The 72,089-nt window shown below is 20.6% G+C and overlaps 2 pseudogenes; both read left to right on the top strand.

Annotated features, from left to right (window-relative positions):
- Positions 1 to 30,017: 30,017 nt before the first annotated feature.
- Positions 30,018 to 30,899, top strand: LOC115896236 (annotated as a pseudogene).
- Positions 30,900 to 31,826: 927 nt separating this feature from the next.
- Positions 31,827 to 32,670, top strand: LOC115896235 (annotated as a pseudogene).
- Positions 32,671 to 72,089: the final 39,419 nt, after the last annotated feature.

Below are 72,089 nucleotides of genomic sequence, written 5' to 3'. Positions count from 1 at the left end.
GGTAATAATAGATATAATAGATATAGGTATAAAATACAGACTTAATAGATATAATAGATATAGGTATAAAATATAGATATAATAGATATAGGTATAAAATATAGACATAATAGATATAATAGATATAGGTATTAAATATAGACATAATAGATATAGGTATAAAATATAGACATAACAGATATAGGTATAAAATATAGACATAAAAGATATACGAATACAATATAGACATAATAGATATAATATATATAGGTATAAAATATAGACTTAAGAGATATTGGTATACAATACAGACATAATAGATATAATATATATAGGTATAAAATATAGACATAATAGACATAATGGATATAGATATAAAACATAGACATAATAGATGTAATAGATATAGGTAAAAAATATATGCATGATAGATATAATAGAGGTATAAAATATAGACATAATAGGTATAATTGATAGAATTATAAAATATAGACATAATAGATATAATAGATAGAGGGATAAAATATAGACATAATAGATATAATAATTATAGGTATAAAATACAGACACAATAGATATAATAGATATAGGTATAAAATATAGACTTAATAGATATAATAGATATAGGTATAAAACATAGACGTAATACATATAGGTATAAAATTTTGACATAATAGATATAGAGGATGTAGGTATGAAATATAGACATAATAGATATAATAGATATAGGTATAAATTATAGACATAATAGGTATAATTGATATAGGTATAAAATATAGACATAATAGATATAGGTATAACATATGGTCATAATAGATATAATCGATATAGGTATAAAATATAGACCTAATAGATATAATAGATATAGTTATAAAACTTAGACATAAAAGACATAGTAGATACAGGTATAAAATATAGATATAATAGATATAGGTATAAAACATAGATATAATAGATATAATAGATGCACGTATAAAAAATAGATATAATAGATTCAGTTATAAAGTTTAGACAATAGATATAATAGATATAGGTATAAAATATAGATATAATAGATATAATTATAAAATATAAATATAATAGATATAACAGTTATAGGTATAAAATATAGATATAATAGATATAGATATAGGTATAAAATATAGATATAAAGATATAATAGATAAAGGTATAAAATATAGACATAATAGATATAGATATAGGTAAAAAATATAGATATAATGGATATAGGTTTCAAATATAGATATAATAGATATAGGTATAAAATATGGATATAGTGGATATAATAGATATAAGCATAAAATATAGACATAATAGATATAATAGATATAGGAATAAAATATAGACATAATAGATATAATAGATAAAGATAGGAAATGTAGACATAATAGATATAATAGATATTGGTATAAAATATAGACATAATAGATATAGGTATAAAATTTAGACATAATAGATATAATAGATATAGGTTTAAAATATAGACATCAGAGGTATAATAGATATAGGTATAATATATAGACATAATAGATATAATCGATATAGGTATAAGATATAGTCATAAGAGATATAGGTATAAAATATAAACATAATAGAAATAATAGATACAGGTAAAAAATATAGACATAAGAGATATAATCGATATAGGTATAAAATATAGACATAATAGATATAGGTATAAAATATAGATATAATAGATAAAAACGATATACGTATAAAATATAGATATAATTGATATAGGCATAAAATATAGATATATTAGATATAATAGATATAAGTATAAAATATAGATAGACATAAATATAAAATATAAATATAATAGATATAATAGATACAGGTATGAAATATAGATATAAGAAATATAGGTATAAAATATAGTTATAATAGATATAGGTATAAAATATAGATATAATAGATATAATAGAGGTATAAAATATAGATATAATAGATATAATAGATATAGTTATAAAATATAGACATAATAGATATAATAGATATAGGTATAAAATGAAGACCTAATAGATATAGGTATAAAATATAGACATAATAGATATAATAGATATATTTATAAGATATAGACATAATAGATATAATAGATGTAGGTATAAAATATAGACATAATAGATACAATAGATAGAGGTATAAATTATAGACATAGTAGATATAATAGATATAGATATAAAATATAGACATAATAGATATAGGTATAAAATATAAACATATTAGATATAACAAAAATAGGTAGAAAATATAGACATAATAGATATAATGGATATAGGTATACAATATAGAGATATTAGATATAATAGATATAGGAATAATATTTAGACATAATAGATATATTAGATATAGGTATAAAATATAGACATAATCTATATAGGTATTAAATATAGATATAATAGATATAATAGAAATCGGTATAAAATATAGACATAATAGATATAATAGATAAACGTATCAAATATAGACATAATTATAATAGATATAGGTATAAAATATAGACATAATAGACATATGTTCAAATATAGACATAATGGTTATAATAGATATAAGTATTAAATATAGACATAATAGATATATTAGGTATAGGTTTAAAATAAAGACATAAAAGATATAATAGATATAGTTATAAGATATAGACATAATAGATATGATAGATATAGGTATACAATATAGACATAAAAGATATAATATGTATAGGTATAAAATATCGACATAATAGATATAATAGATATAGGTATAAAATACAGACATAATAGAAATAATAGATGTAAATATAAAATATAGACATAATAGATATACGTATGAAATACAGAAAAAATGCTAAAAGAGATATAGGTATAAAATATAGACATAATAGATATAATAGATATAGGTATAAAATATAGACATAATAGATATAATAGATATAGATATAACATATAGATATCATAGATATCATACATATAGGTATAAAATATATATATAATAGCTATAGGTATAAAATACAGATATAATAGATATAATAGATATAGGTATAAAGCATAGACATAACAGATATAATAGATATAGGTATAAAATATAAATAAAATAGATATAGGTATAAAATATAGACCTAACAGATATACTATATATAGGTATAAAATATAGACATAATAGATATTGGTATAAAATAGTGACATGATAGATATAATAGAAATAGGTATAAAATATAGACATAATAGATATAATTGATATAGGTATTTTATATAGACATGATAATTTTAATAGATATATGTATTAAATATAGATATCATAGATATAGGTTTAAAATATAGACAAAATAGATATAGGTATAAAATATAGATATGGATATAATAGATATAGGTATAAAATATTAACATAAGAGATATAGTAGAGATGGGTATAAAATATAGACTTAATAGTTATAATAGATATAGGTGTAAAATATAGTCATAGAAGATATAATACATATAGGTAAAAAATATAGACACAATGGATATAATAGATATTGGTATAAAATATAGACATAATAGATATAATAGATATAGGTAGAAAATATAGACATAATAGATATAGGTATTAAATATAGACATAATAGATATAGTAGAAATAGTTATAAAATATAGACATAATTGATATAAGTATAAAATACAGACATAATAGATTTAATAGATATAGATATGAAATAAAGACATAATTGATATAATAGATATAGGTATAAAATATAGACATAAGAGATATAATCGATATAGGTATAAAATATAGACATAATAGATATCATTATAAAATATAGACATAGATATAACAGATATAGGTATAAAATATACACATAATAGATATAATAGATAGAGGTATATAATATAGACATAATAGATATAATAGATATAGATATAAAATATAGACATAATAGATGTAGGTATCAAATATTAGATATAATATTTATATGTATAAAATACGGACATAATAGATATAATAGATATAGTTATAAAATATAGACAAAATAGATATAATAGATATAAGTACAAAAAATAGACATACTGGATATAATCGATATAGGTATAAAATATAGACATAATAGATATCGTTATAAAATATAGACATAGATATAATAGATATAGGTGTAAAATATAAACATAATAGATGTAATAGATATAGGTGGAAAATATTGACATATTAGATATAATATATATAGGTATAAAATATAGACAGAGTAGATATAATAGATATAGTTATAAAATATAGACAAAATGGATATAAGAGATATAGGTATAAAATATACACATAAGAGATATAATAGATATAGGTATAAAATAAAGACATAATAGATATAATAGATATAGTTATAAAATATAGACATAATAGATATAATAGATATATGTACAAGATATAGACATAATCGATATAATAGATATAGGTATAAAATATAGACATAATAGATACAATAGATATAGGTATGAAATATAGACATAATATATATAATAGATACAGATATAAAATATAGATAAAATAGATATAATAGTTATAAGTGTAAAATATAGACATAATAGATATAGATATAAAATATATACATAATAGATTTCATAGATATAGGTATAAAATATAGAAATAATATATATAACAGATATAGGTATAAAATATAGACATAATAGATCAAATAGATATAGGTATAAAATATAGACATAATAGATATAGGTATAAAATATAGACAAAATAGATATAGGTATAAAATATAGACATATATATAATAGATATAGATATAAAATATAATCATAATACATATAATTGAGATGGGTATAAAATATAGACTTAATAGATACAGTAGATTTATCTGTAAAATATAGACATAGTAGATATCGTAGATATAGGTATAAAATATAGACATAATGGATATAACAGATATAGGTATAAAATATATACATAATGGATATAATAGATATAGGTATAAAATATAGACATAATCGATATAGGTATTAAATATAGACATAATAGATATAATAGAAATAGGTATAGAATATAGACATAATAGATATAATTGATATAGGTATCAAATATATACATAATGGTTATAATACATATAGGTATGAAATATAGACATAATAAATACAATAGGTATAGTTTTAAAACAAAGACAAAATAGATATAATAGATATAGGTATAAGATATAGACATAATAGATATATTAGATAAAGATATAAAATATAGACATAATAGCTTTATTAGATATAGGTATAAAACATTGATATAATAGATATAGGTATAAAATATAGACATAATGGATATAATAGATATAGGTATTAAATATAGACCTAATAGATATAATCGATATAGGTATAAAATATAGACAATAGATATCGATATAAAATATAGACATAATAGATATAGGTATAAAATATAGACATAGATATAATGGATATAGGTATAAAATGTAAAAATAATAGCTATAATAGAGATGTGTACAAAATATAGACGTCATACATATAATAGATATAGGTGTAAAATATGGACATTGTAGATATAATAGATATAGGTATAAAATATATACATAATAGATATAATAGATATAGGTATAAAATATAGACATAAGAGACATAATAGATGTAGGTATAAAATATAGACATAATAGATATAGGTATAACATATAGACATAGTAGATATAATAGAAATAGGTATAAAATATACACATAAAAGATATAATAGATACAGGCATAAAATATAGACATAATAATTATAATAGATATATGTATGAAATATAGACAAAATAGATATAGGTATAAAATACAGACATAATAGATATAATAGATATAGGTATGAAATATAGATATAATAAATATAATAGGTATAGGCATAAAATATAGACATAATAGATATAATTGATATATGTATAAGATATAGACAAAGTAGATATAATAGATATAGGGGTAAAATATAGACATAATAGATATAATAGATACATGTATACGATATACACATAATCGATATGATAGATATAGGTATAAAATATAGACCTAATAGATATAATAGATATAGGTATAAAATATTGACATAATAGATATAATAGATATAGGAATAAAATATAGACATGATTGAAATAGGTATAAAATATAGACAAAATAGATATAAATGATATAGATATAAAATATGGACATAATAGATATAATAGATATACGTATAAAATATAGACATAATAGATATAATAGATATATGTATAAGATATAGAAATAATCGATATAATAGATATCTGTATAAAATATAGACATAACAGATATAATGGATATAGGTATAAAATATAGACAAAATATTTATAATACATATAGGTATAAAACACAGACATAATAGATATAATAAATATAGGTATAAAATATAGACATAATATAATAGATATATGTATAAGTTATAGATATAATAGACATAAAAGATATAGATATAAAATAGAGACATAATAGTAATAATAGGTATAGGTATGAAATATAATCGTAATAGATATAATAGATATATGTATAAGATATAGACATAATAGATACAATAGATATAGGTATAAAATATAGACATAATAGATATAAAAGATATAGGTATTAAATATAGACATAATAGATATAGGTATAAAATATAGACATATTAGATATAATAATTACAGGTATAATATATAGACCTAAGAGATATAATAGATACAGGTATAAAATATAGACATAATAGATATAGATATAAAATATAGATATAATAGATTTAATAGATATACGTATAAAATATAGACATAATAGATATACTAGATATAGGTACAAAATATTGACATAATAGATAAAATAGATATAGGTATAAAATATAGACATAATAGATATAGGAATAAAATATAGACAAAATAGATATAGGTATAAAATACAGACATAGATATAATAGATATAGGAATAAAATGTAAAAATAATAGATATAATAGAGATGGGTATAAAATATAGGCGTAATAGATATAATAGATATACGTGTAAAATACAGACATAATAGCTATCATAAATATAAGAATAAAATATAGACATACTAAATATAATATATATAGTTATAAAATATAAACATAATACATATAGGTATAAAATATAGACACAATATATATAATAGATAGAGGTAAAATATAGACCTAATAGACATAGTTATAAAATATAGACAAAATAGATATAATCGGTATAGGGATAAAATATAGATACAATAGATATAATAGATATAGGTATAAAATATACATATAATAGGGATTATAGACATAGATATAAAATATATAAATAATAGATATAATCTATAAAATATATATTGGCATAAAATACAGATATAATAGAATAATATAGGTATAAAGTATAGATGTAATACATATAATAGATACAGGTATAAAATAGAGGTATAATAGATATAGGTATAAAATATAGACATATTAGATATAATAGATAATGGTATAAAATATAGACAAATTAGATATAATAGTAATATGTTTAAAATATAGACATAATAGATATAGATATAAAATATAGACATAATAGATATAGGTATGAAATATAGACATAATAGATATAATAGAAATAGCTATAAAATATAGACATAATACATATAATAGATATAGGTATCAAATATAGACATAATAATTACAATAGATATAGGTATAAAATATAGACATAATAGATATAGGTACAAAATATAGACATAATGCTTATAATAGATATAGGTATGAAATACAAACATTATAGATATAATAGGTATACTTTTAAAATGAAGACATAATAGATATAATAGATATAGTATAAAAAAAGACATAATAGATATAATAGATATAGGTATAAAATAGAGACATAATATATACAATAGACACAGGTATAAAATATTGACATAATAGAAATAGGTATAAAATATAGACAAAATAGATATAAAAGATATAGGTATAAAATATAGATTTAATATATATAGGTATAAAATACAGACACAATTGATATAATAGATATAGGTATAATATAGAGACATAATAGATATAATAGATATAGGTATAAAATATAAACATAATAGATATAATAGATATAGGTGTAAAATATTGATATAATAGATATAGGTATAAAATATAGAAAAAATAGATATAATAGTTATAGGTATAAAATATAGACTTAATAGATATAGATATAAAATATAGACACAATAGATTTAATAGATATAGGTACAAAACATAGACGAAATAGATATAACAAAGATAGGTATAAAATACAGACATAATAGATAAAATAGATATAGGTATAAAATATAGACATAATAGATACAGGTATAAAATATAGACATAGTTATAATAGATATAGGTGTAAAATATAAACATAATAGATATAATAGAGATGAGTATAAAATATAGACATAATAGATATAATAGATATAGGTGTAAAATAAAGACATAGTAGATATAATAGATATAGGTATAAAATATAGACATAATGGATATAACAGATATAGGTATAAAATATAGACATAATAGATATAGTTATAAAATATAGACAAAATAGATATCGGTATAAATTATAGACATAGATATAATAGATACAGGTATAAAATATAAACATAATAGATATAATAGAGATGGGTATAAAATATTGACGTAATAGATATACTAGATATAAGTGGAAAATACAGACATAGTAGATATAGTAGATATAGGTATAAAATATAGACATAATGCATATAAAACATATAGGTATAAAATGTAGACATAATAGATATAATACATTTGGGTATAAAATATAGACATAATTGATATAGGAATGAAATACAGACATAATAGATATTATAGAAATAAGTATAAAATATAGACATAATAGATATCGGTATAAACTATAGACATAATAGATATAATAGATATAGGTATAAAATATAGACATAATAGATGTAGGTATAAAATATAGACAGAGTAGATATAATAGATATGGGTATAAAATATAGACATAATAGATATCGGTATAAACTATAGACATAATAGATATAATAGATATAGGTATAAAATATAGACATAACTGGTATAAAAATGTAGGTATGAAATATAGACCTAATAGATATAGGGATAAAATATACACATAATAGATATAATAGATATATGTATAAGATATAGACTTAATAGATATCATAGATATAGGTATAAAATATAGATATAATAGATATAAGAGATATAGGTATAAAATACAGACATAATAGATAAAATAGATATAGGAATAAAATACAGACATAATTGAAATAGGTATAAAATATAGACAAAATAGATAGAAATATAGGTATAAAATGTAGACATAATAGGTATAATAGATATAAGTATAAGATATAGACATAATAGATATAACAGATACAGATATAAAATATAGACATAATAGATATAATAGGTATAGGTATGAAATATAGACATAATAGATATAATAGACATATGTATAGGAGGTAGACAAAATAGATAAAATGGATATAGGTATAAAATAGAGACTTAATAGATATAATAGATAGAGGTATAAAATATAGACATAATAGATATAATAGATATAGATATAAAATATAGACATGATAGATATAGGTATAAAATATAGACATATAAGATATAATAGTTATAGGTATAAATTATGGACATAATAGATAAAATAGATACAGATATAAAATACAGACATAATAGATATAATAGATATAGGTATAAAATATAGAAATAGTAGATATAATAGATATAGGTATAAAATATAGACATAATAGATAACGGAAAAAATATAGCTATAATAGATATAATAGATATAGGTATAAGGTATAGACATAATAGATATAATAGATATAGGTATTAAATATAGACATAATAGTTATAATAGAAATAGGTATAAAATATAGACATAATAGATATAATAGATATAGGTATCAAATATAGACAAAATAATTATGATAGATATAGGTATAAAATATAGACATAATGGATATAGGTACAAAATATAGACATAATGGTTATAATACATATAGGTATGAAATATACACATAGTAGATATAATAGCTATAGGTTTAAAATAAAGACATAATAGATATAATAGATATAGGTATAAAGTATAGACATAATAGATATAACAGATATAGCTATAAAATAGAGACATAATATATATAATCCATATAGTTATAAAACATAGAAATAATAGATATATTTATAAAATATAGACATAATAGATATAATAGATATAGGTATCAAATATAGATATAATAGATATATGTATGAAATATAGGCATAACAGATAAAATAGATATAGTTATAAAATACAGACATAATAGATAAAATTGACATACCTATGCAATATAGACATAACAGATATAGGTATAAAATATAGACAAAATAGATATAGGTATAAAATAAAGACCTAGATATAACAGATATAGGTATAAAATATAAACATAACAGATATAATAGAGATGGGTATAAAATATCGACGTAATAGATATAATAGATATAGGTGTAAAATATAGACATAGTAGATATAACAGATATATGTATAAAATATAGACATAAAAGATATAATATGTATAAAGTATACACCTAATAAACATAATAGAAATAGGTATAAAATACAGACATAATAGATATAACAGATATAAGTATAAAATATAGACGTAATAGATATACGTATAAAATACAGACAAAATAGATATAACAGATATAGGTATAAAATATTAACATAATATATATAGTAGATATAGGTATAAAATATAGACATAATAGATATAATAGATATAGGTATAAAATATAGACATAATAGGTACAATAGATATACGTTTAAAATATAGATATAATAGATATAATAGATATAGGAATAAAATATAGATATAATAGCTATAGGTAAAAAACACAGATATAATAGATGTAATAGATATAGGTATAAAATATAGACATAAAAGATATAATAGATATAGGAATAAAATACAAATAAAACAGATATAGGTATAAAATATAGACATAACAGACATAATAGATACACGTATAAAATAAAGACATAATAGGTATAGATATCGGTATAAAATATAGACTTAATACATACAAACGATATTGGTATAAAATACAGACATTATAGACAATAGATATAGGTATAAAATATAGACATAATAGATATAATAGATATAGGTATAAGATATAGACATAATAGATATAATAGATATAGATATAAAACATATACATAATAGATATAATACATACAGGTATAAAATATAGATATAGTAGATATAGGTATAAAATATAGATATAATAGGTATCATAGACAGACATAATAGACATAATAGATATACGTAAAAAATACAGATATAATAGATATAGGTATAAAATATAGACGTAATAGATATAATAGATATAGGTATCAAATATAGACATAATAGATATCGGTGTAAAATAGAGCCAGAATAGATATAACAGATATACTTCTAAAATATAGATATAATCGTTATAATAGATATAGGAATAAAATATGGACATCAGAGATATAGGTATAAAATATAAACATAATAGATATAATCGATATAGGTATAAAATACAGCCATAATAGATATAGGTATAAAGTATAGACATAATAGATATAATGGATATCGGTATAAAATATAGACATAATACATAAAAAAGATATAGGTATAAAATATACACATAATAGATGCAATAGATATAGCTATAAAATATAGACATAATAGATATAATAGATATAGGTATGAAATATAGACATAATAGATATGAAATATATAGGTATAAAATATAGACATAATAGATATGAGAGATATAGATATAAAATATAGACAAAATAGATATAATAGATATAGGTATAAAATATAGACATAATAGATGTAACAGATACAGGTACAAAATATAGACAATAGATACAAACAAATGGAAGAATACACAATAGACACAACAAACAAATGGAAGAACATACCATGCTCATGGATAGGAAGAATCAATATTGTGAAAATGGCCATACTGCCCAAGGTTATTTATAGATTCAATGCCATCCCCATCAAGCTACCAATGACTTTCTTCACAGAATTGGAAAAAACTGCTTTAAAGTTCATAGGGAACCAAAAAAGAGCCCGCATTGCCAAGACAATCCTAAGTCAAAAGGAGAAAGCTGGAGGCGTCACGCTACCTGACTTCAAACTATACTACAAGGCTACAGTAACCAAAACAGCATGGTACTGGTACCAAAACAGAGCTATAGACCAATGGAATAGAACAGAGTCCTCAGAAATAATACTGCACATCTACAGCCATCTGATCTTTGACAAACCTGAGAGAAACAAGAAATGGGGAAAGGATTCCCTATTTAATAAATGGTGCTGGGAAAATTGGCTAGCCATAAGTAGAAAGCTGAAACTGGATCCTTTCCTTACCCCTTATACGAAGATTAATTCAAGATGGATTAGAGACTTAAATGTTAGACCTAATACCATAAAAACCCTAGAAGAAAATCTAGGTAGTACCATTCAGGACATAGGCATGGGCAAGGACTTCATGTCTAAAACACCAAAAGCAACGGCAGCAAAAGCCAAAATTGACAAATGGGATCTAATTAAACTAAAGAGCTTTTGCACAGCAAAAGAAACTACCATCAGAGTGAATAGGCAACCTACAGAATGGGAGAAAATTTTTGCAACCTACTCATCTGACAAAGGGCTAATATCCAGAATCTACAAAGAACTCAAACAAATATACGAGAAAAAAACAAAAAACCCATCAAAAAGTGGGGAAAGGATATGAACAGACATTTCTCAAAAGAAGATATTCATACAGCCAACAGACACATGAAAAAATGCTCATCGTCACTCGCCATCAGAGAAATGCAAATCAAAACCACAATGAGATAAAATCTCACACCAGTTAGAATGGCAATCATTAAGAAGTCAGGAAACAACAGGTGTTGGAGAGGATGTGGAGAAATAGGAACACCTTTACACTGTTGGTGGGATTGTAAACTAGTTCAACCATTATGGAAAACAGTATGGCAATTCCTCAAGGATCCAGAACTAGATGTACCATATGACCCAGCCATCCCACTACTGGGTATATACCCAAAGGATTATAAATTATTCTACTACAAAGACACATGCACACGTATGTTTATTGCGGCACTATTCACAATAGCAAAGACTTGGAATCAACCCAAATGTCCATCTGTGACAGACTGGATTAAGAAAATGTGGCACATATACACCATCGAATACTATGCAGCCATAAAAAAGGATGAGTTTGCGTCCTTTGTAGGGACATGGATGCAGCTGGAAACCATCATTCTTAGCAAACTATCACAGGAACAGAAAACCAAACACCGCATGTTCTCACTCATAGGTGGGAACTGAACAATGAGATCACTTGGACTCGGGAAGGGGAACATCACGCACTGGGGCCTATCATGAGGAGGGGGGAGGGGGGAGGAGGGAGGGATTGCATTGGGGAGTTATACATGATATAAATGATGAATTGATGGGTGCTGACGAGTTGATGGGTGCAGCACACCAACATGGCATAAGTATACATATGTAACAAACCTGCACGTTATGCACATGTACCCTAGAACTTAAAGTATAATTAAAAATAAATAAATAAATAAATAAATAAATATGATTATAAATTATAAATATAATAGATATAATAGATATAGGTAAAAATATAGATATAATGGATACAGGTATAAAATATGTTTATAATAGATATAGGTATAAAATATAGATATAATAGATATAGGTATAAAGTACAGACACAAGAGATATAATAGATATACGTATAAAATATAGACATAATAGGTATAATAGATATAGGTATACAATATAGACATAATAGATATAATAGATATAGGTATAAAATATAGACATAATAGATATGGGTATAAAATATAAACATAAGAGATATAATAGATATAGGTATAAAATATAGACATAATAAATATAATCGATACAGGTATAAAACATGGACAAAACAGATATAGGTATAAAGTATAGAGGTAATCGATATAATAGATATAGGTATTAAATATAGACATAATAGGCCGTGCGCGGTGGCTCAAGCCTGTAATCCCAGCACTTTGGGAGGCCGAGATAGGCGGATCATGAGGTCAGGAGATCGAGAGCATCCTGGCTAATACGGTGAAACCCCGTCTCTACTAAAAAATACAAAAAACTAGCCGGGCGACGAGGCGGGCGCCTGTAGTCCCAGCTACTCGGGAGGTTGAGACAGGAGAATGGCGTGATCCTGGGAGGCGGAGCTTGCAGAGAGCTGAGAGCCGGCCACTGCACTCTAGCCTGGGCAGCAGAGCAAGACTCCGTCTCAAAAAAAAAAAAAAAAAAAAAAAGAAAAAAAAAATAAATAAATAAATAAATATAGACATAATAGATATAGGTATAAAATATAGACATAAAAGATATAGGTATAAAATATAGACATAATAGATATAGGTATAAAATATAGACATAATAGATATAATAAATATAGGTATAAAATATAGACTTAATATATATAGGTATAAAATATAGACATAAGAGATATATATAGGTAAAATATAGACATAATAGACATAATAGATATAGGTATAAAATATCGACATAATAGATATAATAGGTATAGGTATAAAATATAGGCATAATAGATATAATAGATAGAGGTATTAAATATAGACATAATAGATATACTTCATAGAGTTATAAAATATAGACATAATAGATATTATAGATAGAGGGATAAAATATAGACATAATAGATATAATAGATATAGGTATAAAATACAGAGATAATAGATATAATAGATAGAGGTATAAAATGTAGACATAATAGATATAATAGATAGGAATAAAATATAGAGGTAATAGATATAGGTATAAAATATAGACATAATAGATATAATTGATGTAAGTATGAAATATAGACATAATAGATATAAAAGATACAGGTATAAATTATAGACATAATAGGTATAATAGGTATAAAATATAGACATAATATAGATATAGGTATAAAATATAGACATAATAGATATAATAGATAGAGGTATTTAACATAGACATAATAGATAAAGTTATAAAACAGAGATATAATAATTATAGGTACAAAATATAGACATAATAGATACAGGTATAAAATATACACATAATAGATATAGTAGATACAGGTATAAAATATAGGCATAATAGATATGATAGAGTTATAAAATATAGACATAATAGATATAATTGATAGAGTTATAAAATATAGACATAATAGATATAATAGAAATAGGTATAACATATAGACAAAACAGATATAATAGATATAGGTATGAAATGCAGACATAATAGATATAGTAGATATAGGTATAAAATAAAGACATAATAGATATAGGTATATATATGGACATGATAGATATAATAAATAAAGGTATTAAATATAGACATGAAAGATATAATAGATATAGGTATGAAATATACACATAATAGATATAATAGATATAGGTATAAAACGTAGACATAATAGATATGATATATATGGGTATAAAACATAGATATAATACATATGATATATACAGGTATGAAATATAGACATAATAGATATAATAGATACAGGTATAACATATAGACATAATAGATATAGGTAAAAAATGTAGACATAATGGATATAATAGATATAGGTATAAAATATAGACATAATGGATACAGGTATAAAATATAGACAGAATAGATACAACAGTTATAGTTATACAATATAGAGATAATAGTTATAATAGATATAGGTATAAAATATAGACATAATAGGTATAGTTATAAAATAAAGACATAATAGATATATGTATAAAATACAGACATCATAGATATAGGTATAATATATAGACATAATAGATATAATAGATATAGGTGTAAAATACTGACATAAAAGATATAATAGATATAGGTGTAAAATATAGACATAAAAGATATAATAGATATAGGCATAAAATGTAGACATAATAGAGATAGGTATAAAATTTAGATATAATAGATACAGGTATAAAATATAGACATAAGATATATGTTAGATATAGGTGTAAAATATAGACATAATAGATATAATAGATATAGGTAAAAAATATGGACAGTATAGATATAATAGACATAGGTATAAAATATAGACAAAATAGATATAATAGATAGAGGTGTAAAATATAGATATAATAGATACAGGTATAAAATATAGACATAATAGATAAAATAGAAATACGTATAAATTATAAATAAAATAGATATAGATATAAAATATAGATATAATAGATATAATAGATACAGGTGTAAAATATAGATATAATAGATATAATTATAAAATATAAATGTTATAGATATAATAGATATAGGTATAAAATATAGACATAATAGATATAATAGTGACAGGTACAAAATATAGATATAATAGATACAGGTATAAAATAGAGATATAATGGAAATAATATATATATGTATAAAAAATAGGTATAATAGATACAGGTATAAAATAAACACAATAGATATATTATATAAAGGTATAAAATATAGATATAATAGATATAATTATAAAATATAAATAAAATAGATATAATAGATATAGGTAAAAAATATAGATATAATGGATATAGGTATAAAATATAGTTGTAATAGATATAAGTATAAAATATAGATATAATAGATATAATAGATATAATAGATAGAGCCATAAAATATAGACATAATAGATATGATAGATATATGTAGAAAACACAGATATAATAAATATAATGTATATACGTATCAAACATAGATATAATAGATATATGTATAAAATATAGATATAGCGGATATACTAGATATAGGCATAAAACATAGACATAATAGATATAATAGATATAGGTGTAAAATATACACATAATATTTGGTTATAAAATATAGACATAATAGTTATAATAGATAGAGGTGTAAAATATAGACATAATAGACATAGGTATAATATTTAGACATAATAGATATAATAGACATAGGTATAAAATATAAACATATATATAAAATAGATGTGATATAAAATATACACATAATAGATATAATCGATATAGGTGACAAATATAGACATAATAGATATAGGTATTAAATAGAGACAAAATAGATATACTAGATATAGTTATAAACTTTAGACGTAATAGATATTATAGATATAGGTAAAAAATATAAACATAAAAGATATAATAGATATAGGTATAAAACGTAGACATAATAGATATAATAGATACAGGTATAATATATAGATATAATAGATATAGGTATAAAATATAGATATAATAGATGTAATAGATAGACATAATAGTTATATTAGATATAGGTATAAAATATACATATAATAGATATAGGTATAGAATATAGATATAATAGTTATAATAGATACAGGTATAAAATATATATATAATAGATATAAGTATAAAATATAGACATAATAGAGATAATAGATATAGGAATAAAATATAGACATAATAGATATAATACATATACTTATAAAATATACACATAGTTGATATACATATAGGTATAAAATATAGACATAATAGATACAGGTATAAAATATAGACATAATAGATATAATAGATATAGGTGTAAAATATAGATATAATAGATATAGGTAAAAAATATAGATATAATAGATATAATATATACAGGTATAAAATAAAGATATAATAGATATCGGTAGAAAATATAGACATAATAGATAGAGGCATAAAATACAGACATAATACATGTGATAGATATAGGTATAAAATATAGACATCACAGATATAATAGATAAAGGTACAAAATATAGACATAATAGATATAACACATAGAGGTATAAAATATAGATATAATAGATATAGGTATAAAATATAGATATTATAGATATAATAGATATACATACAAAATACAGATACAATAGATATCGGTATAAAATATAGATATAATACATATAATAGACACAGATATAAAATATAGACATAATAGATATAACAGATATAGGTATAAAGAATAGACATAATAGATATAATACATATAGGTATAAAATATAGACATAATAGGTATAATACATATAGGTATGAAATATAGACTTAATGGATATACTTGTAAAATATACATCTAGTTGATATAATAGATATAGGTATAAAATATAGACAAAATAGATATGGATATAAAATATAGACATAATATATTTAATAGATATAGGTATAAAATATAGACATAATAGATATAGGTATAATATTTAGACATAATAGATAGATATAGGTATAAAATATATACATAACAGATATAATAGATACAGGTACAAAATATAGATATAATAGATATAGGTATAAAATATAGATAAAATAGATATAATATATATAGGTAAAAAAAATAGATATAAGAGATACAGGTATATAATATAGACAATAGATATAATAGATATAGGTATAAAACATAGATATAATAGATATAATTATAAAATATAAATAAAATATATATAATAGATATTGGAAATAAATATCGATATAATGGATATAGGTATAAAATATGGTTATAATGGATATAAGTATAAAATATATATATAATAATAATAATAGATATAGGCATAAAATATAGACATAATAGATATGATACATATATGTATAAAATATATATATAATAGATATAATGGATATAGGTATCAAATACAGATATAGTAGATATAAGTATAAAATATGGATATAGTGGATGTAATAGATATAGGCATAAAATAAAGACATAATAGATATAATAGATATAGGTATAAAAAATAGACATAATTGATATAATTGGTAAAAATATAAAATATAGACATAATAGATATAGGTATAAAGAATATACACAATAGATATAATAGATATAGGTATAAAATATAGACATCAGAGGTATAATAGATATAGTTATAAAATAAAGACATAATAGATATAATAGATACATGTATAAAATATACACATAATAGATATGGGTATAAAATAAAAACATAATACATATAATAGATATAGGTATAAAATATAGACATAAAAGATATAATAGATATAGGTATAAAATATAGACATAATAGATATGGGTATAAAATATAAACATAATACATAAAATAGATATATTTATAAAATATAGACATAAGAGATATAATAGATATAGTTATAAAATATAGACATAGGCCGGGCACGGTGGCTCAAGCCTGTATCCCAGCACTTTGGAGGCCGAGACGGGCGGATCACGAGGTCAGGAGATCGAGACCATCCTGGCTAACACGGTGAAAGCCCGTCTCTACTAAAAATACAAAAACTAGCCAGGGGAGGTGGCGGGCCCCTGTAGTCCCAGCTACTCGGGAGGCTGAGGCAGGAGAATGGCGTGAACCCTGGAGGCGGAGCTTGCAGTGAGCTGAGATCTGGCCACTGCACTCCAGTCCGGGCGACACTCGAGACTCCGCCTCAAAAAAAAAAAAATATATAGACATAATACATATAATCGTTACAGGTACAAAAAATAGACATAGTAGATATAGGTATAAAATATACACATAATAGATATAATAGATATAGTTATAAAATGTAGACATAATAGATATAATAGATACAGGGATAAAATATAGACATAAAAGATATAATACACATAGGCATAAAATATAGACATCATAGATATAATAGATATAGTTATAAAATATAGACATAGTAGATATAGGTATAAAATATAGCCATAATGGATAGAATAGATAGAGGTATAAAATATAGATATAATAGATACAGGTATAAAATACAGATACAAGATATGTAATAGATATAGGTGTAAAATATAGACATAATACATATAGGTATAAAATTTAGTCATAATAGATATAATTGATATAGGTATAAAATATAGACATAATAGATATAATAGATAAAGGAATAAAAAATAGACATAATAGATATAATAGATATAGGATCAAAATGTACACATAATAGATATAATAGATATAAGCATAACATATAGACGTAATAGATATAATAGACATAGATATGCAATACAGACAAAATAGATGTAGGTATAAAATATAGACACTATAAATATAGTAGATATACGTATGAAATGTAGACATAATAGCTATAGGTACAAAATATAGACATAATAGATATAATAGATATAGGTATAAACTATAGACATAAGAGATATAGGTATAAAATATGTACATAATAGTTATAATAGATATAGGTATAAAAAATAGACATAATAGATACAATAAACACAGGTATAAAGTATAAACATAATAGATAAAATACATATAGGTATAAAATATAGATACAATAGATATAGATATAAAATATAGATATTATAGATATAATAGATACAAGTATAAAATATAGAAATAATAGATATGATGGATATAGGCAAAAAATATAGATATAATAGCTATAGATATAAAATATAGATATAATAAGTGTAAAAGATATAGGTGTAAAATATAAATATAATAGCTATGGTTATAAAATATAGACATAATAGATATAATAGATATAGGTGTAAAATATATAGATAATACATAGGTACAAAATTTAGTCATAATAGATGTAATTTATATAGGATTAAAATATAGACATAATAGTTATAATAGATGGAGATATAAAATATAGACATAGTAGATATAATACATATAGTTATTAAATATAGACATAATAAATATAATAGATATGGTAATAAAATAGAGACATAATAGATATAATAGATATAGATATAAAATATAGATATAACAGATATAATAGATATACGTATAAAATATAGACATAATAGATATAATAGATATAGATATAAAATATAGACATAGCAGATATAATAGATATACGTATAAAATATAGACATAAGAGATACAGTAGATATAGATATAAAATATAGACAAAATAGATATAGATACACAATATCGACATAACAGATATAATAGATTTACGTATAAAATATACACATAATAGACATAATAAATATAGGTATAAAATATAGACAGACTTAATAGATATAGGTATAAAATACAGACATAATAGATATAATAGATATAGGTATAAAATATAGACATAATAGCTATAATAGATGTAGGTATAAAATATAGGCATAATAGATATAACTGATAGAGTTATAAAATATACCTATAATAGCTATAATAGATAAAGGTATAAAATATGGACATAATAGATATAAGAGATATAGGTTTTAAATATATACATAATAGATATAATAGATATAGGTAAAAAATATAGACATAATAGATATTGGTATAAAATATAAACATAATAGATATAATAGATATAGGTATAAAATATAGCTATAAGAGATATAATAGATATAGGTATAAAATATACACATAATACATATAATCGATACAGATATAAAATATAGACATAATAGATATAGGAATAAAGGATAGAGATAATAGATATAGGTATAAAATATAGATATAATAGATATAATAGATACAGGCATAAAATATAGACATAATAGATATAGGTATAAAACATAGACATAATAGGTATAGGTATGAAATATAGACATAATAGATATAATAGATATATGTATAAGATATAGACATAATACATACAATAGATATAGGTATAAAATATAGACAAAATAGATATAAAAGATATAGATATAAAATATAGACATAATAGATATAATAAATATAGGTATAAAACATAGACATATTAGATATAATAGATATAGGTATAAAATATATACATAATAGCTATAATAGATAAAGTTTTAAAATATGGACATAATAGATATAATAGATATAGGTATAAAATATAGATATAATAGATATAATAGATATAGGAATAAAATATAGACATAACAGATATAATAGACATAGGTATAAAAAGTAGACAGAATTAATATACTAGATATCGGTATAAAATATAGACATAATAGATATAATAGTTACACGTATAAAATATACAGACAATAGATATAATAGATAAAGGGACAAAATATAGACATAATAGATATAATAGAAATACGAATAGAAAATGGACATAATATATATTACAGATATAGTTCTAAAATATAGACATAATAGTTATAATAGATATAGGTTAAAAATACAGACATAAGAGATATATGTATAAAATATAGACATAGTAGATATAATAGATATAGGTATAAATTATAGACAGACATAATAGATATAGGTATAAAATATAGACATAATAGATATAGGTAAAAAATAAAGACGTAATAGATATAATAGATATAGGCATAAAAAATAGACATAATAGATATAGGTATAAAATATAGACAGAATAGATACAACAGATAGAGTTATACAATATAGAGATAATAGTTATAACAGATATGGGTATAAAATATAGACATAATAGATAGAGGTATAAAATATAGACATAATAGATGTAGGTATAAAATATAGACATAATAGATATAATAGATATTGGAATCAAATATAGACATAATAAGTATAACAGATATAGTTAAAATATAGATATAAGAGATATAATAGATGTAGGTATAAAATATAGATATAATAGATATAGATATAGGTATAAAATATAGATATAAACATGTAATAGATATAGGTACAAAATATGGATATAATTGATATAATATATATAGGTATAAAATATAGATACAATAGATATAGGTATAAAAAATAGATATAATGGATATAATAGATATAGGTATAAAATATACACATAGTAGATATAAAGGATATAGGTATAAAATATAGACATAATAGTTATAATTCATATAGGTATAAAATATAGACATAATAGATATAATAGATATAGATATAAAATATAGACATAATAGATATAGGTATAAAATATAGAAATAACACATATAAAATATATAGGTATAAAAAATAGACATAATAGATATAGCTATAAAATATACACAAAATGGATATAATAGGTATAGGTATAAAATATAGACATAATAGATATAATAGATATAGGTATAAAATGTAGACAAAATAGATATAATCGATGTAGGTATAAAATATGGATATAATGGATATACGAATAAAATATAGATATAATAGGCATAGGTATAAAATATAGACATAATAGATATAATATATATAGGTATAAAATATAGACATAATAGATATAATACATATCGGTATAAAATAGAGACATAATAGATATAATAATTATAGGTATAAAATATAGACATAATAGATATAATAAATACAGGTATAAAATACAGATATAATATATATAGGTATAAAATATAGATATAATGGATATAATAGATGTAGGTATAAAATATAGATATAATAGATATAGGTATAAAGTATAGATACAATAGATATAATGGATACAGGAAGAAAATATAGATATCATAGATATAATTATAAAAAATAAATATTGGCCGGGCGCGGTGGCTCAAGCCTGTAATCCCAGCACTTTGGGAGGCCGAGACGGGCGGATCACGAGGTCAGGAGATCGAGACCATCCTGGCTAACATGGTGAAACCCCGTCTCTACTAAAAAATACAAAAAACTAGCCGGGCGAGGTGGCGGGCGCCTGTAGTCCCAGCTACTTGGGAGGCTGAGGCAGGAGAATGGCGTAACCCGGGAGGCGGAGCTTGCAGTGAGCTGAGATCCGGCCACTGCACTCCAGCCCGGGCGACAGAGCGAGACTCCGTCTCAAAAAAAAAAAAATAAATAAAAATAAAAAAATAAAAATAAAAAATAAATATAATAGTTATAATAGATATAGCTGTAAAATAGAGATACAATTGATATAGAAATAAAAATAGTTATAATATATAGGTATAAAATATAGATATAGTAGATATAATAGATATAGGTATAAAATATAGACATAATAGATATAATAGATACAGTTATTAAACATAGACATAATAGATATAATGGATATAGGTGTAACATATAGACATAATAGATATAATAGATGTAGATATAAAATATAGTCATAACAGATATAATAGATATACGTATAAAATATAGACATAATAGATACAACAGATATACATATAAAATATAGACAAAATAGATATAGATACACAATATCGACATAATAGATATAATAGATTTAGGTATAAAATATACACATAATAGACATAATAAATATAGGTATAAAATATAGACAGACTTAGTAGATATAGGTATAAAATATAGACATAATAGATATAATAGATATAGGTATAAAATATAGATATAATAGATATAGGTATAAAATAGAGACATAATACATTTGGTAAAAAATATAGATGTAATAGATAAAATAGATGTAGGTATAAAATATATACATAATAGATAAAATAGATATAGGTATAAAATATAGACATAATAGATATAATAGATATAGGTATAAAACATAGACATAATAGATATAATAGATATAGGTATAAAATATAAACATAATAGATATAATAGAAATAGGTATAACCTATATATAATTGATATAGGTATAATATATAGACAATGGAGATAATAGATATAGGTATAAAATATAGACATAATAGGTATAATAGATATAGACAAAATAGATGTAAGAGATATAGGTAGAAAATATACACATTAAAGATATAATAGATATAGGTATAAAATGTAGACATAATGGATATCATAGATATAGGTATAAAATATAGACATAATAGATATAATAGATACAGACGTGAATTATAGACATAACAGATATAAGAGATATTGTTTTAAAAATAGACATAGTAGATATGGGTATAATATTTAGATATAATAGATATAATAGATATAGGTATAAAATATAGACATAAATATATAATAGATATACGTGTAAAATATACACAAAACAGATATAATAGATATAGGTGTAAAATACAGACATAATAGATACAGATATAAAATACAAACAATATATATAATAGATATAGACATAAAATATAGACATAATATATACTTTTAAAATATAGACATAATAGATATACATATAGGTGTAAAATAAAGACATAATATATAGTTATAAAATATACACATAATAGTTATAATAAGTATAGTTATAAAATATAGACATAATAGATATAGCTATAATATGCAGACATAATAGATATAATAGATATAGGTATAAAATATAGATATAATAGATATAATAGATATAGGTATAAAATAGAAACATAATAGATATAATAGATAAAGGTATAAAATATAGACTCAATAGATATAATAGATACAGGTAAAAATATAGATATAATAGATATAGCTATAAAATATAGATAAAATAGATATAATAGATGTATGTATAAAAAATAGATAAAACAGATAGAGGTATAAAACATAGACAATAGATATAATAGATATAGGTATAAAATATAGATATAATAGACATAATTATAAAATATAGATATAATAGATATAATTATAAAATATAAATATAGATATAATAGATATAGGAAAAAAAATACAGATATAATGGATATAGGTATAAAATATGGTTATAATAGATATAAGTATAAAATATGGATATAATAGATATAATAGATATAGGCATAAAATATAGACATAATAGATATGATAGATATATGTATAAAATAGAGATATAATACATATAATGGATATAGGTATCAAATATAGATATAATAGATATAGGTAATACATATAGTGGCATAATATAGGCATAAAATACAGACATAATAGATATAATAGATATAGGTATAAAATATAGACATAATAGATATAATAGATAAAGATATAAAATATAGACAAAATAGATATAGGTATAAAGTATAGACACAATAAATATAATAGATACAGGTATAATATATAGACATAGGAGGTATAATAGATATAGGTATAAAATATAGACATAATAGATATAATACATGAAGTTATAAAATATAGATATAATAGATATAGGTATAAAATATGCATATAATAGATATAATAGATATACGTATAAAATGTAGGTATAATTGATATAATGATAAAATATAAATCTAATAGATATAATAGATATAGGTATACAATATACACATAATAGATATAGGTATGAAATATAGACATAATAGATATGAGAGATATAGGTAAAAAATATAGACATAATAGATATAGGTATAAAATATAGACATAATAGATATAATAGATATAGGTATAAAATATAGATATAATAAATATAATAGATATAGGTATAAAATATAGATATAATAAATATAATAGATATAGGTATAAAATATAGGCATAATAGATATAATAGATATAGGTATAAAATATAGACTTAATAGGTATAACAGATATAGATATAAAATATAGACATAATAGATATAGGTATAAAAGTTAGACATAATAGATATAATATATATAGGTATTAAATATAGACAAAATAGATATAGTAGACGTACGTAAAAAATATGGACATAATAGATATAATAGATATAGTTATAAAATACAGACATAACAGATATAATAGATATAGGAATAAAATATAGACATAATAGATATAATAGATAGAGGGATAAAATATAAACATAATACGTATAACAGATATAGGTATAAAATAAAGACATAATAGATATAGTAGATAGAGGTATAAAATATATACATTTTAAATATAATAGATATAGGTATAAAACATAGATATAATAGATATGATAGATATATGTATAAAATATAGATAGATACAGGTATAAAATACAGAAAATAGATATAATATATTAAGGTATAAAATATAGATATAAGAGATATAATTATAAAATATAAATATAATAGATATAATATATATAGGAAAAAAATATAGATATAATGGATATAGGTATAAAACATGGTTATAATAGATATAAGTATAAAATATAGACATGATAGACATAATAGATATAGGCATTAAATATTGAAATAATAGATATGATAGATATATGTATAAAATATAGATATAATAGATATAATAGATATAGGTATCAAATATAGATATAATAGATATAGGTATAAAATATATATATAGTGGATATAATAGATATAGGCATAAAATATAGACATAATATATATAACACATATAGTTATAACATATAGAACTAATAGATATAAGTGATAAAGTTATTAAATATAGACATAATAGTTATAGGTATAAAGTATAGACACAATAGATATAATAGATATAGGTATAAAATACAGACATAAGAGATATAATAGATATAGGTATAAAATATAGACGTAATAGGTATAATAGATATAGATATAAAATATAGACATAATAGATATAGGTATAAAATTTAGACATAATAGATATAATATATATAGGTATTAAATATAGACATAATAGATATAGTAGACATACGTAAAAAATATGGACATAATAGATATAATAGATATAGTTATAAAATACAGACATAACAGATATAATAGATATAGGAATAAAATATAGACATAATAGATATAATAGATAGAGGGATAAAATATAAACATAATACGTATAACAGATATAGGTATAAAATAAAGACATAATAGATATAATAGATAGAGGTATAAAATATATACATTTTAAATATAATAGATATAGGTATAAAACATAGATAAAATAGATATGATAGATATATGTATAAAATATAGATATAATAGATACAGGTATAAAATATAGAAAATAGATATAATAGATACAGGTATAAAATATAGATATAAGAGATATAATTATAAAATATACATATACTAGATATAATATATATAGGAAAAAAATATAGATATAATGGATATAGGTATAAAATATGTTTATAATAGATATAAGTATAGAATATAGACATGATAGACATAATAGATATAGGCATTAAATATAGAAATAATAGATATGATAGATATATGTATAAAATATAAATATAATAGATATAATGGATATAGGTATCAAATATAGATATAATAGATATAGGTATAAAATATATATATAGTGGATATAATAGATATAGGCATAAAATATAGACATAATATATATAACACATATAGTTATAACATATAGACCTAATAGATATAATAGATAAAGATATTAAATATAGACATAATAGATATAGGTATAAAGTATAGACACAATAGATATAATAGATATAGGTATAAAATACAGACATAAGAGATATAATAGATATAGGTATAAAATATAGACATAATAGATATAATAGATATAGGTATAAAATAGAGATATAATAGATATGGGTATAAAATATAAACATAATAGATATAATAGATATAGGTATAAAATATAGACATAAGAGATATAATAGATATAGGTATAAAATACAGACATAATACATATAATCGATACAGGTATAAAATATAGACAAAATTGATATAATAGATATTGTTATAAAATATAGATATAAGAGATATAATAGATATAGGTATAAAATATAGACATAATAGATATAATAGATATAGGTACAAAATTTACACATAATAGATATAATAGATAAAGGTATAAAATATAGATATAATAGATATAGGTATCAATTATAGATATAATAGATATAATAGATATACGTATAAAATATAGATATAATTGATATATTCATAAAATATAGACATAATAGGTATAGGTATAAAACATAGACATAATAGATATAATAGATATAGGTATTAAATATAGACATAATAGATATAGGTATAAAATATAGACATAACAGATATAGGTATAAAATATAGACATAATAGATATAGGTATAAAATATAGACATAAAAGATATAATAAATATAGGTATAAAATATATTCTTAATAGATATAGGTATACAATATAGACATAATAGATATCATATATATAGGTATAAGATATACACATAATAGACATATTGGATATAGATATAAAATATAGACATAATAGATATAATAGATATAGGTATAAAATATAGGCATAATAGATATAATAGAGATATAAAATATAGACATAATAGATAAAATTGATAGAGTTATAAAATTGGACTTGGGAAGGGGAACATCACACACTGCGGCCTATTATGGGGAGGGGGAGGGGGGAGGAGGGAGGGATTTCATTGGGGGTTATACATGATATAAATGATGAATTGATGGGTGCTGACGAGTTGATGGTTGCAGCACACCAACATGGCATAAGTATATATATGTAACAAACCGGCACGTTATGCACATGTACCCTAGAACATAAAGTATAAAAAAAAATATAGACATTAAAGATATAATACATAGAGGGATAAAATATAAACATAATAGATATAATAGATACAGGTATAAAATATAGACATAATAGATATAATCGATATAGGTATAAAATAAAGACATAATAGATATACTTGATAGAGTTATAAAATATAGACATAATAGATATTATAGATAGAGGGATAAAATATAGACATAACAGATATAATAGATATAGGTATAAAATATAGATATAGATATAATGGATATAGGTTTCAAATACAGATATAATAGATATAGGTATAAAATATAGATATAGTGGATATAATAGTTATAGGTATAAAATGTACACATAAGAGATAGATATAAGAATAAAATATAGACATAATAGATATAATAGATATAGGTATAAAATATAGACATAATAGATATAATACATATAGGTATAAAATATGGACAAAATAGATATAATAGATATACGTATAAAATATACACATAATAGATATAAATAGATATAGGTATAAAATATAGACATAATAGACATAATAGATATAGGAATAAAATATAGACATAATAGATATAATAGATATAGGTATAAAATATAGACATAAAAGATAAAATAGAAATAGCTATAAAATATAGACATAATAGACATAATAGATATAGGTATGAAATATAAACATAATAGATATAGGTATAAAATATAGAAATAATAGATATAGCTGTAAAATATAGACATATTAGATATAATAATTATAGGTATAAAATATGGACATAATAGTTATAATATAGGTATAAAATATGGACATAATAGATATAATAGATACAGGTATATGATATAGACATAATAGATATAATAGATAAAGCTATAAAATATAGACATAATACATGTAATAGATATAGGTATAAAACATTGACATAATAGATATAATAGGTATAGGTATGAAATATAGACATAATAGATATAATAGATATGTGTATAAGATATAGACATTAGCTTCTTCTCCGAGAAGACACCAAATGGCGGATGACGCCGGTGCAGCGGGGCGGTCCGGCTGCCCTGGTGGCCCTGTGATGGTGAACCGCGGTGTCTTCCGCAGAGGTTTCGGCAGTGGCATACGGGGCCGGGGTCGCGGCAGTGGACGGGGTCGGGGCCGAGGCCGCGGAGCTCGCGGAGGCAAGGCCGAGGATAAGGAGTGGATGCCCGTCACCGAGCTGGGCCGCTTGGTCAAGGACATGAAGATCAAGTCCCTGGAGGAGATCTACCTCTTCTCTCTGCCCATTAAGGAATCTGAGATCATTGACTTTTTCTTGGGGGCCTCTCTCAAAGATGAGGTTTTGAAGATTATGCCGGTGCAGAAGCAGACCCGTGCTGGTCAGCGCACCAGGTTCAAGGCGTTTGTTGCTATCGGGGACTACAATGGCCACGTCGGCCTGGGTGTTAAGTACTCCAAGGAGGTGGCCACCGCCATCCGTGGGGCCATCATCCTGGCCAAACTCTCCATTGTCCCGGTGCGCAGAGGCTACTGGGGGAACAAGATCGGCAAGCCCCACACCGTCCCTTGCAAGGTGACAGGCCGCTGTGGCTCTGTGCTGGTGCCCCTCATCCCTGCACCCAGGGGCACTGGCATCGTCTCAGCGCCTGTGCCCAAGAAGCTGCTCATGATGGCTGGTATTGATGACTGCTACACCTCAGCCCGGGGCTGCACTGCCACCCTGGGCAACTTCGCCAAGGCCACCTGTGATGCCATCTCTAAGACCTACAGCTACCTGACCCCTGACCTGTGGAAGGAGACTGTGTTTACCAAGTCTACCTATCAGGAATTCACTGACCACCTTGTCAAGACCCACACCAGAGTCTCCGTGCAGCGGACCCAGGCTCCAGCTGTGGCTACAACATAGGCTTTTTTACAAGAAAAATAAAGTGAATTAAGCCTGTTAAAAAAAAAAAAAGATATAGACATAATAGATACAATAGATATAGGTATAAAATATAGACAAATACAATAGATATAGATATAAAATATAGACATAATAGATATAGGTATAAAATATAGACATATTAGATATAATAATTATAGGTATAAAATATAGACATAATAGATATAATAGATATAGATATAAAATATAGACATAATAGATATAGATATAAAATATAGACAAAATAGATTTAATAGATATAGTTATAAAATATAGACATAATAGATATAATAGATATAGGTATAAAATATAGACATAATACATATCGGTATAAAATATAGACATAATAGATATAATAGTTATAGGAATAAAATATAGACATAATTGAAATAGGTATAAAATATAGACAAAATAGATATAAAAGATATAGGTATAAAATATAGACATAATAGATATTATAGATATAGTTATAAAATATAGACAAAGTAGATATAATAGATATATGTATAAGATATAGACATAATCGGCATAATAGATATAGGTATAAAATATAGACATAATAGATATAATCAATATAGGTATAAAATATAGACATAATAGATATTATAGATATAGGAATAAAATATAGACATAACTGAAATAGGTATAAAATATAGACAAAATTGATATAAAAGATATAGGTATAAAATATAGACATAATAGATATAATCAATATAGGTATAAAATATAGACATAATAGATATAATAGATACAGATATAAAATATAGACATAATAGATATAATAGGTATAGGTATGAAATATAGACATAATAGATATAATAGATATGTGTATAAGATATAGACATTAGCTTCTTCTCCGAGAAAACACCAAATGGCGGATGACGCCGGTTCAGCGGGGTGGTCCGGAGGCCCTGGTGGACCTGGGATGGTGAACCGCGGTGTCTTCCGCAGAGGTTTCGGCAGTGGCATCCGGGGCCGGGGTCGCGGCCATGGACGGGGTCGGGGCTGAGGCCGCGGAGCTCGCGGAGGCAAGGCCGAGGATAAGGAGTGGATGCCCGTCACCATGCTGGGCCGCTTGGTCAAGGACATGAAGATCAAGTCCCTGGAGGAGATCTACCTCTTCTCTCTGCCCATTAAGGAATCTGAGATCATTGACTTTTTCTTGGGGGCCTCTCTCAAAGATGAGGTTTTGAAGATTATGCCGGTGCAGAAGCAGACCCGTGCTGGTCAGCGCACCAGGTTCAAGGCGTTTGTTGCTATCGGGGACTACAATGGCCACGTCGGCCTGGGTGTTAAGTACTCCAAGGAGGTGGCCACCGCCATCCGTGGGGCCATCATCCTGGCCAAACTCTCCATTGTCCCGGTGCGCAGAGGCTACTGGGGGAACAAGATCGGCAAGTCCCACACCGTCCCTTGCAAGGTGACAGGCCGCTGTGGCTCTGTGCTGGTGCGCCTCATCCCTGCACCCAGGGGCACTGGCATCGTCTCAGCGCCTGTGCCCAAGAAGCTGCTCATGATGGCTGGTATTGATGACTGCTACACCTCAGCCCGGGGCTGCACTGCCACCCGGGGCAACTTCGCCAAGGCCACCTTTGATGCCATCTCTAAGACCTACAGCTACCTGACCCCTGATGTATGGAAGGAGACTGTGTTTACCAAGTCTATCTATCAGGAATTCACTGACCACCTTGTCAAGACCCACACCAGAGTCTCCGTGCAGTGGACCCAGGCTCCAGCTGTGGCTACAACATAGGCTTTTTATACAGAAAAATAAAGTGAATTAAGCCTCTTAAAAAAAAAAAAAGGATATAGACTTAATAGATACAATAGATATAGGTATAAAATATAGACAGATACAATAGATATAGATATAAAATATAGACATAATAGATATAGGTATAAAATATAGACATATTAGATATAATAATTATAGGTATAAAATATAGACATAATAGATATAATAGATATAGGTATAAAACATAGACATAATAGACATACATATAAAATATAGACAAAATAGATTTAATAGATATAGGTATAAAATATAGACATAATAGATATAATATATATAGGAATAAAATACAGACATAATACATATCGGTATAAAATATAGACATAAGAGATTTAATAGATATAGTTATAAAATATAGACATAATAGATATAATAGATATAGGTATAAAATATAGACATAATAGATATCAGTATAAAATACAGACATAATAGATTTAATAGATATAGTTATAAAATATAGACATAATACATATAATAGATATAGGTATAAAATAGACATAATAGATATAGGTATAAAATACAGACAAAATAGATATAGGTATAAAATATAGACATAATAGATATAATAGATATATGTATAAGATGTAGACATAATCGATATAATAGATACAGGTTTAAAATATAGACATAATAGATAAAATAGATATAGGTATGAAATATAGACAAAATAGATACAATAGATATAGGTATAAAATATAGACATAATAGATATAATAAATATAGGTATAAAATATAGACATAATAGATATAATAGCATATAGGTATGAAATATAGACATAATAGATATAATAGATATATGTATAATATATATACATAATAGATATAATAGATATAGGTATAAAATATAGACATAAGAGATATAATAGATATAGGTATAAAATATAGACATAATAGATATAATATATATAGGAATAAAATACAGACATACTTGAAATAGGTATAAAATATAGACAAAATAGATATAAAAGATATAGGTATAAAATATAGACAAAATAGATATAATAAATATAGGTATAAAATATAGACATAATAGATATAATAGATATATGTATAAGATATACACATAGTAGATATAATACATATAGATATAAAATATAGACATAATAGATATAGGTATGAAATATAGATATATTAGATATAATAATTATATGTATAAAATATAGACATAATAGATATAATAGATATAGGTATTAAATATAGACATAATAGATATAGATATAAAATATAGACATAATAGATTTAATAGATATAGGCACAAAATATAGGCATAATACATATAATAGATATAGGTATAAAATATAGACATAATAGATGAAATAGATATATGTATAAAATATAGACTTAAGAGATATACGTATAAAATATAGACAAAATAGATATAGGTATAAAATATAGACATAGATATAATAGATATAAAATATAAACATAATAGATATAAGAGAGATGGGGATAAAATATAGACGTAATAGATATAATAGATATAGGTGAAAAATATAGACATAGTAGATATAATAGCTATAGGTATAAAATATAGACATAATGGATATAATAGTTATAGGTTTAAAATAAAGACATAATAGATATAATAGATATAGGTATAAGATACAGACATAATAGTAATAATAGATATAGATATAAAATATAGACATAATAGATATAAGAGATATAGGTATAAAATATGGACATAATAGATATAGGTATAAATATAGACATAGTAGATATAATAGATACAGGTGTTAAATATAGACATAATAGATATAGGAATGAAATATGGACATAATTGAAATAGGTATAAAATATAGAGAAAATATATATAAAAGATATAGGTATAAAATATAGACATAATAGATACAATAGATATAGGTATGAAATATAGACATAATAGATATAATAGATATAGGTATAAAATAGAGACAGAGTAGACATAATAGATATAGGTATAAAATATAGACATATTAGATATCAGTATAATATATAGACATACTAGATATAATAGATATAGGTATAAAATATAGACATAACTGGTATAAAAATGTAGGTATGAAATATATACATAATACATATAGGTATAATATATACAGATATTAGATATAATAGATATATGTATAAGATATAGACATAATAGATATAATAGATATAGTTATAAAATAAAGATATAAAAGATATAATAGATACAGGATTAAATACAGACATAATTGAAATAGATACAAAATATAGACAAAATAGATATAAAAGATATAGGTATCAAATATAGACAAAATAGATATAATAGATATATGTATAAGATATATACATAATAGATACAATAGATATAGGTATAAAATATAGACATAATAGTTATAATAGATACAGGTATAAAATATAGACATAATAGATATAATAGATATAGATATAAAATATAGACATAATAGATATAGGTATAAAATATAGACATATTAGATATAATAGATATAGGTTTAAAATACAGACATAACAGATATAGGTATAAAATATAGACATAAGAGATATAATAGATATGGGTATAAAATATAGACATAACTGGTATATAAATATAGGTATGAAATATAGACATAATAGATATAGATATAAAATATAGACAAAATAGATATAATAGATATACGTATAAAATATGGACATAATAGATATAGGTATTAAATATAGACATAATAAATATAGTAGAAATAGGTATAAAATATAGACAAAATAGATATAATAGATATAGGTATAAAATATAGACATAGTAATTATAATAGATATAGGTATAAAATACAGACATAATAGATATAGGTACAAAATATAGACATAATGGTTATAATAGATTAGGTATGAAATAAAGACATAATAGATATAATAGTTATAGGTTTAAAATAAAGACATAATAGATATAATAGATATAGGTATAAGATATAGACATAATAGATAAAATAGATGTAGATATAAAATATAGACATAAAATATATAAAAGACATAAAATATATAAGAGATAAAATAGATATATAAAATATATATATATATATATATCATATAAAATAGATAAAATAGATATAATAGATATGGGTATAAAATATAGACGTAATAGATATAATAGATATAGGTGTAAAATATAGACATAGTAGATATATAGATATAGGTATAAAATATAGACATAATAGATATTATATATATAGGAATAAAATATAGATATTACACATATAGTTATAAAATATAGATATAATTCATATAGGTATAAAATATAGACATAAAGATATAATAGATATACGAATAAAATATACACAGAATAGATACAATAGATATTGGTGTAAAATATAGACATAATAGATAAAGATATAAAATATAGACATGATATATATAATGGATAAAGATATAAAATATAGACATAATATATAGTTATAAAATATAGACATAATAGATATAATAGATATAGGTGCAAAATATAGACATAATGTATAGTTATAAAATATAGACATAATTATAATAGATATAAGTATATAATATATATAAAATACATATAGGTATAACATTTAGACATATTAGATATAATAGATATAGGTATAAAATATAGATATAATAGATATAGGTATGAAATATTGTTATAATAGATGTAGGTATATAATATAGATATAATAGATATAATACATATACAATAAAATATAGACATAATAGATATAATAGATATAGGTATAAAATATAGACATAATAAATATAATAGATATAGGTATAAAATATAGACAGAGTAGATATAACAGATATAGGTATAAAATATAGATATAATAGATATAGATAAAGGTATAAAACATAGACATAATAGATATAGGTATGAAATACAGACATAATAGATATTATAGATATAGGTATAAAATATAGACAAAATAGATGTAATAGCCATAGGTATAAAATATAGACATAATAGATAGATATCGGTATAAAATATATACATAAAAGATATAATAGATAGGGGTATAAAATATAGATATAATAGATATAGGTATAAAATATCGATATAATAGACATAATGGATATATATATAAAATAGAGATATAATAGATATAGTTATCAACTATAGATAAAATAGATATAATAGATATCGGTATAAAATATATATATAGTAGATATAATTGTAAAATATAAATATAATAGATATAATAGATCCAGGTATAAAATATAGACATTAAAGATATAGGTATAAAATATAGACATCATAGATATAATAGATATAGTTATAAAATATAGACATAATAGATATAATAGATATTGGTATAAAATATACACATAATAGATATAATAGATATAGGTATCAAACATAGACATAATAGATACAATAAATATAGGTATACAAAACAGACATAATAGATATAATGGATATCGGTATAAAATATTGACATAATAGATATAATAGATATAGGTATAAAATATAGACATAATAGATATACGTATAAAATATAGACATAATAGATATAATAGATATAGTTATAAAATATAGTCATAATAGATATAGGTATAAAATATAGACATAATAGATATAATAGATACAGTTATAAAGTATAGACATAATAGATATAATAGATATAGGTATAATATAAAGACATAATAGATATAATACATGTAGGTATAAAATATAGACATAATAGATATTATAGATAGAGGGATAAAATATAGACATATTAGATATAATAGATATAGGTATAAAATACAGACATAATAGATATAATAGATACAGGTATAAAATATAGATATAATAGTTATAATAGATATAGGTAAAAAATATAGACAAAATAGTTATAGGTATGAAATATAGACATAATAGATATAATGGATATATGTATAAAATATAGACATAATATATATAATAGATATAGGTATAAAATATAGACATAATCGATATAGGTATAAAATATAGACATAATAGATATAATAGATATAGGTATAAAATATAGACATAATCGATATAGGTATAAAATATAGACATAATAGATATAATAGATATAGGTATAAAATATAGGCATAATAGATATAACAAATATAGGCATAAGATAGAGACAAAATAGATTTGAAAGATATAGGTATAAAACATCGACATAATAGATATAATAGACATAGGTATATAATATAGACATAATAGATATGATAGATATAGGTTCAAAATGTAGACATAATAGATATAATAGATAAAGGTATAAAATATAGATATAATAGATATAGATATAAAATATAGATATAATAGATAGATATACGTATAAAATATAGTTATAATTGATATAGTCATAAAATATAGATATAATAGATATAATGGATATAGGTATAAAAGATAGATATAATAGATATATGTATAAAATATAAACATAATACATATAATCGCTACTGGTATAAGATATAGACACAACAGATATAGGTATAAAGATTAGACATAATAGATATAATAGATATAGGTATAAAATATAGACATAATACATACAATAGATATAGGTATAAAATATATACATAATAAATATAATAGATATAGGTATAAAATATAGACACACTAGATATAACAAATATAGGTATAAATTAGAGACATAATAAATTTGATAGATATAGGTATAAAAAATAGACATAATAGATATAATAGACATAGGTATAAAATATAGACATAATAGATATAATAGATATAGGTACAACATATAGACATAACAGATATAATAGGTAAAGGTATAAAAATAGATATAATTTATATAATTAGAAATAGATATAATAGATACAGGTATAAAATACAGACATAATAGATATGATAGATATAGGTATAAAATATAGACATAATAGATATAATAGATATAGGTATAATATATAGACATAATAGATATAAGAGATACAGGTACAAAATATAGATATAATAGATGTAGGTATAAAATATAAATATAATAGATATAATAGATATAGGTAAAAAATATACATAAAATGGATATAGGTATAAAATATGGTTATAATAGATATAGGTATAAAATATAGATATAACAGATATAATAGATATAGGCATAAAATATAGACATAATAGTTATGATAGACATATGTATGAAATATTGACAAAAGAGATACAATATATATAGGTATCAAATATAGATATAATAGATATAGGTATAAAATATAGATATAGTGGATATAATAGATATAAGCATAAAATCTAGAGATAATACATATAATAGATATTGGTATAAAATATAGACATAAGAAATTTAATACAAAACCATATAAAATACAGACATAATAGATATAGGTATAAAGAACAGGCACAATAGATATAATAGATATAGGTATAAAATATAGACATAATAGATATAATTATAAAATATAAATATAATAGATATAATAGATGAAGGTATAAAATATAGATATAATAGATAACGGTATAAAATATAGTTATAATATATAAAGGTATAAAACATAGATATAATAGATATAGGTATAAAATATAGACATAATAGATATAATAGAAATAGGTGTCAAATATAGACATAATAGATATAATATACATATTTATAACAGATAGACATAATACATATAATATATATAGGTATAAAGTATAGACATAATAGATATAGGTATAAAATGTAGACATAATAGATGTAGGTATAATATTTAGATATAATAGATATAGGTATAAAATATAGACATAAGAGATATAATAGATATAGGTATAAAATATAGGCATAATAGATATAGGTATAAAATACAGACATAATAGATATAATAGATATAGGTATGAAATACATTCAAATTATATATTATAGATATAGGTTTAAAATACAGACAAAATAGATGTAATAGGCATAGGTAAAAAATATAGACATAATAGATATAATAGATATCGGTATAAAATATAGACATAAAAGATATAATAGATAGGGGTATAAAATATAGATATAATAGATATAGGTATAAATTATCGATATAATAGATATAATAGATATACGTATAAAATATAGATATAATAGATATAGGTATAAAATATAGATATAAAGATATAATAGAGATACGTATAAAATATACACAGAATAGATGTAATAGATATAGGTGTAAAATATATACATAATAGATATAGATATAAAATAAAGACATAATATATATAATGGATATAGATATAAAATATAGACATAATATATAGTTATGAAATATAGACATAATAGATAAAATAGATATAGGTTTAAAATATAAACATAATATATAGTTATAAAATATAGACATAATAATTATAATAGATATAGGTATGAAATACAGACATAATAGATATAGGTATAATATTTAGACATAATAGATATAATAGATATAGGTATAAAATAAAGACATAATAGATATAATAGATATAGGGATAAATTATACACTTAATAGATATAATAGATATAGGTATAAAATATAGACATAATAGATATAGGTATAAAATAGAGACATGATAGATATAATAGATATAGTTATAAAATATAGACGTAATAGATATTATAGATATAGGTATAAAATATAAACGTAATAGATATAATAGATATAGGTGTAAAATATAGACATAATAGATAGATATAGGTATAAAATACAGACATAATAGATATAATAGATATAGGTATAAAATATAGAAATAATAGATATAGGTATAAAATAGAGACATAATAGATATAATAGATGTAGTTATGAAATACAGACATAATAGATATAATAGATATAGGTATGATATACAGACATAATAGATATTATAGATATAGGTATAAAATATAGACAAAATAGATGTAATAGCCATAGGTATAAAATATAGACATAATAGATAGATATCGGTATAAAATATATACATAAAAGATATAATAGATAGGGGTATAAAATATAGATATAATAGATATAGGTATAAAATATCGATATAATAGACATAATAGATATATATATAAAATAGAGATATAATAGATATAGTTATCAACTATAGATAAAATAGATATAATAGATATCGGTATAAAATATATATAGTAGATATAATTATAAAGTATAAATATAATAGATATAATAGATCCAGTATAAAATATACACATTAAAGATATAGGTATAAAATATAGACATCATAGATATAATAGATACAGTTATAAAATATAGACATAATAGATGTAATAGATATTGGTATAAAATATACACATAATAGATATAATAGATATAGGTATCAAATATAGACATAAGAGATACAATAGATATAGGTATACAATACAGACATAATAGATATAATGGATATCGGTATAAAATATTGACATAATAGATATAATAGATATAGGTATAAAATATAGACATAATAGATATACGTATAAAATATAGACATAATAGATATAATAGATATAGTGATAAAATATAGTCATAATAGATATAGGTATAAAATATAGACATAATAGATATAATAGATACAGTTATAAAGTATAGACTTAATAGATATAATAGATATAGGTATAAAATAAAGACATAATAGATATAATACATATAGGTATAAAATAAAGACATAATAGATATTATAGATAGAGGGATAAAATATAGACATATTAGATATAATAGATATAGGTATAAAATACAGACATAATAGATATAATAGATATAGGTATAAAATATAGATATAATAGTTATAATAGATATAGGTAAAAAATATAGACAAAATAGTTATAGGTATAAAATATAGACATAATAGATATAATGGATATATGTATAAAATATAGACATAATATATATAATAGATATAGGTATAAAATATAGACATAATAGATATAGGTATAAAATATAGACATAATAGGTATAATAGATATAGGTATAAAATATAGACATAATCGATATAGGTATAAAATATAGACATAATAGATATAATAGATATAGGTATAAAATATAGGCATAATAGATATAACAAATATAGGTATAAGATAGAGACAAAATAGATTTGATAGATATAGGTATAAAATATCGACATAATAGATATAATAGACATAGTTATATAATATAGACATAATAGATATGATAGATATAGGTTCAAAATGTAGACATAATAGATATGATATATATAGGTATAAAATGTGGACATAATAGATATGATAGATAATAGATATAATAGAAATAGGTATAAAATATAGACATAATAGATATAATAGATATAAGTATAAAACATAGACATTATAGATATAACAGATACAGGTATAAAATACAGATACAATAGATATATGTATAAAATATTGATATAATAGATATAATAGACATAAAAGATATAATAGATATAGATATAAAATATAGATACAATAGCTATAATGGATATGGGTAACAAATATAAATATAATAGATATAGTTATAAAATATAGATATAGTGGATATAATAGATATAGGTATGAAATATAGAAATAATGGATATAATAGATAGAGGTATAAAGTATAGACATGATAGATATAATAAATAAAGATATATAATATAGACATAATAGATACCATAGATATTGGTATTAAATATAGACATAACAGATATAGGTATAAAATTTAGACATAATAGATATAATAGATATAGGTAAAAAATACAGATATAAGTGTTATAATAGATATAGGTATAAAATATAGACATAATATAATAGATACAGGTATAAAATATAGACATAATAGATATAGGTATAAAATATAGATATAATAGATATAATAGATATAGGTATAAAATACAGACATAATAGATATAATTGATAGAGTTATAAAATACAGACATAATAGATAAAATAGATAGAGGAATAAAATATAGATATAATAGATATAATAGATATAGGTATAAAATACAGACATAATAGATATAATAGATATAGGTATAAAATATAGACATAATATATATATTAGATATAGGTATAAAATATACACATATATAATAAATATAGGTTAAAAATATAGACAGAATAGATATAATAGACATAGGTATAAAATATAGACAAAATAGGTATAATAGATACATGTGGAAAATATAGATATAATAGATATAGGTTTAAAATATAGACATAATAGGTATAATAGAAATACGTATAAAATATAGATATAATAGGTATAGATATAAAACAAAAAAATTCTAGATATAATAGATACAGGTATAAAATATAGATATAATCGATATAATTATAAAATATAAGTATAATAGATATAATAGTTATAGGTAAAAAGTGTAGATATAATGGATATAATAGATATAGGTATAAAATATAGACATAATAGATATAATAGATATAGGTCTGAAAGGTAGACAAAATAGATATAGGTATAAAATATAGAGAGAATAGATATAACACACATAGTGATAAAATATAGACATAATATTTATAATAGATATAGGTATAAATATAGACATAATAGGTATAGGTATAAAATATAGACATAACAGATATAATATATATGGGTATAAAATATAGACATAATAGATAAAATACATATATGAATAAAATATAGACATAATAGATACAATAGATATAGACATAATAGATATAATAGATATAGTTATAAAATATAGACATAATAGATATAATAGATATAGGCATGAAATAGAGACATAATAGATATAGGTATAAAGTATAGACATAATAGATACAATAGATACAGGTATAAAATATAGACATAAAAGATATAATAGTTATAGATATAAAATATAGACATAATAGATATAGGTATCAAGTATAGATACAATTGATATAATAGATATAGGTATGAAAATTAGACATAATAGTTATAATAGATATAGGTATAAATTATAGATATAATTGATATAATAGATATACGTATAAAACATAGATATAATTGATATAGGCACAAAATATAGATATAATAGATATAATAGACATAAGTATAAAATATAGATATAATAGACATAATGATAAAGTATAAATATAATAGATATGATAGATATAGGTATGAAATATAGATATAAGAAATGTAGGTATGAAATATAGTTATAATAGATATAGGTATAAAGTATAGATATAATAGATAGAGGTATAAAATATAGACATAATAGATAAAATAGATATAGGTTTAAAATATAGACATAATAGATATAATAGATACACGTATAAAATATACACATAAAAGATATAATAGATATAGGTATAAAATATACACATAATAGATATATGTATCAAGTATAGATATAATAGATACAATAGATATAGGTATGAAATATAGATATAATTGATATAATAGATATAGGTAAAACATATAGACATAATAGATATAATACATATAGGTATAAAATACAGACATAATAGATGTAATAGATATCGGTATAAAATATAGACATAATAGATATAATAGATATAGGTATAAAATATAGACATAATAGATATAATATACATAGGCATAAAATACAGACATAATAGACATAATAGATATAGGTATAAAATATATACAGAATAGATGTAGGTATAATATATAGACATAATAGTTATAGATATAGGTATAACATAAAGATATAATAGATATAGGTATAAAATATAGACATAAGAGGTATATTAGATATACGTATAAAATATAGACATCATAGATATAATAGATATAGGTATAAAATGTACACATAATAGATATAATAGATATAGGTATAAAATATAGACATAATAGATATAATTGATATAGGTATAAAATATAGACATAATATATATAACAGATATACATATAAAATATAGACATAATAGATATAATAGATATAGGTATAAAATATAGACAGAATAGATATAAGTATAAAATACAGACATAATAGATATAATAATTATAGGTATAAAATATACACATAATAGATATAATAGACATAGGTATAAAATGTAGACATAATAGATATAATAGATATAGGGATAAAATATAGACAAAAAAGATATAATACATATAGGTATAAAATATAGACATCATCGATATAATAGATAAAGGTATAAAATATAGACATAATAGATGTAGACATAAAATATAGATATAATAGAGAGAATAGATAGAGATATAAAATATAGACATAGATATATAGATATAGATATAATGTAGATATAGATATTAATACCTATGTAATAGATATAGGTATAAAATACAGACATAATAGATATAGGTATAAAATACAGACATAATAGATATAGGAATAAAATATAGACATAATAGACATAATTGATATAGGTATAAAATATAGACATAATAGATATAATAGATATAGGTATAAAATATAGGCATAATAGATATAATAGATAGAGGTATAAAATATAGACATAAGAGATATAATTGATAGTTATAAAAAATAGACATAATAGATATAATAGATAGAGGGATAAAATGCAGACATAATAAATATAATAGGTAAAGGTATAAAATACAGACATAATAGATATAATAGATATAGGTATACAATATAGACATAATAGATATAATATATATAGCTATAAAATATAGACGTAATAAATATAGGTATAAAATATAGACATAATAGCTAAAATACATGTAGGTATGAAATATAGACATAATAGATATAATAGATATAGGTATAAATTATAGACAAAATAGGTATAATTGATATAGGTATAAAATATAGACATAATAGATATAATAGATATACATAAAAAATATAGACAAAATACTTATAGGTATAAAATATAGACATAATAGATATACTAGATACAGGTATAGAATATAGACATAATAGATTTAATAGATATAGGTATAAAATATAGAGATAATACATATAATAGATATAGGTATAAAATATAGACATAATAGATATAATAGATATAGGTATGAAATATAGATATAATAGATGTAAGTATAACATATAGACATAATAGATAAAATAGATATAGGTATAAAATATAGACATAATAGATATAATAGATGTAGGTATAAAATATAGACATAATAGATATAAAAGATATAGGTATAAAATATAGACATAATAGATAGTGGTATAAAATATAGACAAAATAGGTATAGGTATGAAATATAGACATAATAGATATACCTATAAAATATAGACATAACAGTTATAATAGATAGAGGTATAAAATATACACATAATAGATATAATAGATATAGGTATAAAATATAGACACAAGAGATATAATAGATACAGGTATAGAATAGAGACCTAATAGATATAATAGATATAGGTATAAAATATAGACATTATAGATAAAATCGATACAAGTATAATATATAGAAATAATAGATATGATGGATATACGTATAAAATATAGATATAATAGATATAGATATCAAACGTAGATATAATAGATATAATAGATATAGGTGTAAAATATAGATATAATAAACATGGGTATAAAATATAGACATAATAGATATAATAGATATAGCTGTAAAATATATACATAATACATAGATATAAAATTTAGTCATAATATATATAATAGATGTAGGTATAACATATAGACATAATACATATAATAGATATAGACATTATAGATATAGGTATAAAATATAGTCAGAGATAAAATAGAGATATAAAATATAGACATAATAGATATAATAGAGCAATAAAAGAGACATAACAAATATAATAGATATAGGTATAAAATATAATGGATATACGTATAGAATATAGACATAATAGATATAATAGATATCGATATAAAATATAGACATAACAGATATAATAGATATAGGTATAGAATATAGAAATAATAGATATAATAGATATAGGTATAAAATATAGACATAATAGATATAATAGATATAGGTATAAAATACAGATATAATAGATAAAAGAGATAGAGTTGTAAAATATAGACATTATAGATATAATAGATAGGGTATAAAATACAGACTTAATCGATATTATAGATAGAGTTATAAAATATAGACATTACAGACATAGGAGTAAAATATAGACATTATAGATATAATAGATATAGGTATAAAATATAGATATAATACATATTATAGATACAGCTAGAAAATATAGACAAAATAGAAATAATAGATATAGGTAAAATATAGACATAATACATATAGGTATAAAATATAGACTTAATTGATATAATAAATATAGTTATAAAATATGGATATAATCGACATAATATATAGAGTTATAAAATGTAGACATAATAGATACAAAAGATAGAGGTATAAAATACAGACATAATAGATTTAATAGATAGAGGTAGAATATATAGACACAAGAGATATAACAGAGGTATAAAATTCAGACATAATAGATATAATACATATAGGTTTAAAATATAGACTTAAAAGATATAATAGATATAGGTATAAAATATAGATATAACAGATATAATAGAGAGTCATAAAACATACACATAATATATATAATAGATAGAGGTATAAAATATATACATAATAGATGTAATTGATACAGGTATAAAACATAGACATAATAGATATAATAGAGGTATAAAATATAGACAATAATAGATATAATAGAGGTATAAAATAGAGACATAATAGATATAATAGATACAGATATAAAATATGGACATAATAGATATAGGCATAAAATACAGATAAATAGATATAAAAGACAGAAGTATAAAATATAGACATAATAGATATAAGAGATAAAGATATAAAATATGGACATAATAGATATAGGTATAAAGTAAACACACAATAGATATAATAGATATAGGTATAAAATATAGACATAAGAGATATAATACATATAGGTACAAAATGTAAACATCATACATATAATCGATACAGGTATAAAATATATACATAACAGATATAGGTATGAAGTATAGACATAATAGATATAATAGACATAGGTATAACATATGGACATAATACATACAATCGATATAGGTATAAAATATAGACATAATAGATATAATAGATATAGGTATAAAATATAGATGCAATAGATATAATAGATATCCGTATAAAATATAGATACAATAGATATCGGTATGAAACATAGATATAATAGATATAATAGATACCGATATAAAATAGAGATATAATAGATAAAATTATAAAATAAAAATATAATACATATAATAGATATAGGTATGAAATATAGATATAATATATATAGGTATAAAATATAGTTATTACAGATATATGTATAAAATATAGATAAAATAGATTTAATAGATATAGTTGTAAAATATAGACATAATAGATATAATAGATATAGGTATAATATATACACATAATAGATATAATAGATATAAGTATAAAATATAGACATAATAGATATAATAGATATAGGTATAAAATATCGTAATAAAAGATATAATACATATAGGTATGAAATATAGATAGAATAGATATAACACATAGAAGTATAAAAAATAGACATAATAAATATAGGTATAAAACATAGACATAATAGATATAATTGATATAGGTATAAAATATAGATATATATAGGTATAAAATATAGTTATAATAGATAAAGGTATAAAATATAGACATTAAGGATATAATAGATATAGGTATAAAAGATAGACACAATAGTTATAATATATGTGGGTATAAAATATAGACATAATACATATGATAAATATAGGTATAAAATATAGACATAATAGATATAATAGATATAGGTATAAAATATAGACATAATAGATATAGGTTTAAAATATATACATAATAGATATAAGAAATAGAGTTATAAAATATAAACATAGTAGATATAATAGATACAGGTATAAAATATAGATATAATAGACATATGTATAAAATATAGGCGTAATAGATACAATAGATGTACTTATAAAATATAGACTTAAAAGATATAACACATATAGGTATAAAATAAAGACATAATAGATATAGGTATAAAATACTGACATAATAAATATAATAGATATAAATAAAATACAGATGTTATCGATATAGGTATAAAATGTAGACATAATACACATAATAGATTTAAGTATAATATACAGTTATAATAGATATAGGTATAAAATATACATATAGATATAGGGATAAAACACAGACATAATAATTATAATATATGTAGGTATAATATGTAGACATAATAGATATAATAGATATAGGTATAAAACATAGAAATAATAGATATAATCGATATAGGTATAAAATATAGATATAAGAGATATAATACATATAGGTATAAAATGTAGACAGAATAAACATAATAGATACAGGTATGAAGGATACACATAGTAGAAATAATAGATACTGGTATAAAATATAGACATAATGGATATTATAGATATAGGTATAAAATATAGACATAATAGATATAATAAATACAGGTAAAAAATATAGATATAATAGATATAGGTATAAAATATAGATATAATAGATATAATAGATATATGTATAAAAAAAGATATAATAGATACAGGTATAAAATATAGACAATAGATATAATAGATATAGGTATGAAATATAGATATAATAGATATAATTATAAAATATTAATATAATAGATATAGATACAGGAAAAAAATATAGATATAATGTATGAAGGTATAAAATTTGGTTATAATAGGTATAAGAATAAAATATAGATATAGGCATAAAACATGGACATAATAGATATGATAGATATACGTATAAAATATAGATATAATAGATATAAAGGATATAGGTAAAAAAATAGATATAATAGATATAGGTATAAAATACAGACATAAGAGATATAATACATATAGGCATAAAATATAGACATAATAGATATAACAGATATTGGATAGAGTTATAAAATATAGACATTATAGATATATGTGATATATGTATAAAATATAGATATAATAGATATAGGTATAAAATATAGACATAATAGATATAATAGATATAGGTATAAAATATAGACATAATAGATATAATAGATATACGTATAGATTATAGACATAATAGATATAATAGATATAGGTATGAAATATAGACATAATAGATATAATATATATAGGTATAAAATATAGCCATAATAGATATAATAGATATAGGTATAAAATATAGACATAATAGTTATATGTATAAAATATAGACATAATAGATATAATAGATATAGGTATCAAATACAGACATAATAGATGTTATTGATATAGGTATAAAATATAGACATAAAATATATAATAGATAGGGATATAAAATACAGATATAATAGATATAGGTATAAAATATCGATATAATAGATAAAATAGATATATGTATAAAATATAGATATTATAGATATAGGTATAAAATATAGATATAACAGATATCGCTATGAAATATAGGCACAATAGATATACATATAGGTATACAATAAAGATATAATGGATATAGGTTCAAAAAATAGATATAATAAATATAATATATATTGGTATAAAATATAAACATAATAGATGTAATAGATACACATATAAAATATAGACATAATAGACATAATAGATATAGGTAAAAAATATAGATATAATAGATATAATAGATAAACGTATAAAATATAGACATAATAGATATAATAAATATAGGTATAAAATATAGACATAAGAGATATGATAGATATAGGTATAAAATATAGACATCATAGATATAATAGATAAAGTATAAAATATAGAGATCATAGATATAATAGATATAAGTATAAAATGTAGACATGAAAGATATAATAGATATAGGTGTGAAATATAGACATAATAGATATAATAAATATAGGTTTAAAATATAGACAATACATGTAGAGAAAAAAATATAGAAAATAGATATAATAGATATAAGTATCAAATATAAACATAATAGATATAGGTATAAAATATAGAGTTAATAGATACCATAGATATAGGAATAAAATATGGACATAATAGATATAGGTATCAAATATAGATATAATAGATATAACAGATATAGGTATAAAATATGGATATAATATATATAATAGATATAGGTATAAAATATGGATATCATAGATACAGATATTGGTATAAAATATAACAGATAACATGGTTATAGGTATAAAATATAGATATAATAGATATAGGTATAAAATATAGTTATAATAGGTATAGTAGATATAGTTATAAAATATAGATATAATAGGTATAATACACAAAGGTATAAACAACAGATATAATAGATATAGTTATAAAATATAGATATAGTGGATATAATAGATGTAGGTATAAAATATAGACATAATTGATATAATAGATATAGGTATAAAATATACACATAATAGATATAATAGATATAGGTATAAAATATAGACATAACAGATATAATGAATATAGGGATATAATATTGACGTAATAGATATTATAGTTATAGGTATAAAATATAAACATAATACATATTATAAATATGGGTATAAAATATATACAATAGTTATAATAGATATAGATATGAAATACAGACATAATAGATATAATAGATATAAGTATAAAATATAGACATAATAGACATAATAGATATAGGTATAAAATATAGATATAATAGATATAATAGATAAAGGTATAAAATATAGACATAATAGATATAATAAATATACGTATAAAATATAGACATAAGAGATATGATAGATATAAGTATAAAATATAGACAAAATTGATATAATAGATATAAGTATAAAATATAGACATCATAGATATAATAGATATAGGTATAAAATGTAGACATGAAAGTTATAATAGATATAGGTATAAAATACAGACATAATAGATATAATAGATATAGGTTTAAAATATAGACAATACATGTAGAGATAAAAAATATAGAAAATAAATATAATAGATATAAGTATCAAATATAAACATAATAGATATAGGTATAAAATATAGAACTAATAGATACCATAGATATAGGAATAAAATATGGACATAATAGATATAGGTATCAAATATAGATATAATAGATATAATAGATATAGGTATAAAATTTGGATATAATATAAATAATAGATATAGGTATACAATATGGATATCATAGATACAGATATTGGTAGAAAATATAGATATAACAGATAACATGGATATAGGTATAAAATATAGATATAATAGATATAGGTATAAAACACAGTTATAATAGGTATAGTAGATAAAGTTATAAAATATGGATATAATAGGTATAATACACAAAGGTATAAACAACAGATATAATAGATATAGATATAAAATATAGATATAGTGGATATAATACATGTAGGTTTATAATATAGACCAAATAGATATAATAGATATAGTTATAAAATATACACATAATAGATATAATAGATACGGGTATAAAATATAGATATAAGAGATATACGTATAAAATACAGACAAAATAGATATAATAGATAAAGGTATAATATCTAGACATAAAAGATATAATGGATATACTCATAATAGATATAACAGGTATAGGTATAAAATATAGACATAATAGATATAATCGACAGTTATAAAATCTAGACATCATAGATATAATAGATATAGGTATAAAATATAGACATAATAGATATAGGTATAAAATATAGACATAATAGATATAATAGATATAGGTATAAAATAAAGAAGGAATAGACATAGGTATAAAATATAGACATAATAGATATAATAGATATAGTTATAATATATACACATAATAGATATAGGTATAAAATATAGACATAATAGATAGAAGAGATAGAGGTATAAAAAATAGACATAATAAATATAATAGATATAGGTATGAAAAATAGCCATAATAGATTTAATAGATATAGGTAAAAAATATAGATATAATAGATATAATAGACATAATAGATATAGGTTTAAAATATACAAATAATGGACATAGTAGATATAGGTATAAAATATAGACATAAAGATATAATAGATACAGGTTTAAAATATACACAGATTAGATATAATAGATATAGTTGTAAAATATAGACATAATAGATATAGATATAAAATATAGACATAATATATAAAATGGATATAGATATAAAATATAGACATAATATATAGTTATAAAATATAGACATAATAGATATAATAGATATAGGTGTAAAATATAGACATAATATATAGTTATAAAATATAGACATAATAGATGTTATAGATACAGGTATAAAATGTAGACATAATAGATACAGGTATAAAATATATACATAAAGATATAATACATATAGGTATAAAATATACACAGAATAGATATAATAGATATAGGTGTAAAATATAGACATTATAGATATAGATATAAAATATAGACATAATAGTTATAATAGATATAGGTATAAAATATAGACATAATAGATATAGGTGTAATATTTAGACATAATACTTATAGTAGATATAGGTATAAAATATAGACATAATAGATATAATAGATATAGTTATAAAATATAGACGTAAAAGATATAATAGATATAGGTATAAAATATACACATACTAGATATAATAGATATAGGTATAAAATATAGACATAACAGATATAATGAATATAGGGATAAAATATAGACGTAATAGATATTATAGATATAGGTATAAAATAGAAACATAATACATATAATAAATATGGGTATAAAATATAGACAATAGATATAATAGATATAGGTATGAAATACAGACATAATAGATATAATAGATATAGGTATAAAATATAGACATAATAGATATGATATATATAGGTATAAAATATAGACATAATAGATTTGATAGATATAGGTATAAAATATAAACATAATAGATATAATAGATATAGGTATAAAATATAGACATAATTGATATAATAGATATAGGGGTAAAACATAGACATAATAGATATAATAGATACAGGTATAAAATATATATATAATAGATATAGGTGTAAAATATAGATATAATAGATATAATAGGTAGACATAATAGATATAATAGATATAGGAAAGAAATATAGATATAATAGATATAATGGATAGCGGTATCAAATATACATATAATATATATAGGTATAAAATATAGATATAGTGGATATAATAGATATAGGTATAAAATATAGACATAATAGATATAATAGATATAGTTATAAAATATAGACGTAATAGATGTAGGTATTAAATATAGACATAGAAGATATAATGGATATAGTGATAAAATCTAGACATAATAGATATTATAGATACAGGTATAAAATATAAACATAATACATATAGTAGATATGGGTATAAAATATAGACAATAGATATAATAGATATAGGTATGAAATATAGACATAATAGATATAAAGATATAGGTTTAAAATATAGACATAACAGATTTAGGTATAAAATATAGACATAATAGATATAATAGTTATAGGTATAAAATATAAACAGACAAGGTATAATAGATATAGGTTTAAAATAAAGACATAATAGATATAATATATATAAGTATAAAATATAGATATAATAGATATAATGTACATTGGTATAAAATATAGACATAATATACATAACAGATATTGGTATAAAATATAGACATAATAAATATACCTGAAAATATAGACATAACAGTTATAACAGATATAGGTATAAAATATAGACATAATAGATACAATAAATATAGGTATAAAATATAGCCATAGGAGATATAATAGATATATGTATAAAATATAGACATAGTAGATATAGGTATAAAATAAAGACATAATAGATATAATAGATATAGGTATAAAATATAGACAAAATATATATAAAAGTTATACGTATAAAATATAGACATAATAGATATAGTAGATATAGGTACAAAATAAATACAGAATAGATATAGGTATAAAATATAGACATAATAGATATAATAGATATAGTTATAATATATACACATAATAGATATAGGTATAAAATATAGACATAATAGATAGAAGAGATAGAGGTGTAAAATATAGACATAATAAATAAAATAGATATAGGTATGAAAAACAGCCAAAATAGATATAATAGATATAGGTATAAAATATAGATATAATAGATATAATACACATACTAGATATAGGTATAAAATATACAAATAATGGACATAGTAGATATAGGTATAAAATATAGACATAAAGATATAATAGATATAGGTTTAAAATATACAAAGATTAGATATAATAGATATAGGCGTAAAATATAGACATAATAGATATAGATATAAAATATAGACATAATATATAAAATGGATATAGATATAAAATATAGACATAATATATAGTTATAAAATATAGACATAATAGATATGATAGATATAGGTGTAAAATATAGACATAATACATAGTTATAAAATATAGACATAGTAGATGTTATAGATAGAGGTATAAAATGTAGACATAATAGATATAGGTATAAAATATAGACATAAAGATATAATACATATAGGTATATAATATACACAGAATAGATATAATAGATATAAGTGTAAAATATAGACATAATAGATATAGGTATAAAATATAGACATAATAGTTATAATAGATATAGGTATAAAATATAGACATAATAGATATAGGTGTAATATTTAGACATAATACTTATAATAGATATAGGTATAAAATATAGACAAAATAGATATAATAGATATAGATATAAAATATAGAAGTAAAAGATATAATAGATATAGGTATAAAATATACACATAATAGATATAATAGATATAGGTATAAAATATAGACATAACAGATATAATGAATATAGGGATAAAATATAGACGTAATAGATATTATAGATATAGGTATAAAATATAAACATAATACATATAATAAATAAGGGTATAAAATATAGACAATAGATATAATACATATAGGTATGAAATACAGACATAATAGATATAATAGATATAGGTAAAAAATATAGACATAATAGATATGATATATATAGGTATAAAATATAGACATAATAGATTTGATAGATATAGGTATAAAATATAAACATAATAGATATAATAGATATAGATATAAAATATAGACATAATAGATATAATATATATAGGAATAAAATATAGACATAATAGACATAATAGATATAGGTATAAAATATAGACATAATAGATATAATAGAAATAGGTACAAAACATAGACATAATAGATATAATAGATATAGGTATAAAATATACACATAACAGATATAATAGGTATAGGTATAAAATATAGACATAATAGATATAATAGATACAGGTATAAAATAAATATACGATAGATATAGGTGTAAAATATAGATATAATAGATATAATAGGTAGACATAATACATATAATAGATATAGGAATGAAGTATAGATATAATAGATATAATGGATATGGGTATCAAATATACATATAATATATATAGGTATAAAATATAGATATAGTGGATATAATAGATATAGGTATAAAATATAGACATAATATATATAATAGATATAGTTATAAAATATAGGCGTAATAGATATAGGTATTAAATATAGACATAGCAGATATAATGGATATAGGGATAAAATATAGACGTAATAGATATTATAGATATAGGTATAAAATATAAACATAATAGATATAATAGATATGGGTATAAAATATAGACAATAGATATAATAGATATAGGTATGAAATACAGACATAATAGATATAAAGATATAGGTTTAAAATATAGACATAATAGATTTAGGTATAAAATATAGACATAATAGATATACTAGTTATAGGTATAAAATATAAACAGACGAGGTATAATAGATATAGGTATAAAATAAAGACATACTAGATATAATACATATAAGTATAAAATATAGATATAATAGATATAATGGACATTGGTATAAAATATAGACATAACATACATAATAGATATTGGTATAAAATATAGACATAATAGATATAGGTATAAATTATACACATAATAGATATAATAGATATCCCTGTAAAATATAAACAGACGAGGTATTATAGATATAGGTATAAAATATAGATATAATAGATATAATATATATAGGAATAAAAAATAGACATATTAGATATTGGTATAAAATATGAACAAAAGAGGTATAATAGATATAGGTACAAAATATAGACATAAAGATATAATAGATATAGGTATAAAATACAGACATAATAGATAAATGTATAAAGTATAGACACAATAGATATAAAAGATATAGGTATAAAATATAGACATAAGAGGTATAGTCGATAAAGTTATAAAACATAGATACAATAGATATAATAGATATAGGCATAAAAAATAGACAGAATAGATATGGGTATAATATATACCCATATTTATATACATATAAAATATAAACATAAAATGTAGAAAAGATATAGATATAAAAAATAGACATAATATATATAATACATATACGAATAAAATATATAGTAGATATAAAAGATATGGATATAAAATATTGACATAATAGATATGGGTATAAAATATACACATAATAGACATAATAGATATAGGTATAAAATATAGGCATAATAGATATAATAGATAGATGTATTAAATGTAGACATAATAGATATAATAAGAATAGGTATAAAATATAGACATAATAGATATAATAGACATAGATATAAAATACAGACATAATAGATATAGGTGTAAAATAAAGACATATTAGATATATGTATAAAATATAGACATAATAGATATAATAGATATAGATATAAAAAAAAGACATAATAGTTATAGGTCTAAAATATAGACATAATAGATATAATAGATATAGGTATAAATTATAGATAAAATCGATATAATAGATATAGGTATAATAATATAGTTAGAGATATAAAATATAGATATAATAGATATAATAGATATAGGTATAAGATATAGACATAATAGATATAATAAATACGGGAGTAAAATATAGACAAAATAGATAAAAGTATAAAATTTAGTCATAATACATATAATAGATATAGGTATGAAATATAGACATAATAGATGTAATAGATATAGGTATAAAATATAGATATAATAGATATAATCGATATACGTATAAAATGTACACATAAGAGATATAATAGATATAAGTATAAAATATAGACATAATAGATATAGATATGCGTATAAAATATAGACATAATAGATATAATAGATAAAGGTATAAAATATGGACAAAATAGATATAATAGATATACGTATAAAATATATACCTATATATAGATATAAATAGATATAATATATATTTATAAATAGATATAAATAGATATAAATATAAATAGATATAAATATATATTTGTAATAGATATAAATAGATATAGGTAAAAAATACATACATAATAGACATAATAGATATAGTTTTAAGATATAGACATAATAGATATAATAGATATAGGTATAAAATATAGATACAGTAGTTATAGTAGATATAGGTATAAAATATAGATATAATAGATATTATAGACATAGGTATAAAATATATATACAATAGATAAAATGGATATAATAGATATTGGCATAAAATACAGATATAATAGATACAATAATATAGGTATAAAGTATAGATGTAAAACATATAATAGACACAGGTATAAAATATAGATGTAATAGATATAGGTTTAAAATATAGACATATTAGATATAATAGATATAGGTACAAAATATAGACAAAACAGATATAATATTTATAGGTATAAAATATAGACATAATAGATATAGATATAAAATATAGACATAATACACATAGGTATAAAATATAGACATATTAGATATAATTATAGGTATAAAATATAGACATAATAGGTATAATACATATAGGTATAAAACACAGACAAAATAGTTATAATGGTATTAGGTATAAAATGCAGACATAATAAATATAGAAATAAAATATAGACATAATAGATTTATTAGATATATGTATAAAATATATACATAAGTGATATAATAGATACAGGTATAAAATATAGACATGATAGATAAAATAGATATAGGTATAAAATATAGACATAATAGATATAGGAATAAAATATAGACAAAATAGATATAGGTATAAAATATAGACATAGATATAATAGATATAGGTATAAAATATAAACATAATAGATATAATAGAGATGGGTATAAAATATAGACGTAATAGATATAATAGATATAGGTGTAAAATATAGACATATTAGATATAATAGATATAGGTATAAAATATAGACATAATGGATATAATAGATATATGTATAAAATGTACACATAATAGATATAATAGATATTGCTATGAAAAATAGACATAATAGATATAATAGATATAGGTATAAAATATAGACATAATAGATATAATAGATATAGGAATAAAATATAGACATCATTGAAATAGGAATAAAATATAGACAAAATGGATATAAAAGTTATAGGTATAAAATATAGACATACCAGATATAATAGATATAGGTATAAAATGTAGACATAATAGATATAATAGATATAGGTATAAAATATATACATAATAGATATTGGTATTAAATTTAGACATAATAGATATAATAGAATTAGGTTTAAAACATAGACATAATAGATATAATAGATATATGTATCAAATATAGACATAATAATTATAATAGATATAGGTATAAAATATGGACATAATAGATATAGGTACAATATATAGACATAATTGTTATAATAGATGTAGGTATGAAATATAGACAGAATGGATATAATAGGTATAGTTTTAAATCAAAGACATAATAGATATAATAGATATAGGTAAAAGATATAAACATAATAGATATAATAGATATAGATATAAAATATAGACATAATAGATATAAGAGATATAGGTATAAAATATGGACATAATAGATATAGGTATAAATATAGACATAATAGATATAATAGATATAGGTATTAAATATAGACATAATAGATATAATAGATATAGGTATAAAATATAGACATTATAGATATAGGTATTAAATATAGACATAATAGATATAATAGAAATAGCTATAAAATATAGACATAATAGATATAATAGATATAGGTATCAAATAAAAACATAATAATTATAATAGATATAGGTATAAAATATAGACATAATAGATATAGGTACAAAATATAGACATAACGGATATAATAGATATAGGCATGAAATATAAACATAGTAGATATAATAGGTATAGTTTTAAAATGAAGACATAGTAGATATAATAGATATAGGTATAAAATATAGACATAATAGATTTAATAGATATAGGTATAAAATAGAGACATAATATATATAATAGACACAGGTATAAAATATAGACATAATAGAAATACGTATAAAATATAGACATAATAGATATTATAGATAGAGGTATAAAATATAAATATAATAGATATAGGTATAAGATATAGCCATAATCGATATAATACACATAGGTATAAAATATACACATAATAAATATAGTAGATATAGGTATAAAATATAGACATAATAGATATAATGGATATAGGAATAAAATATAGACATAATGGAAATAGGTATAAAATACAGACAAAATAGATATAATAAATATAGGTAAAAAATATAGACATAATAGATATAATATATATGTATAACATATAGACATAATAGATATAATAGATATAGATATAAAATATAGACATAATAGATATAATAGGTATAGGTAAGAAATACAGACATAATAGATATAATAGATATATGTATAAAATATAGACATAATAGATACAGTAGATATAGGTGTGAAATATAGACATAATTGATATATAAATATAGATATAAAATATAGACATAATAGATATAGGTATTAAATATAGTCATAATAGATATAATAGAAATAGGTATAAAATGCAGACATAATAGATATAATAAATATAGGTATCAAATATAGACATACTAATTATAATAGATATAGGTATAAAATATAGACATAATAGATATAGGTACAAAATATAGACATAATGGTTATAATAGATATAGGTATGAAATATAGACATAATACATATAATAGGTATAGTTTTAAAATAAAGACATAATAGGTATAATAGATATAGATATAAGATATAGACATAACAGATATAATAGATATAGGTATAAAATATAGACATAATAGATATAATAGATATATTGATAAAATACAGACAAAATGCATATAAGAGATATAGGTATAAAATACAGACATAAAAATGTAATAGATATAGGTATTAAATATAGACATAATAGATATAATAGATATAAGTATAAAATATAGGTATAATAGATATACGTATAATATACAGACAAAATAAAGATAACAGATATAGGTATAAAATATAGACATAATATATATATTAGATAAAGCTATAAAATATAGACATAATAGATATAATAGATATTCCTATAAAATATAGACATAATAGATATAATAGATAAAGGTATAAAATATAGACCTAATAGATATAATAGATATAGGTATCAAATGTAAATAAAATAGATATAGGTATAAATAATACACATAACAGATATAATAGATATAAGTATAAAATATAGATATAATAGATATAGGTATAAAATGTAGACATTATAGATATAATATAGGTACAAAATATAGACATAATAGATATAATAGATAGAGATATAAAATATAGACATTATAGATATAATCCATATAAGCAAAAAATATAGACATAATAAATATTGTTAAAAAAGGTAGACATGATAGATATAATATAGGTCTAAAATATAGACAGGTATAATAGATATAGGTATAAAATATAGACATAATAGATATAATCCATATAGGTATAAAATATAGACATAATAGATATAAGAATAAAATATAGACATAATAGATACAATAAATATAGGTCTAAAATATAGACATAATAAATATAATAGATATAGGTACAAAATATAGACATAATACATATATGTATAATATATAGACATAATAGATACAGGTATAAAATATGGATACAATAGTTATAATAGATATAGGTATAAAATATAGATATAATAGCTATTATAGACATAGGTATAAATTATATATATAAGAGATATAATCGATATAATAGATATTGGCATCAACCTCAGATATAATAGATGGAAGAATAAGGTATAAAGTATAGATGTAATACATATGATAGATACAGGTATAAAATATAGATATAATAGATATAGGTATAAAATATGGACATATTAGATATAATAGATATATGTATAAAATATATACAAAATAGATATAATTGTTACAGGTATAAAATATAGACATAATAGATATAGTTATAAAATATAGACATAATAGATATAGGTATAAAATATAGACATATTAGATATAATAATTATAGGTATAAAATATAGACATAATAGATATAATAGATATAGGGATAAAATACAGACAAAATAGATATAATATTTATAGGTATAAAATATAGCCATAATAGATATAGATATAAAATATAGACATAGCAGATTTAGTAGATATAGGTATAAAATATAGATATAATAGTTATAATAGATAAGGGAATAAAATATAGACATAATAGATAAAACAGATATAGGTATAAAATATAGACATAACAGATGTAGGTATAAAATATAGACAAAATAGATATGGGTATAATATATAGACATAGATATAATAGATATAGGTATAAAATATAAACATAATAGATATAATAGAGATGGATTTAAAATATAGACGTAATAGATATAATTGATATAGGTGTAAAATATAGACATAGTAGATTTAATAGATACAGGTAAAAAATATAGACCTAATAGATATAGTAGATATTGGTATAAAATATAGACTTAACAGATATAATAGATATTGCTATAAAATATAGACATAATAGATATAGGTATAAAATATAGACATAATAGATATAATAGAAATAGGTGTAAAATATAGACATACTAGATATAATAGACGTAGGTATCGAGTATAGACATAACAATTATAAAAGATATAGGTATAAAATATAGACATAATAGACATAATAAATATAGGTATAATATATAGACATAATAGATATAATAGATATATGAATAAGATATAGACATAATAAATATAATAGATATAGATATAAAATATACACATAATAGATATAATAGATATAGGTATAAAAAATAGACATAATAGATATAGGTATAAAATATAGATATGAAGATATAATGGATATACGTATAAAATATACACAGAATAGATATAAAATAGGTGTAACATATAGACATAATAGATATAGATATATAATATAGACATAATATATATAATGTATACAGATGTAAAATATAGACATAATATATAGTTATAAAATATAGACATAATAGATATAATAGATATAGGTGTAAAATATAGATATAATATATAGTTATGAAATATAGACATAATAGTTATAATAGATATAAATATAAAATACATATAAAATACATATAGGTATAATATTTAAACATAATAGATATAATAGATATAGGTATAAAATATAGATATAATAGATATAGGTATAAAATATAGTTATAATAGATGTTGGTATAAAATACAGATATAATAGATATAGATATAAAATATAGACATAATAGATATAATAGATATAGGTATAAAATATAGACATAATAGATATAAGTATAAAATATAGACGTAATAGATATAATAGATGTAGGCATAAAATATTGACATAATAGATATAGATACAGTTATAAAATATAGACATAATTTATATAGGTATAAAATATAGACATAATAGATGTAATAGACATAGGTATAAAATATAGACATAGTAGATATAGTAGATATCGGTATAAAATATAGATATAAAAGATATAATAGATAGGGGTATAAAATAGAGATATAATAGATATATGTATAAAATATCGATATAATAGTTATAATAGATATATGTATAAAATATAGATATAATCGATATAGTTATAAACTATAGATATAATAGATACAATACATATAGGTATAAAATATAGAGATAATAGATATAATTATAAAATGTAAATATAACAGATATAAGAGATATAGGTGTACAATATAGACGTAATGGATATAGGTATAAAATATAGACAAAATAGATATAATAGATACAGGTATAAAATATAGACATTATAGATATAGGTATAAAATATAGACATCATAGACGTAATAGATACAATTATAAAACATAGACATAATAGATATAATAGATATAGGAATAAAATATAGACATAATAGATATAAGTATAAAATATAGACATAAAAGATATAATAGATATAGTCATAAAATATAGACATAATAGATATAGGTATAAAATATACACATAAGAGATGTAATAGATATATGTATCATATGCAGACATAATAGATATAATAGATATACGTATATAGTAAAGACATAATAGATATAATAGATATAGCTGTAAAATACACACATAATAGATATAATAGATATAGCAATAAAATACAGACATAATTGAAATAGGTATAAAATATACACAAAACAAATATAATAATTATAGGTATAAAATATAGACATAATAGATATAATGGATATATGTGTAAGATATAGACATAATAGATATAATACATGTAGGTATAAAATATAGACATAATAGATATAATAGACAGAGGTATAAGTTATAGGCATAATAGATATAATAGATATAGATATAAAATATAGACATAATAGATATAGGTATAAAATATAAACATATTAGATATAATAGAAATAGTTATACAATATAAACATAATAGATATAATAGATATAGGTATAAAATATAGACATATTATATATGATAGATATAGGTATAAAATATAGACATAATAGATATAATAGATATAGTTATAAAATATAGACATAATAGATATATGTTCAAATATAGACATAATGGTTATAATAGATATAGGCATGAAATATAGACAGAATAGATATATTAGGTATAGGTTTAAAATAAAGACAGAAAAAATATAATAGATATGGTTATAAGATATAGACATAATAGATATAATAGATATAGGTATAAAATATAGACATAAAAGATATAATGTGTATAGGTATAAAATATAGACATAATAGATATAATAGATATAGGTATAAAATATAGACATAGTAGATATAATAGATATAGATATAAAATATAGACATAGTAGATATAATAGATATAGATATAACATATAGATATCATAGATATCATAGATATAGGTATAAATATATATATAATAGCTATAGATATAAAATACAGATATAATAGATATAATAGATATAGGTATAAAGCATAGACATAATAGATATAATAGATATAGGTATAAAATGTAAATAAAATAAATATAGCTATAAAATATAGACCTAACAGATATAATAGATATACGTATAAAATATAGACATAATAGATATAGGTATAAAATGTAGGCATTATAGATGAAATATAGGTATAAGATATAGACATAGTAGATATAATAGATATACGTATAAAATATAGACATAATAGATGTCAGTATAAAATATAGACATAATAGATATAATAAATATAGGTCTAAAATATAGACATAATAAATATAATAGATATAGGTACAAAATAAAGACATAATAAATATAGGTATAAAAGGTAGACATAATAGATATAATAGGTATAGTTATAAAATATAAACATAATATAGGTATAAAATGTAGACACAATATATATAATAGATATAGGTATAAAATATAGACATAATAGATATAGTTATGAAATATAGACATATAGATATAATAGACGTAGGTATAAAATATAGATACAATAGATATAATAGATATAGGAATAAAATATAGATATAATAGATATTATACACATAGGTATGAAATATAAAAATAATAGATATAATCGATATAATCGATATTGCCATAAAATACAGATATAATAGATAGAATAATATAGGTATAAAGTATAGATGTAATACATATAATAGATACAGGTATAAATTATAGTCAAAATAGATATAGATAAAAAATATAGACATAATAGATATAGGTATAAAATATAGATATATTAGTTATAACAATTATAGGTTTAAAATATAGACATAATAGATATAATAGATATAGCTATAAAATATAGACAAAATAGATATAATTGTTATAGGTATGAAATAAAGACATAATATATATAATATATATAGGTATAAAATACAGACATAATAGATATAAGAGATATAAGTATAAAATACAGACATAATAGATATACATATAAAATACAGACAAAATAGATATAACAGATATAGGTATAAAATATAGACATAATAGATATAATAGATATAGGTATAAAATATAGATGAAATAGATATAATAGATATAGGTACAAAATATAGATACAATAGCTATAGGTATAAAATACAGACATAATAGATATAGGTATAAAATATAGATATAATAGATATAGGTATAAAATATAGACATAAAAATTTAATAGATATAGGTATACAATATAGACATAATAGATAAAATAGATATAGGTATAAAATATAGACATAATAGATATAGGTATAAAATATAGACAAAATAGATATAGGTATAAAATGTAGACATAGATATAATACATATAGGTATAAAATATAAATACAATAGATATACTAGGGATGGGTATAAAATATAGACGTAATAGATATAATAGATATAGGTGTAAAATATAGACATAGTAGATATAATAGATACAGGTATAAAATATAGACAAAATAGATATAGGTATAAAATATAGACATAGTTATAATAGATATAGGCATAAAATATAAACATAATAGATGTAATGAAGATGGGTATAATATATAGACGTAATAGATATAATAGATATAGGTGCAATATATAGACATTGTAGATATAATAGATATAGGTATAAAATATAAGCATAATGGATAAAATAGATACAGGAATAAAATATAGACATAATAGATATAGGTATTAAATATAGACATAATAGATATAATAGATATAGGTATAAAATATAGCCATAATAGATATAATAGATATAGGTATGAAATATAGACATAATAGATATAGGTATAAAATATAGACATAATAGATATAATAAATATAGGTCTAAAATACATAATAAATATTATAGATATAGGTACAAAGTATAGACATAATGCATACAGGTATAAAATTTAGACCTAATAGATATAATAGGTATAGTTATAAAATATAAACATAGTATATATAGATATAAAACATAGACACAATATGTATAATAGATGTTGGTGTAAAATAAAGGCATAATAGATAGAGTTATAAAATATAGACATAATAGAAATAATAAATATAGGTATAAAATATAGATACAATAGATATAATAGATATACGTATAAAATATAGATTTAATAGTTATTATAGACATAGGTATAAAATATATATATAATAAATATAATCGATATAATAGATATTGGCATAAAATAGAGATATAATAGATAGAATAATATAGGGATAAATTATAGATGTAAGACATATAATATATACAGGTATAAAATATAGATATAACAGATATAGTTATAAAATATAGACATATTAGATATAATAGACATAGCTATAAAATAAAGACGAAATAGATATAATTGATATAGGTTAAAAAATAGACATTACAGATATAGGTATAAAATATAGACATAATAGATATAATAGATATAGGTATAAAATATAGACATAATAGATATAGGTATTAAATACAGACATAATAGATATAATAGAAATAGGTATAAAATATAGACATAATAGATATAGGTATAAAATATAGACATAATAGATTTAATAGATATAGTTATAAAATACAAACATAATAGATATAATAGATATAGGTATACAACATGGACATAATAGATACAATGGATATAGTTATAAAATATAGACATAATAGATATCGGTATAAAATATAGACATGATAGATATAGGTATAAAATATAGACATAGATATAATAGATACAGGTTTAAAACATAAACATAATAGATATAATAGAGATGGGTATAAAATATAGACGTAATAGATATAATAGATATAGGTGTAAATTATAGACAAAGTAGATATAATAGATATAGGTATAAAATATGGAAATAATAGATAGATATAGTTATAAAATATAGACATAATAGATATAATAGATATATGTGTAAGATACAGGCATAATCGATATAATAGATATAGGTATAAAATATATACATAATAGATATAATAAATATAGTTATAAAATATAGACATAATGGATATAATAGATATATGTATAAGATATAGACATCACCGTTATAATGGATATAGGTATGAAATATAGACATAATCGATATAATAGATACAGGTATAAAATATAGACAAAATTTAAATAGGTATAAAATATCGACAAAATAGATATAAATGATATAGGTATAAAATATAGACATAATAGATATAACAAATATAGGTGTAAAATATAGACATAATAGATATGATAGATATATGTATAAGATATAGACATAATAGATACAATAAATATGGGTATAAAATATAGACATAAAGATATAAGAGATATAGGCATAAAATATTGATAAAATAAATATAATAGATATAGGTATAAAATATATACATAATAGATATAATAGGTTTAGGTATGAAATATAGACATAATAGATATAATAGATATATTTATAATATATAGACATAATAGATACAATAGATATAGGTATGAAATATAGACATAATAGATATAATACATACAGATATAAAATATAGATAAAATAGATATAATAGTTATAGGTGTAAAATATAGACATAAAAATATAGATATAAAATATATACATAACGGATTTCATAGATATAGGTATAATATATAGACAAAATATATATAACAGATATAGGTATAAAATATAGACATAATAGATAAAATAGATATCAGTATAAAATATAGACAAAATAGATATAGGTATAAAATATAGACAAAATAGATATAGGTATAAAATATAGACATATATATAATAGATATAGGTATAAAATATAAACATAATAGATATAATAGAGATGGGTATAAAATATAGACGTAAAAGATATAATATATATAGGTGTAAAACACAGACATAGTAGATATCGTAGATATAGGTATAAAATATAGACATAATGGATATAATAGATATAGGTATAAAATATATACCTAATGGATATAATAGATATAGGTATAAAATATAGACATAATAGATATAGGTATTAAATATAGACATAATAGATATAATAGAAATAGGTATATAATATAGACATTATATATATAATAGATACAGGTATCAAATATAGACATAATTTTAATAGATATAGGTATAAAATATAGACATAATAGATATAGGTACAAAATATAGACATAATGGTTATCATACATATAGGTATGAAATATAGACATAACAGATACAAAAGGTAAAGTTTTCAAACAAAGACCTAATAGATATAATAGATATAGTTATAAGATATAGACATAATAGATATAATAGGTAAAGGTATAAAATATAGACATAATAACTTTAATAGATATAGGTATAAAACATTGATATAATAGATATAATAGATATAGGTATAAAACACAGACATAGTAGATATAATAGATATTGGTATAAAATTTAGACATAATAGATATAATAGATATAGATATTAAATATAGACATAATTAATATAAGCGATATAGTTATAAAATATGGACATAATAGATGTAATTGATATAGGTATAAAATATAGACAGAGTAGATATAATAGATATAGGTACAAAATATAGACATAATAGGTATAATAGATATAGGTATAAAATATAGACAGAGTAAATATAATAGATATAGCTATAAAACATAGACATAACTGGTAAAAATATATAGGTATGAAATATAGACATAATAGATATAGGTAGAAAGTATGCACATAACAGATATAATACATATAAGTATAAGATATAGACATAATAGATATAATAGATATAGGTATAAAATATACATATAATAGATGTAATAGATATAGCCATAAAATACAGACATAATAGATATAATAGATATAGGAATAAAATACAGACATAATTGAAATAGGTATAAAATATAGACAAAAGAGATACAAAAGATATAGATATAAAATATAGGCATAATAGATATAATAAATATAGGTATAAAATATAGACATAAGAGATATAATAAATATAGGTATAAGATATAGACATAATAGATATAGGTATAAAATATAGACATAATAGATATAACAGATATAAGCATAAAATATAGACATAATATATATAATAGATATACCTATAAAATATAGACATAATAGATATAATAGATATAGGTATAACATACAGACAGAATAGATATAGGGTTAAAATACAGACCTAATAGATATTATAGATAGAGGTATAAATATACACATAATAGATATAATACATGAAGTTATAAAATGTAGACAGAATAGATATAATAGATATAGGGATAAAATATAGACATACAATATATAATACACATAGGTATAATATACAGACATCATCGATATAATAGATATAGGTATAAAATATAGACATAATAGATATAGATAGAAAATATAGATATAATAGATAGAATAGATAGAGGTATAAAATATACACATAATAGATATAGGTATAAAATATATACATAATAGATATAAGAGATATAGTTATAAAATATAGACATAATACTTATAATAGATATACGTAAAAAATATAGACATAATAGATATAATAGATATAGGAATAAAATATAGACATAATAGATATAATAGATATACGTATAAAATATAGACACAATAGATATAATAGATATAGGTATAAAATATAGACGTAATAGATATAGTTATAAAGTATAGACATAATAGATATAATATATATAGGTATAAAATATAGACATAGTAGATATAATAGAAATACGTATAAAATACAGACATAGTAGATATAATAGATATTGGTATAAAATATAGACATAATAGATATAATAGATATAGGTATAAAATATAGACATAATAGATATAGGTATAAAATATAGCAATTATAGATATAATAGATATACTTGTAAAATATAGACATAATAGTTATAATAGATATAGGTATAAAATATAGACATAATAGATATAGTTATAAAATATAGACATAATAGATATAATAGATATAGTTATAAAATATAGACATAATAGTTATAATAGATATAGGTATAAAATATAGACATAATAGATATAGGTATAAAATATAGACATAATAGATATAATAGATATACGTATCAAATGTAGACATAACAGATATAATAGATATAGGTATAAAATATAGACATAATAGATATAATAGATATACTTATAAAATATAGACACAATAGTTATAATAGATATAGGTATAAAATATAGACTTAATAGATATAGGTATAAAATATAGACATAATAGATACAATAGATAGAGGTATAAAATATAGACATAATAGATATAATACATATAGGTATAAAACAAAGACATAATAGATATAATAGATATAGGTATCAAATATAGACATAATAGATATAATAGATCGAGGTATAAAATATAGACATAATAGATATAGGTATAAAATATAGACATAAGGGATATAATAGATATAGTTATAAAATATTGGCATAAGGCCGGGCGCGGTGGCTCAAGCCTGTATTCCCAGCACTTTGGGAGGCCGAAACGGGCGGATCACGATGTCAGGAGATCGAGACCCTCCTGGCTAACTCGGTGAAACCTCGTCTTTACATAAAATACAAAAAAATAGCCGGGCGAGGTGGCAGGCGCCTGTAGTCCCAGCTACTCGTGAGGCTGAGGCAGGAGAATGGCTTAAACCCGGGAGGCGGAGCTTGCAATGAGCTGAGATCCGGCCACTGCACTCCAGCCTGGGCGACAGAGCGAGACTCTATCTCAAAAAATAAAAAATAAAAACATAAAATAAAATATAGGCATAAGAGTTACAATAGATATAGGTATAAAATATAGAAAAAATAGATATAGGCATGAACTATAGACATAATAGATATAATAGATATAGGTATAAAATATAGACATAATATCTAGAGGTATAAAATATAGACATAATAGATATAATAGACATAGGTATAAAATATAGACATAATAGATATAATAGTCATAGGTACAAAATATAGACATAATAGATATAATAGATACAGGTATAAAATATAGACATAAAAGATATAGGTACAATATATAGACATAAGAGATATAATAGATATAGGTAAAAAATGTAGACATAATGGATATCATAGATATACGTAAAAAATATGGATATAATAGATATAATAGATATACGTATAAAATGTAGACATAACATATATAATAGATATGGGTATAAAATATAGACATAATAGATATAATAGATATACGTATAAAATATAGACACAATAGATATAATAGATATAGGTATAAAATATAGACGTAATAGATATAGGTATAAAATATAGACATAATAGATATAATAGATATAGGTATGAAATATAGACATAATAGATATAATAGAAATAGGTATAAAATACAGACATAGTAGATATAATAGATATTGGTATAAAATATAGACATAATAGATACAATAGATATAGGTATAAAATACAGACATAATAGATATAGGTATAAAATATAGACATAATAGATATAATAGATATAGTTATAAAATATAGACATTATAGTTAT

The sequence above is a fragment of the Rhinopithecus roxellana genome, unplaced genomic scaffold (assembly GCF_007565055.1).
Source record: "Rhinopithecus roxellana isolate Shanxi Qingling unplaced genomic scaffold, ASM756505v1 contig964, whole genome shotgun sequence".
In the NCBI taxonomy this organism is placed as follows: domain Eukaryota; kingdom Metazoa; phylum Chordata; class Mammalia; order Primates; family Cercopithecidae; genus Rhinopithecus; species Rhinopithecus roxellana.
The sequence above is the reverse complement of the archived record's forward strand: the minus strand, read 5'-3'. Positions and strand labels throughout refer to the sequence as shown.